This window comes from Erigeron canadensis, chromosome 9 (genome assembly GCF_010389155.1).
Source record: "Erigeron canadensis isolate Cc75 chromosome 9, C_canadensis_v1, whole genome shotgun sequence".
Taxonomy (NCBI): Eukaryota; Viridiplantae; Streptophyta; class Magnoliopsida; order Asterales; family Asteraceae; genus Erigeron; species Erigeron canadensis.
In genome coordinates, this window is record NC_057769.1 from 32,866,886 (window position 1) to 32,937,863 (window position 70,978).

The 70,978-nt window shown below is 33.5% G+C and overlaps 3 protein-coding genes, 1 long non-coding RNA gene and 1 pseudogene across 10 annotated transcripts; 2 read left to right on the forward strand and 3 right to left on the reverse strand.

Annotated features, from left to right (window-relative positions):
• Positions 1-3,946: 3,946 nt before the first annotated feature.
• Positions 3,947-4,715, forward strand: LOC122583609 (annotated as a pseudogene).
• Positions 4,716-8,020: 3,305 nt separating this feature from the next.
• Positions 8,021-13,472, reverse strand: LOC122581648 (soluble inorganic pyrophosphatase 1-like). The gene is made up of 9 exons (XM_043753894.1): positions 13,376-13,472; positions 11,700-11,799; positions 11,541-11,569; positions 10,803-10,868; positions 10,614-10,721; positions 10,076-10,141; positions 9,872-9,992; positions 9,341-9,422; positions 8,021-8,292 (listed from the first exon to the last, which is right to left on the reverse strand). Exons 2-9 carry the CDS (start codon positions 11,788-11,790, stop codon positions 8,250-8,252), a joined length of 606 nt encoding a protein of 201 aa, XP_043609829.1. The 5' UTR covers positions 11,791-11,799; positions 13,376-13,472; the 3' UTR covers positions 8,021-8,249.
• An 11,023-nt stretch (positions 13,473-24,495) lies between these two features.
• On the reverse strand, positions 24,496-31,053 carry LOC122580895. Of its 6 annotated transcripts, none has more exons than XR_006320911.1 (4): positions 30,706-31,053; positions 28,857-29,435; positions 28,645-28,733; positions 24,496-24,846 (listed from the first exon to the last, which is right to left on the reverse strand). XR_006320911.1 is itself a non-coding variant. In XM_043753041.1 (4 exons), exons 1-3 carry the CDS (start codon positions 29,720-29,722, stop codon positions 28,916-28,918), a joined length of 609 nt encoding a protein of 202 aa, XP_043608976.1. In that variant the 5' UTR covers positions 29,723-30,326; the 3' UTR covers positions 28,643-28,733; positions 28,857-28,915. The 6 variants fall into 6 exon arrangements, 1 of the variants encoding a protein (XP_043608976.1); XR_006320914.1 differs by having other exon boundaries at positions 28,857-29,224; positions 30,706-31,044; XR_006320913.1 differs by lacking the exon at positions 30,706-31,053 and having other exon boundaries at positions 28,857-29,227; positions 29,336-30,280.
• Positions 25,108-28,296, forward strand: LOC122580894 (WAT1-related protein At2g37460-like). Its single transcript, XM_043753039.1, has 7 exons — positions 25,108-25,344; positions 25,430-25,492; positions 25,580-25,696; positions 26,244-26,484; positions 26,568-26,729; positions 27,570-27,721; positions 27,803-28,296. The coding sequence occupies exons 1-7, from the start codon at positions 25,133-25,135 to the stop codon at positions 28,026-28,028; spliced, it is 1,173 nt and encodes a 390-aa protein (XP_043608974.1). The 5' UTR covers positions 25,108-25,132; the 3' UTR covers positions 28,029-28,296.
• A 15,044-nt stretch (positions 31,054-46,097) lies between the features above and the next one.
• On the reverse strand, positions 46,098-50,297 carry LOC122580896. 2 transcript variants are annotated; one of them, XR_006320916.1, is made up of 3 exons: positions 50,165-50,297; positions 46,795-47,603; positions 46,098-46,707 (listed from the first exon to the last, which is right to left on the reverse strand). It is a non-coding gene; the product is annotated as an uncharacterized LOC122580896 (long non-coding RNA). The 2 variants fall into 2 exon arrangements; XR_006320915.1 differs by having other exon boundaries at positions 46,098-47,603.
• Between the last annotated feature and the right edge of the window lie 20,681 nt (positions 50,298-70,978).

Sequence of the window (70,978 nt, forward strand, 5' to 3'; positions counted from 1 at the left end):
TAGGAAACTATTAAAAGATAAGTTGGAGGCATTTGATGTTTCTTCGCATACTTTGAAGAGATTGTGCATAGCTTTTCCTACATACTCTTTAAATTGGCGTTATACGTCTGTAGTTGATGCTCCTATTCTGGAATACCTTCACCTGGTGGATTATATATGCACTTTTACGAAGCCTGAGTCTCTTGTTGAAGCTCACATTGACATTTTACAATTCGATGCTCAGTTCTTTACACAGCTCTCATCTTCCAAAATTTTAACATTGACTTATAGAACTATGCTGGTATATATGTTGTTCACACTTATCAACCTAGAAATAAATCCATTCAAGATATTTAGCAGATTGTTCACTAATAAGCCTTTTTTTGTAGGGTTTAGAGGATCTCAACGATTTTCAACTTTTAATTGTGCCCGTATTCCATAACTTGATCAAGCTTGAGGCATGTGTTGGTTCGGATGCGCACTGGAATTTGCTACTGACTCTGTTGAACAACATGCCTAATGTTGAGCATATTACCCTGTGTGTAAGCGTTTCTGCACATTAGACCTTCTTTAATTAGAACTTTAATTGTTAGAGAAAATGAGTGATATGCTGCCTTATATAACATCGATAATTAGCAAACTAAGTTCATTTGCATATCCATTCTAATTCCTTTTTTTATAACTTTGAAACATTTCTACCCCCTTTTTTCAAACAACATGGCATTTTATATATCAATCATAGCAGGATATGCTAGAAAGGAACAAGGTTTACAAAGTACAATATCAACAAGCATAACACGAACGGGGGTATTTCTCCATTCAAATCGACTAATTTACCTTTTTACATCGATTAGAAACCTATTCAAACCAACTAATTCACAATGTTTCTCCACTTTTGTACGGTGTAGTGTCGTTTCTTGTTAATTCTGTGATAAAACTTCTAAACTTTTGGTTATCTCATTAATATAAGATCACTCCAACACACTACTTTACCATACTGTGGTTTGATCATAATAATTTTGTTATTTTTTTACATTTAAGTGTACATATCATATTGTTCTAACTAAAAGAGACATATAACTGCCATCAAATCTGAAGTCAAAAGTTTTGACTTCAGCATCTGGTAGCGGGGATGAGTACGAGTGTCAGTTTCACTTTTCACGGTATCGTTGCTAAATTTTCATATTTTAATTGTTGATCATCAGGGACTTCTGTCTAAAGAAATGATCATACACTGGAAGCCACCAGTGGAGGTACCAGCTTGTCTGAGTTTTAAGATGAAGGAGATCATACTAATTAATGAGAAAGCTATCAGACGTAAAGAGGTCATCTTCATAAGGTTTCTGCTGGAAAATTCGAATAATTTGGAGACATTCAGAGTAAACGCTCATGATATTCGTCCTTGGATGCGTGAGAAGTTGTTGAACATCCATCGTGGCTCCAACTTAACTTTTGTAAGTTTGAATTTGTTTAAAGCCTCTCCAAGATCTTAATGGTGATTGTAATTCTCTTATATTCAAGTACTATCTTAAAACTCCCATAGATAATGTTTCTAAATCTCATATCTGTAAAAGATTGTAGATTGTTTTTTATATCCGTAATGTTTTATATGCAAAGAAAGTAGGGGGTTACTAGTGCATTAAGAACTTATGAGCGCCACAAATAGCCATGTCGTGATATTTTGTTTTTTAAAAGTGTCAGGTACCACGGAAATGATAAACCAGACAACTAATTTTCTATGATGTACAGGGTACATTAACTCAATTATTTTCAAAAAAGCACGAACCTTGTTGTTATTCTAATTTTTTGTTTTTAGAACTTCTCCAAATTCTTGCTCTACATATTGTTCTTCTATAATAGAGTTGTTGTCCTTAGTTATATTATTCTCAATGTTTCATTGCCTCAAACCTCCCCGCCTTCTCTTTTTTTTATATAACTTTGTGCCTGAAGATAAATTACTTTTCCATGTTTGAAGAAAATCAGTACGTTATTTAGTATTTACTTGCGTGATCAATCCCTTAAATATATGATTTTGAGTAGGTGTTTTTAGAAAATCTGCTTTAAGAATGACGTGTATCCAGTGATAAATTCTTGACGATTAAGGTCTTCTCACCATATTTGAAAAGATTAAGTATATCTTTCACTCTTTATACTACATGGATATCACGGGGCAAGTTTATACCTATGTGTCCTCACCCTACTCTTTTACAAGCGCGTTCTCCATTCTTGAAGCTCAGGTAATTTTCATTTGTTTTGTTGCTGAACTCATTACCCGTCTCTCATCTGATAAGATATTCACACTGGCTAATTCAGAAGTATGTTTGCTTGCTCTTAAGTTTAATCCTCATGAGAATTAAACCAAGAAGTTTAATTTTGAATTGCACGTGTTAATTACATTTGATTCTATGTCAATGTAAAACATGTAGCAATCAGATAAAACTATAACGGATAGTCAAGGCTTGAAAAAAAAATATAAAAAGCGGTCTGTATCTGCATCTTAGTTACATTTGATTCTATGTCAATGTAAAACATATGTTTGGATACTCTTTCAAAGCCGTTATCTCTTCATATTTACTGCATCTTAATGTTTGGATATAGAGATTCTGATTATATGATTTATTTACGGTTGTACATAAGGAGTTTTGGATGACTACTTTCATGCTCTATCATTGGTATAATTAATTACTGACCCGTTCTTTAACCGACACTGGAAAGCTATAATTTCTTTCAAGATAAACATTTGAAAACAGAACATTTTATTTGCGTAAAATTCAGATTGTTTAAAGATATATTTTTGGGTAATCAAAATTCTGTATATATCTGAACTACAAAAGATTGCACCCGATGGTGAACAGAAGCCGTTTGGTAACTTTGGTAGGAAAAATCTATCAGATTATATGAGAGTAGAATCTGTAAGGGTGGTGTTCCTTGAACCTCACATTTCGTTGTACTCGGAATCAAGTTAGCTTATATGAGTCTGCACTCCACACCTACAACCCATCTAGAGGTCAAATGGGTCAGGACAACCCATGTAGCCTTACACATTAAAGATTCATTTGTTGACTTTTCCAGGTTTAAAACTAGTGTTGCGGGTCAGTGTTCTATGCATTGAAATTTTCGTTTTTGATGATTTTTAACCCACTTGACATCTATTCGTATTGGCTCCATCCTTTAATGGTACACATTTTCTACAAGTATCTCCAAAACGCATTTACCTAGCTACAAAATCAAGGAAGGCCCAACTGTCCACTTCAGAAATAAATCAAAAAGATTTCTTTATCCTCACCATGTGATAAAATTTCAGCAACAATTATATGTGTGGTCATCAATCGTGTGCTTGTCTTTAAATTGAAAGTTAAATTATCTATCTGTTTTCAATAAAGTGGTAAAAAATTTTTGATGTCAAATGAAAGAGTTACTTTTGAAAATTAAGCCGATTAAGAGTGACTGGTCAGCATAACGTCTTCCGCTAATATGACATTCCATCTAGACGTTTACATCATCGGCATCATCTCAGAAAGGAAACCTTTCTTATCTGGCAATTTACTTAGGAAAAACTCCGGCTACACATCTTATCTCGAGTTGTAAAATATATTTTGATTTAGAAAAAAAAAAAAAATTGTGATTTTCTTGTAGGCAGTTGAGATAGTCCTCATTGGACAGTAATTTGTGACATGATCATTAACAAAACTCACCTATTATAAATGCTGCTTTGCTCAAAAAAGTTAACCTATTGAATTCAATTGCCTTTATGTAACCTTTCCTTATAAGTCAAACCTAGCTCCTCTTACATTTCATATGTGCCTCCATACTTAAGCCTCCAATTCTCAAACCCTAATTATTCGACTCCATTGAAACGATAGCTAGTTCTCGATCAATTCTCTGTATCAAACTATGATGACCCGATCCAAAAAAGCTTTAATAAGAAGCCTCAATTGTTCACCATGCATCTTCAAGCAGAAATGAAATGATTCAAGAAGATATCACAACCAAGTTACCAGATGAAGTCCTTAACAAAATTCTATCCTTGCTTCCTGACGCTGATGCCAATCGTATGCGTCTTTTATCACACACGTGGAACGACAAGGATCTCTGGGCTCTTCTTCCAAATCTGCATTTTGTAATGCCTGTTTGTCAGTCTAAAGAACAAGAAAAGAAGTTTCATGATACAGTTGATCAAACGCTAGCTCATCGACGTCGTGGCAATTTGCCAATTCAAAGGTTCTTTCTTGATTGCTCTAAGAAATGTGATTATGAGCGGGTTTATAATTAGGTCCGTAGTGCTGTTGAGTGTAAAGTTCAAGAACTATATCTTAAGTTTCCTAATGATAGATATAATGTCAGGTTTTGTTGGGATTTGTTTCAAACTTGTACTATGCTGGTTGTGTTAACGTTGAAAGGCGTTTTCACTTTAGATGTGCCAGAAGCTGAGCTGCTTTTTCCTTGTTTGAAAAAGATTAATCTGAAATCTATTGTATATTCGAGTAATCAGTCACGTACTTACAAATTTGATCTCCGGGTGTCCTGCTTTAGAAGAACTTTTTATGGAAAGGAAAGTGATAAATGATAAGTTATTGATATTTAAGATCTCCTCGACGTCTTTGAAGAGGTTACGCATATCTTTTCCTCCATTCGGTTTCTTTTCTCACTGGGATAAGCTGATGACTGTCTTAAATCACATGCCTAATATTGAGACGTTCAGAGAATCAGAGTCAATGTTCGTGATTTTCATCTAGGGTGGCAGAATGAGTTGATGAACATCCATCGTGGCTCCAGCTCGTGTAAGGTTGAATTTGTTTGAAGCTTAGTTTTCTAAGACCTTGATGGCAATTCTCATCATATTCAGGTATTGATTTGAACATTTGCTAGCTACCTAGCACAAGGTTTATCAATTTATTTTAATTTGTTTCTTCCTTCGTATGAACTGGAAATCACCATTATAAATATTGCTTTTATAATTCATATCTGTAAAAGATCATGAGACTGTATGACACTATGATGTTGTCAAAACACCTGGCCAATTTTCATTTTTTGGGATATTATGGGTGCGTTTAGTTCAAGAAAACTCTCTTGTTTTCCATTTTTATTTTCCAAGAAAATATGGAAAACAGGAACACGTTCAAATTAGAAAAGTTTTCCTAGAAAATGAAAATTCATTTTTCCAACTTTTGCACTAAAATTAGAAAACTGTTTTTTTCAGTTTTTGTTTTCACTTTTCTATTTTCTAAACTTTTTATAAACCTAAAATTAGAAAACAAGTGAATTTTAACATGTTTTCTAGTTTTCTAAAATGTAAAAATGAAAACTCCATTTTTTATTTTCAACGCGTTTTCAAAATTTTCAAAGGTTTTTTAGAAATGAAAAACCTTTTCATTTTCTAGAAAACTAGAAATGGAAAGCTTAAAAATATTTTCTCTAACTAAACGCGCCCTAAATGATTGCATGTTTATAGAGTAAATTACATTTTTCGTCCCTGAAGTTGGCACGTTTTTCACTTTTGATCCTTAAACTTTAAAAATTACAATTTGACCCTAAAGTTGGCCAAATTTTTCAATAATCGTCCTTTGGCCTTACGGTGTTAAAAAATGACCGTTAACGTACGCACGTGCTTGACACGTGAGGGCACTAATGTCATTTCATCTAACACCGAGGGACGGAAATTGAAAAAATAGCTACTCGAGGGACGATGTGAAAAAATAGCTACTTGAGGGACGAAAAATGAAAATCATACAAATAAATTTATTCTTCCATTCTTTCTTTTCCGATCATCTTCTCCGATCATTTTTACCGATGAAATTTTCTGACTAGACATTTATTTTCCGATGATACCTAATAAAAACTCGACTTTTAATCCAAATCTAAACCACAAACAAAATCATTTATTCAAATTCATGACATTCAAAACACAATCAATCAAACAAATTATAGTTCAAACATGTCAGTCATCTTTTAATTTTTTTTCTTTTCTAAATTTTGATTTTAATTGAAAAGGGGACGGTGGATGGTGGTGATTCTAGGTGGCGGCGGTTGGTTGGTGGTGAATGTAGACGACGGTGGTTGGAGGTGACTGTAGACGGCGGTGTTTGGTGGTATTTGTAGGCAGCGGTGGCTGGTGGTGATTGTAGGTAGTGGTGGCTGGTGTTGATTGTAGTGGCTGGTGGTAATTATAGGCGGCGGTGGCCGGAGGTGGCGGTGGGTGGCAGTAGCTCGTGGTGGTTATAGACAACGGTGACTGGTGTTGGTTACAGACGACGGTGGCTGGTAGCGGCGACTGTTGTTGGTGGTTATTAGGTGGTGGTGATTGGAGAGGCTTGGGGGTAAAGGGAAAATAAATGTCTAGTCGGAAAATTCCATCAGAAAAGATGATCGGAAAAGAAAGAATGGAAGAATTAGTTTATTTGTATGATTTTCATTTTTCGTCCCTCAAGTAGCTATTTTTTCACTTTACGTCCCTCAAGTAGCTAGTTTTTCACTTTTCGTCCCTTGGTGTTAGGTGAAATGACATTAGTGTTCTCACGTGTCTAGAACGTGCATACGTTAACAGCCATTTTTTAACGCCGTAAGGCCAAAGGACGATTGTTGAAAAAATTGGCCAACTTTAGGGTCAAAATTGTAATTTTTAAAGTTTAGGGATCAAAAGTGAAAAACGTGCCAACTTCAAGGACGAAAAATGTAATTTACTCTTGTTTATATACAGATAAAATAGGCGGATCACTGTATAGAGTACGTGTAAACCACATGTAAGTGTCGTACCCATGTTGAGATTTTATTTTAAGCCGGAAAATACTACAAAAACGATCAAGTATACAAACTTTTGTGAATGAACTTAATCTTGTGTTTGTATCATTACTTTTTTTTTAATAGACAAATAATTTGGATCATCTACTTAATTTAAACATCGGATCTTTTGTCAATAATTCTAGACATGCTATGGCTACTAGGAAGTGCATAAAGTAAGTCAATTGGCTTGTGAGGAAAAGAATTAAGAAAACGTTATTTTTTGCTCAATAATTGTTTTTTTTTTTAAAAAAATAGATTACCCAAGAATTTCTTCCTTCTTTCTTTACTCAAGAATTCCTAATACATAGAATGAAAAACTAATTTATTTGATGCATAAATTTTACACAAATCGTAAACATTCACATCTTTGACAACGACAAGATCTTACAGATCTATTATTTTCGTAAGTGATCTTTTTGTTTGTATATAACTTGTATCAAAAATAAGATCCAAATTCAAGAGGGTTTTTCTATAACATAGAGCTATATCATCTTTGTTTTATATTCCCAATAAGACTTTATATTGGTGGCTCATTTGAACTAGATTTTGATGGTAATTCTCTGTAAAAAATCTGTTGCCTAGATAATCCGATATCATTTGGGCCTTTATGAATCTTAGCAAACTTCTATTCTCAAATATTTTGTAAGTTGTGCAAAGTTGTAATTCTTAAAGATCATATATTGCAAGAAGTTGTCTAAAGAGTGGACTGAATTTTATGTTTTCGAGCATATCTGCATATGTATATCTCTCAAAATCATTTTGATATATTTATTTGTAGTTTGTAATATTTAGTAGGTTGGTAAGTTGGGATGCTTCATTGAACCCTACTAGTAGTTTTTACTTTAAAATGTGTAAAATGGGGTACAAGTGTACGACTGTACGAGCCTCAAGCTGAACCAGCCTAAAATGGAACACAAGTTATGGAACCAAAAAACGAAGACGTCTCAAATCCCTTTCTTTCTGTATCCAACTATCCATGTTCATTTGCATAAAGAATAGTGACTAGGGAAGATAAGACCTAGACACCCAATATTTGTACCCTGTGTCCCTGTGCATAAAAAGGGCACACGGGTGACTTGGGAATATTGTTTGTTGCTGGCTGCCAAAACAATTCTTACCTCAATGTGCATTTTGCACATTCAACATTCAGCTAGAATATTGAGCTGTTTTGAGAACACGCAGATAAAAAACCATTAAAGAAAAAAAATCAAAACAGTCATCAAGACATGTATACGAAATTGTTTCAAGAAAAACCAACAGATTAAAGCTAATAAGCGTGATATATGAGAAAAGTAAATATACGATGATCAAGTACCAAATTCCTTGTTAAACAGGTCTGCCTGTCATGTAATTTGGTATGTCAAAAGACATCATGATTCATGATTAACAGATCGATTTTCTATAAGAGAGTAACACATTTTCCAACAGTTTTCGACATCATCAATGGAATATGAAGTCACGAAATTGATTAATAATTCCCAGTCACGAGTCTATCGCCTCAGTCCCTCCACAATGTAATCCGCATAGAGATCCCTGCAGAAAATAAAAAAGTTAAAAAATATAAAGATATTCAAACTGACGAAGCTAAAGACACTGCTATAAATGAAAAACTGAAAACCCTCCCTTCATAATTGTATATAACTTATGTGAGCCAAAGGGGATGAACATACGGTTAGGCTTTCACATAGTTTATGTGATATCCATTTATCTTTGTAATATATACTGATGGGACATGCATGGTTGTGCAAATATGCTTAAAGGTTGCTATTCGAGCCCATTCCCCTAAAAAGGAGTCGGGTCGGTTAAGTCGTGATCATCTCCAACAGGTAAAGTATTAAATATACCAAGCGAAGAGCTGATTGTAATCATCACCAACAGAAGACAAAGGGTAAAGGTTTTACAGCTTAGCTTGAGAACACATCAAATGAGTCAGATGGGTTGGGGTCACCCGAAGTGCAATAGATGCATAAGACTTGAGATAAAGTGCTTTATTAAATAAAGTATCTGTTAGTATTAACTAAATAGTTTTATAACCTTATTCAACATATTAACCATGTATAAAAATCCAATTACGGAAACACAAATGTGTTGATGGATCAACCCAGTCCGTTGGGCTTTTAGTATAGCAGTACCCAGTTTGACCTAAACCCGGTTTATATGATTACCTAGCCTGCTTGTCCCACCTACCTAGTCACTCACCTCTAGTTGAGCCAATTATGACTTGGATCAAAAAAATGTTATCTTGGATGGTAATTCATGCTATTGGGCTAATGTAGGGGTGTTAGAAATGAGCAGGAACGGTATATAATGTAGTATATGAATATATGATTACTATGTGCGGATGGTGTGCAGGTGTATGTACTTATGAATTGTCACACATGATATGCATATATATGTACCCCATTACTATTGGATGTATCATTCACACAACATTTCATTATTTATAAGACTTAAAATCAGTGTGTCAGATTTGATAAGAGTGGATACATTTGTATCCTCATGCAACAAAACTAAATGCTGATATGGATAACACCAAGTTAAATTTTGATGCCTTCTATAAGCATTTAAGGTTTTTACTTACATGGAATATTTGACCGCCTCAATTGCCTTATCAGCTGGCAAGAAATCATCAACAGCAACCTCTTTATTCTCATTCTTCTTATCTAGGTAGTTGTTAAGAAACAAGATTTGCATCTTTAACAGCACCTTAGTATAACATATCTGGACTGTAAACAAGTAGTTATACTGGAAGAGCCAATCTTGACCCAATTACTTATAAATGGGTCCATTTGGGTTAAGTCTTATACTAACGAGTAAAAGAAACTTTTTGAAGAGAAACAGGTCAAATAAGTAAAGAGTCATGCAAGTTTTTTTTTTTTTTTTTTTTGCATAACCTTCTTCAATCATTTTATTAAAAAAAACGCTGGACTATTATTGAAATAGTTTTGTAATCAAATATGGCACACTAATGTATAGTAAATTAGAAGAAAAAGTGCTAAGCCTCAACCCAACCCGACCTATGTCAACCTGTGCAAAAACTTGCCTATTTGTTTACCCAGCCCTCCTATTTTCATCCCCTACATTTTACTATGATCTAGTTTTGAAAGGATACAGTCCTCAAAGAAGCGGCGAATCTCAGCCAAGCGATGGGGTGGGAGCTCCTTGATGTCAGTGTAGTCCCTATACTCCGGATCATCAGCACAAACTGCAATTATCTTATCATCTTTTTCACCCTGATAGTGCCCATAAGTATTAGTAAATTTGTTTGATGGGCAAAAGAATGAAAGTTATATGTTTTCGCGATAATATAGAATACCTGATCAATCATGGGCATGAGACCTATGGCTTTGGCACGTAAGAAACAACCTGGCAAGATCGGTTCCTGCATATGTGTAAAATACATTGTTAGCACTTACCATTATAGTACATATGATTCCAAAATAAAAGGAAGCAAAAGTGGGTCGGGTAACAGGTTAAATTGGGACAATGGATGACCTTAAATACATGTCAAAGTGAGCTGGGTTGACTCAAAACGACTTTTCTCCAAAAATATTATACTTTTACTATTTAATATCAAACGTGAATATAACATTTACATTATTCCATAATTATCTATTTATAACATGATTTCAGGTTTCTACTATAAAATTACGCTTTTGGCAACTTGACCCCTTTGACAGGTTTCTTTTAAAGTTATTGTGTTACCGTTTGACCCGTATAGATAACCCAAACTGGCGCATTCATTAGTAATGAGTCGAAATAGCCAGCTCTAATTAGACTAACTTAGGAAGCGTTCAAGTGATACTTATTACTCTGAATCATACAAATTGATAAAATTTCAGAGCATTACATACCTGCATTATGACCAAGACATCGATGGGGTCGTTATCCTCGCACAAAGTACGAGGTACAAAACCGTAATTGTGAGGGTACACCACAGATGAATATAGAACACGGTCAACCTGATAAAGCAAATTAGGAACTCGTATGAGCATGAAATCTTCAATCATTATAGTAGATATACACTTATACTTTTCAATTACCTTGATAAGTCCTGTTTTTTTGTCGAGCTCATACTTCACCTTGCTCCCCTTGCTAATTTCAATAACCTACAGAAGGTATGCTTCAGCAACATGGCGTACTGAAATGTACTTTAATTTCTCTACGCCGAAGAACTCAACTAAATTTAGCAGCACAGGGTACTTCTATTGAAAAAAAAACATACACACACACACACACACACCCTAAATTGAAAAGACACCCAACAAATAATGGAACAGTGGTTTCAGTAACGCAGATGACGTTTGATGTGCGTTTTCGAAAACCGATGATGTGATATCTAATGATCAGATAAACAAACTGTGAAGAGTGGTGTTTCATGTACTTCTGCTATTTGAATTTGTTAGTCAGATAAGCAGATATTTGAGTGTTTAACAGATTTAATTATTTAGGAACTAGAAGGTAAAATAAAAAGAACAAAATATATATTTTACAAAAAAAAAAAAGCATTTAGTGAAATGAGAGTAAAAGTCCCAGATTATATTAAGGACAGAGATAACTAGATAATTCTGGTTTACCCTTAGATAATCAATCTGTTGCAACATGTATGAACCGATTATCTAAAACTAATAAATCGATATAGAAGTTGTGGATCAAAACAATACAAAATTGATTTTTGGGACTTAACATCGGCAAATCGCAATGATAAGATAGTTCCACAAAGCAAAAGTGCAAATCAATACACATCTTAGACTTTAATCTATATCGCATCTTATCCTTACACAGTTAAAGATCGTTGGTGCGCCTGGTCCTGCATTGGATCATAAATGAAGTCAGTTTCTTGAGCATCAATACATCATTACACATGGAGAGGACACTTGTTCAAAGAAATTAAGAACTAATGGATAAAACCAAGTACAAAGCAGTGAAGAACAAAGCACCTATCTCAAGATCATGCCAAGGATGTGCAGCAACAGATCTTTTGTTCATGGATGAAAGTATTCTTTCATTAAGAGGAGGACGTGAAGTCATACTTGCAAGCTGCATGTGTAGTCATACAAGCAATGAGGTTGTTGTGCAAAAAAACTAGAAAACACAAAACATAAAGGTTGGAAAACAAGGGCAAAAGGTCAACAATGAAGTTATCTGAAACAAATTTCTATGTCAGATTAGTGGGGCTTAACAAAAATGAAAATAAAGGTTGTTAAAGACAATCAATATCAATTCAAAAACTGAATAATCTAGTCCTTGTCCCTTAATAGGATGTGATGTCAGATATAAGACCAACACATTGAATTAGAATAGTATAGCAAGATGGGTTGACCAATACGATTTCCAAGAATCATTTGTGTGTTAAGTATATTTTGAGCAGCAACCCAAAACTAAGAGCTCAATAATAAACTAAGGTGAACAACCTACAAGCATACATTTCATAAACTAGTCACTAGAATAGCTATTTCCACTCTGGAAGAGATTGACTTTATTCCCCGGCACAGGGACACCGTTTAATACCTTATGACCAACAATTGATAATTTACAGTTGTATCTATCAGTAAACTTATGTTTCTACCTTTTTTAGGAATAAATTCTTTCCTTTGATACACCATTTAGTGTAAACCTTACAAGAATAACACAGATTAGAACAACCAGAAAAGAGAAAGAATGGACAGTAGAAAAACGTTATACCGATGAAACACATGGGGAAGCAAGCATTATGAGATGTTATACATATTGGGGAAAAGCAGGGCCATGTTTTCAACTGTCATAACTTCCAAGTTACTACAAAATGTTCACAAGTTTTGTCGTGGAATAGTGGAAGTGCAGCATATAACATGTAGCCATTTCAAGAGATTTAACACTATCCAATCACAAAAAAAGTCACTCAGAAGCGAGGGTTTTTTTTCAAATCATTTTGTACGTGCTTTAAACTCATTAAATCACTTTCTGGGATTCGAAGAAACATAATAGACAAATACGAAAAGAACACATTTCCTTTTGAACTTCCAATGTAGTGAATCAAATACAAACGTGTGTCTGTGTTCATGCGTAAAAAACTATTCCAAAACTACGATAACAAACACTCGTAACCAAAGAAAGAAATAATGTCGGCTAATGACAAACTAATACGGCGATCAACGTCCAAAAGACTCCGACAAAAATCAATATTTACATTCCCAAATGCAACCACTAAATACTAACTTCAATTCATAAAAAAAAAATAAAAAAATAGAGACTATTACAAGCACCATTCCACATCAACAGTGATCAAATTGATGTTACAATCTATGTGTATTGAATCACATACTGCATTATATTCATTTCTGCATATATATATATATATAAGCAATCTCTCTCACTTTCTCTCATACTTTCTGGAAATATTAAAATCCCCAAAATCATCAAAAAAAACTTCAAGTAAATCAGTACCAAACAACATAAAACCTAAAAAACTAATCCTTTATATATACATATAGATCAATCAAACGATTTTTCCCATATATTTCATGAAAATCAAGAGTACTATTTACTTATTTAGTGTGATTATATAATTATATAATATATATATGTGTGTGTGTCTGTGTGTGTATGTCAATGATGAATGGAGTAAAGAAGAAACCTGATTGAGTGTGTGTGGAGTGGAGAAGAGAAAAATGAGGAGCAGATCTTGATGAATAAAGTGTGACTAGTAAATTAAGGCAAAAAGCAAAAATATAGATACAGTTGTTTTGTATGTATAGGTCCAGGGGAGGTCGTCCGTTACTACAGGACAAGTCAAGTTTCTTTCATTCAGTATTATATTTTTTATATTTATTTATTATATTTGCAGCGGAAAAATGAAATTCTGTCGACGTGGATTTTGTAATAACAACCCTTCACTTTTATTTAAATCAAGTATCAACCATCTTACGATTTTTATTTTTTTATTTTTTTTATTTTTTGAAAAAATGAGTGTTACCATAATTGTTCATTTATAATCATTATCTTATGAAGTATAAAGAGAAAATCAATCTCACTTAGGTGGGTTGGTCAAGGTCTCAGGGGTCTCTTTTAAATCCACTAGATGGTCATATGGGTCCCAGAAGTGAGTTTTTTTCCAAAGTTTCGGGTTTGAGTTTTGGATTTCTCATTTCAAGGTATTTTTCATGAGAAGAAGGTTGGGGTCCAACAAATCACTGGTTAAAATTGTCTCCAACACATCTGAATCGAAACTAATTTTTTTATAAAAAAATTCAAGAGAAACAAAAGATAGAAATAATGTTTAATTAATGTAATAAATTTCGCAATTCACTAGCCTTTTGTTGGTAAATTCAAAAAGTAGATAGTCACAACTTTTAGTTTTAATATAATAATTTTGAATATATTTCTATCTGTACTACATTATAAAGCATTTGTTCCTTTCAAATTTTTTCAACTTTTCAACCACTCATTTTCCCTTCTCTCCTCAAATGTCGACCACTCATTTTTTTCTCTCTCCTCCATAAATCATTTTAATTCTCTAATTCATTCAAAATCTTTTATCGCGAAAACCGTACATCAAAAAATTATAAAAATTATATGGTTGTTCTTAAAATTTCATGCTCTTTCATTAAAGAGGTCATTCGATATACTTTCAATAAATTTTTAAATCCGAATAAGGAGCCCGTACGGCTAAGGCATTTGATGTAGATATTTTTTCATCGCTGCAACGCACAGATACTTTCTCTCATGATATTATAAGTAGGATGTTGATGTAGATAATGCTTAGGTGAGGACTAAGGAGAGAAGGAATGCTCCATTCATTTTTTTTTTTATCTTTCATGATTTCCCTCTTTTAACATTTTTAGTTTTTATCCACTTTTCACGAATTTCATTTTATTTTTCTTTTTTGTTAACTTAAATAACGGTTAACAGTTTTGCATTTATTTTTTAGTAACATGTACAAATATACGATACAAATTCAAATGGTCTGACATTTTAAAAAGTTAACTGGACTATTGTAGCAACAATAAGCCCATATACAGATGCCCATAAACAAACCTCAACCCCTTGTATGTTTATGTATTAACATAATGGAGATAAGCTCATGTACAAGTTTTTGGTACGTGAGTACGTCCCCTCCCGAGAACTACCTTAAATTTCCATTTATTCAATAGTCATTATACGATTTTTTCCTAAAAACCGCCTAAGATATATGTTGGCATAGTTGTCAAACTCGTACGAGTCATGAGTCGACTTGTATGAGTGTACGAGTCGAGTCAAAACAAAGTGAAAACAAGACCACTCGGTGGATGACTCGAATTGGCTCCAGACTCGTCCGAGTCGATGCGATTCACGTTTGAGTCGGTGTAAGTCACCCTACGAGTCACGAGTAAAAAATAATAATTTCTTTCATTTGCACTTGATCACCTCTCTTTTATTATTATTGGTGTAATTGACATTTCTTTCACTCATAACATTAGCCAGTTTAATAATTAGAAAAGCTATAAAGGAAACACAAAAGATGGTCAATGAGGAGAAACTACTTAATCGCAACTTGTGACATGGGAGTGAAGATATAAAGTATATAATCAATAATGTTGGTTTGCATCTATCTACCGCATTATAGAAAACAAAATGGCTATTTTGACGCATGCCCACAAAACATATATTTAGATGCATTTAGTAAAGTATTTCTTAAAGTATGAAAAGTTTAATCATAAAATGTTAAGTTTTTTATTTCATTAACGACTATTAAAAATATTTTTCTTTATTTATAGAAAATTTTGGTTTATTTAATACTTTTAAACATATATCTTATGAGTACATATTAGAAAACCCTTAAATAATTGCATTATTCTTTTAACATCAACTAGATAATCAGCTTGGGTTTAACCCGGGCACCTTAATTAAAATTTTAAAACAAAATATTAATAAAAAAAAGATATAATGTTTGTTATCGACACGATAACATAATAATTTATAAATAAGATTGACTATTGCATTATAAAAAAAATAATCTTATTCATTTAATAAATGATTAAGACTTTAATTAAGCATTTAAGAGGTTTATTACTATAAAAAAAAATAGAAATCAAGACATCATAATTAAAATAAAAGTATTTTAAGAAAAAATATGGACTTGCCATATCATAGATTTTTCAAAAATACTTGTAAAAAGCAATCCGTCTTTATTTATTATAGAGATATAAATTACTTTTGCATTGATAATCACACTGCTACCGTCACTCATCGTCACCTTTTTCACCGTCTACACTGATGCATCATGTGGGTATATGAATAGTAATATACGGGTAATACAAAGTATATATAGACGGTGTTTGGGATTGCGTTATAAAGTGATTATCTGATTATTACGTTTGTAAAACGCAAATAATCTAAAAAAGTGTATGTATGAAAAAGTGATTATTGGCTATGAAAACGCAATTTTGGAGAAACATGTAACTACAGGCTTTTTCAAAACGTGGTTTTAAAAATGCATAATCTATTTTGGAAACGTAGATTTTGTTTAAGAATCGCAATACAAAACATCCCAATAATATTATAATTGAAAGTATAAAGCGATGAAAGGGAAGTCCTTTTTGTTTAATGCATCGTGACTCCCTAATTGGATATGAGGCACCATTCTTCGTTGTTGTATCTATGTAATAACCAATCACATTACATATCCAATAATACAACTATTGATATCAATTGGTACATCCTTATCATTCACCAATTAAAATTAATAATTATACGATATTTTTATAGGTTTTGCTAAACAAAGTCCTAAGAGCTTTCGTTAAGGTGCATTAAATAGTTGTACACTTACCATTAAAATCAGGGGTAGGTTTTTAATATGAAAACGTACAACTTTTTTATGCATGTTAAGTAAAGCCCTAATGGCTTTGTTTAGCATTAGTCTGTTTTTATTCATGGCCTTTTTAACTTTTGAGCTATTATTATAAGACATTGAAAGTCCTAGCTAGGGTTTAGATTAGTGGTAACTTTATCCAAATTATATATTTATATGATGTCTCATGGAGCAGAAGCATATAAGGTTTGAGATTTGATTCTCATTAGGTGGTATCGACTTCTTTACTGTTAGTTTGACAAAAACATGTCACATTAATTATCATGTCAAGCATAAAACGAAAGTTACTTATCCTATAAATAGTTTTGCAAGTGCTATGTCTAGCATTCAAATGCATTTTAATAATCGTGAGTTGAAGTGGGTTTCTACCTTTTAATTCCTTTTATATAATAATGAAAAGTATATAATGTTACAACAAAATCAATAAAAGGCTCAATAATACTCGTAGCTAATAGGTGATATCAGTTTTAAGCGACATGATTTTTGGAAAAGTGAATATAAAGTTATCCGGCATTTAAGTTTAGGTGTGGAACTCCTCACATACAATTTTTTTTTAATATTTCTTGAATAATGAATAAATGCTTAGACCCCATGAATTTTATGGATTAAAAAAAACAATATGTGAGTGTTCCACACCTAAGCTTAGGTACCTAACAGCCTTATATTCTCATCCCCTTTTTTCTATATCTATCTATAGTATAACTAAAAGATGTGGTTTGGGGTACACTTGACACTCTTAATCTCTCTCCTTTAGTCTAATCATCCATCCTTATTAATTGTCTAATTTTTTAATATTAATCTAAATTAATTACACTTTTTGGTTTTCATCACGATTTATACTTTAACCCAATCTAAAACAATTAATTTACACTTTTTGGTTTCCCATCACCAATTTATACTTTTTAACCCAATTTAAAAATAATTAACTTACACTTTTTAATTTTTCATTACCAATTTACACTTTAACCCAATTAAAAAATAATTAATTATACTTTTTGGTTTTCCATCACCAATTTACACTTAAAAATACTTAATTTACACTTTTTGGTTTTCCATCACCAATTTACAATTTCACCAAATTTAAAAATAATTTTCGGTTTTATTGGTAATCTATAATATAACTCACGTCCGAAAAAAAAAAGAAGTTACGATTAACTACAAAAGGAATTTTCTTTTCATATACTTTGCACATATCATTATTATTATTTTTTTAACATTGAATTCTTATGTTATTATTATTATTATTTCTTTTAATTTAGTTTGTTGTTCATTATAGGTTCGTTATGGTTTTTTCTTCAACAACAAAAAATATGACCACATTAGTTTATCTTGAAGATCTTAAGCCAACACATGTTAACCATCATTTACGACTTTGTGTTATGCATGTATGGACTGTTTCGAAGTGGAACAACCCGAAGAAAATCAAAACGTTCGAGATGGTCTTTGTTATTGAATTGGTATGTATTTTTCAAATTATATACTTTACACTTTTAGAATATGAGAAACTGTAAATTTTTTATTTAACTAAAGTTGGAAAAAAAAAGGTAAACTGAAATCAATATTTATATGGAGTAAATTTTCGTACATTTCTTCTTTAGCTTTCGTATTAATTGAGGTGTGATATATGACTTAACTAATCTAAATATTATATATTAAATTTTGTATTTGTAACCTATATTAACTCTTAAGATTTACGATTATATCTTTCTATAACCTTTTAGATATAAAGTCTAAATTTCCTATGAGTAGGGTTCTGATTACTTTAATATATTGACTTTGATTATTTTGATATCGTTTTGAAAGTAGCTCATTAATGGTGTATAGTGTACACTTAAGGTATACGATTATATCTTTCTATACGCTTTTAGATAAAAAGTCGAATTTTGCTATGAGTAAGATTATGATTACTTTAATATATCGACTATGATTATTTTGAATCTATTTTGAAACTAGCTCATTAACGGTGTAATTTTTTAAGTCGTCGTTATTCTATAAGGGGAAATGCTACATATTGAGATAATGTTGAATGTTTTAGTATGATTATTTAGCATGGTGAAACAATTCATCATTTTAGTTTATGTATGACAGATATACTTCAGATCTTATGAAAAACATGATATCAATTTTAAATAATACGAGTACCTTTAGATAAAACCCTTTGAACCACGTTATGTTTAAGATTTAACACAACAGGAGATGACTTTGCAAGGTTTTTGACTCGACTCATTTTTTTTATCAACAATTTGTTTCCGCATCTTTCTTGTATTAGCCGATGAAATCATTTGATCCACGTTTGGAATGTCCTTGGTTGTTTTTCTTTTTATCCTGAATAATTTTCCTAGATCTTTATGGATAGATGTTTATTCAATTCTTATGGTTAATTTGTTTGGGGTTTATTTTTTAAAATTGGATTAAATACATAGAAGCACACTAAGAAAACTTACCAGATTTTCCCTTTTTTTTTTTTGCTATTTGCATGACACTATCATACATGGATCGGTCAATGGTGAATGGGCAAAAAATTTTAGGAGTATTTTGACCGATGGAGTGGCTATTCAGCTAGCAAATTTCCAAGTTGATTTCGGTATATCTATTTAATATATTTGAATTCCAATTTTTTTCACTTTGATTAATATATTTTGAGACTACCCGTCCATTGGACGGGATTGAATGCTAGTACTATATTATAAAGCAAATTCCTCGGTCTAAATTGTAAGTTTCAACAATTACTTTCCTAAAATGCCCTCTATCTATTCTATATTTACCTAAAATAACTATAATACTCTTTTTCTCTCATTAAATCCCAACCAATCATTTTTTTCTCTCTTCTCCATAAATCATTTATTCCTCCAATTCATTCAAAATCTTAAATCTCAAAAACCGTACATCGATAACTTATAAAAATTATATGGGTGTTCTTAAAATTCCATGCTCTTTCATTAGAGATGTCATTCGATATACTTACGACGAATTTTTAAATCCGAGAGCAGAACCCATACGGCTAAGGCATTTGGCTATCACACTCTATGACTTATCACACTTTATCACCTATCACCACCACCATGGGCATGCCCAAAGGGGGGCTAATGCCCCCTTTAAAATTTAAATTTTGTTATGTATTTTTAAATTTTTCATGGATTTCAAAAAATTCTTTATAGGTTTTTAACATTTTGCCCCCTTTAAAATTTATATTTCATTAATTTTTTAATTTTGCTCTCTCCGAGTTTTTTTCTGGTACCGCCTCTAACCACCACCATCTCAACGCTGCAACGCGCGGATACCTACTCTCGTAATACAAAGAACATACACGGACTGTATCAAAATTTAATAAGAATTTTAGTTTTTAATCCATGATATAACTTGAAAATCCAAAAATACCGCTCTGGAAAGTGGAAACAAGTGAGGGATATATCAGTTATAAAGTTGAAGAATTTTATTTTCGTTCAAGTCCATCCACGCATGTAACGTTTTGGATATGCTTCCAAAGAGTGTCAATAACGGTTGGGTCACACTTTTTGGGTGACTCTAAGGTACATGAACCAAAAATTAGTCTTCCGACATTTTGTTACTGTATAATCGAACAATATTATTGTTACTTTGTTAGGGTATTGTTACTTTGTTAGAGTGGTATTGTTAGAGCGATATCAACTGCTTCATTTTTTATCGATAGATATTTTAATAAGGAAAATGATTAATGAACCTGACTCATATGTATAAAAATTAACTTAAAACCTTATGAATTTGACATGTGGATTCCACTAATTCTCTTTTCTAATCTTGCCCCATGATTTTTTCATATGTCATCATCTTATAATTAAGTTCATTATTAGGCATACAAATTAGGTTGATTTATCATTATCTTAATAATAACCCCATAATAAAATTTTGATAATTAGCCCCCAAAATTGGATTTTTTTAAGCATATGATGATGATAACACTCACAAATCACAATTACACTTTTTGAAAATTTAAGTTTATTTTCCTCTTGATCGATCACTCGCCTTCAATTCCTTTAGTTAAATGGAAAAGCTAGCTAGTAGAGCACGAGGAACAAAAATTTTGTCTATAATGAAGTGGTACGTAGACTTGATTACTTTGTGAACGAAAAGATACTTAATAAAAGGTATCGATATTAAAATTAACTAGAGTGGTGCCTGCGCGTTGCAGCGGCGACGGTCTATAACGCTTTAGATACCGTAACGGTTTATAGCGTTCAGTTTACTTTCATGAGATGCGTCAATGCAGGATCTAATCATATATATCATTCTAAAAATAAGTCGCGTATTAGGTGCAAAAATAATGAAGTGCAAACACTAACCATGAAAAATAACCACTTACAATTGTAGGGAGGAGGCCAAGACAATTAAAAAAATAAATAGTCAAATATTAAAATTTAATACGAATATACAAAGGACATAATTGGTTCGTAATTTCGTGAGTTATAAAAAGGTAATTATTGTTTAAACATTTTGTAATATAATTTATGACAATTAAGATGTTTTTTCTTATTCGTAACAATACCTTCAGCAATAATTTTAGAGTTAATAGGGATTTTATAACAATAGGGGTTTTTGGTAATTGTGGGGTTTTTTATTAAGGGTAATTTTGGAATTTCAAGGATAAGGTGTGTGGAAGTAGTTTAAATGTAGAGGGTATATTAGGTAATTCAAAGGTAGAGAGTTAAATGAGAGAGGGGGTAATTTATTTATATAGGTAGTATAGATAAGAGAAAAGACCGGCCATGTCGATCCATTAGTTCCATCGCAACATCAAATCGGCATCATTGAGATGGACTCCACGAAACGAATTACTCTCATACATCAAATATTCGTTGATAAATCATGAATCTATATATTTCATATATATATATGGGGTTTGCTAAATACAGCCCTTAGGACTGTGTTTAAGGTGCATAAATTATTTGTACATTTACCATGAAAATCAGAGGGTGAGCTTTTAACATGAAAGATACAAGTTGTTTTATGCACGGAGAGGAGGAAGGGCGAAGCAGGGCTCGAAGAACGAGCCGAGCCGTGCAACCTTAGAGTTGTATTTAGCATTTCCCTATATATATTTATTTATTGGTAAATGGATAACAAATTTATGTATCTACTGTTTTAATGTAAGTGGCCAAATCTTTAAAGGTCATTGTCGAGAGGAATCTTGGATATTTAATTTTGTTTGGTGGAATCCCTCTCAGTGATTCCGATTTGAGGTGGTGTGATTGAACAAGCTGCTAATGGCCTTTAGATTTGGTATCAATACTACCTCTAGTACATTAGAGTAAGTTTTAAGTACTTGAATCAGCTTATAAACTTATACGTGTATATATACATAAAAAAACGATATTCATCATGTTTATATACACATATGTGAAGTATTAAACCAATATAAATATTCATAATAATATTAAGTTTTAATGATTTTATAATTTTTAAACTGATGATAAATGTATTACTTTTTTTATTTCATTCATGATATTTTTTGTAATCCGGATATATTAAAGAAAAAGTTATATACTAAGTATTAGAGAAGAAAAAAACAATGATATCACTCAACTTAACTCAGTCATCATATTTTACATATTAACAAGGTTCGGTTCCAATTCACCTCCAAACAAAGACTATTTTATGTGGTTTCTCTCCATACCAACTTCATGTTGAACGTGACATGAATTATTTCTATTCTAACAGTTGTCGTTACATAAAAATAAAATAAAAAAAATTAATTGTTAAATAGAAAACTAATTTTCAAGAATATTATACGAAGCATTATTAATAAAAAAAAAAAGAAAGAAAGTATTGATGTTCTCAATAATAATTGGATATTGAAATACTAATCGACTCAACTTTTTAATAAATTGTCAGCAACAAAACATTTATGCTTCAAATATTTTTCTTTCACTTGCGTGTACTCTTCATGACTTTCTATTTTAGTAAAGGAAAAACGTTAAAAAGCACTTTAGTAGTTTTATTTTTAGGTGAATCGCTCGTGAATATTGAAAAGTTTAGTATATGTTATTTTAACCAGGTTTGTGTTAAAGAACCCCTCACGAGTAAATCCTCAATTTAAACCTTTCGATGAGAAATTATTGTCTCCCAAAAATTTGAAGAGGAAAACTCGCCCAGACTCATTTTAGATAGTTATATTCGTTGGTTCATAAGTATGGGTTGATCAACTGGACTCAAATATATCGGTCAATTTATATTTATATTACAGTGGCGGCTTAAGGTTTTTGGAGGCCTTAAACTAAGTCGGTTTTAGGGGCCTAGTTCATAAGCATATAAATTAAAGTAAACAAAACAAGTTAGCTCGACTTATGTTATGGAACTACTATTAATGAAAAGATGCAGATGTATATTCAAAAATCAACAAAAGTGTTAATTACTGCAATGCAAATTATATAAAGGTACTTCGTCAAAATTCAAACATTAAGTCTATTATACAAAATATTTAGGCCTTACATTTTTGGGAGCCTAAAACGATCGCTTAATCTCATAGTACTGAGCCACCTATGTTTATAATCTCCGTATTAAATTCACTTCTCTCTTATCTATCTTTATCGATTGGATGAAATGGATAAATAAATGTTGCTATAAATCAATTGATTTTAGATAACAAGCTAGGTTTGGATCAATCAGTTAACAATCTTACATCTAGAGCCTAGAGGTTGAGCTCGATTATTACGCCTTGTAAGGTAATACATGTACCTCTATTATACAATTTCGAATAAAATATTAAGAACTCATAACCCGTGAATGAATACACATTTGTTACAATACAATAAACACTAAACAATATAGCCAAACATTTCGATCAACCATATGTAGATATAATAGTATGACGTTTATTACAGTAAAAGAAATTTTGGTCCGGATGAACTCGGTATTATTCCACTCTTTCATTTTATCATTTCAACTCACAATGTAATTATGCATTTTGACATCTCATCATTATTACTTAAAAGTTAAAACCCTTTTATGTAATGTGTATATAGATATATGTATGATGCACGCTTTTACTTCTTGATATTTCGTGGTATAATCTGTATTAGCATTAAAACATCCTGCATTAGACTTGCTAAACGGTCCTACCGATTCCATTTTTAGACATATCAATTGTAAAATGTCATTCGCTACTAGCCATACTCATCCTGAAATCTATGTTTGGTGATGTGTGTTTACGCCATGCCGCCATATAATACAACTACTGTGATAACATCACGGCTTATTAAATTTTAACAAATTTTTGACACGTATATTACCCAAATTGTTCATTTTCCCACCTAGTTACGTTTGGTGCAAGACGAATAAGTGTACAACATAAAACACATGTACCGCGCGCAGATTTTTCATGCTCATAATAAACACAGTGGAACGCCACCCATTGAAACGGACACTGGCAACATACGATAAAGTTTATAGATTTTGAAGCGCAGGTCTCCAAACAAGGTAAGGCGCGCAATAATCTACAACATTATTTACCATACAAAAAGGAAAGTGGAGTAGTAAGTAACGTGGAGAACATTAAAAATACCCCATTGGGTACCATTGCCATACGTACACCATCATTAATTAACCTTTTAAAAGAAAGGGCTTTTGAGTAGAAACAGAAATTAGTGCTTTCATACGCAACTTATCACTTTGCATTATTGTCTAATGCCCATCAACATTATTCACACCGTATATGAGTATGACACAACAAAAGCATGAATCCCGATAACCATGACAATGCAACGCTAAAAGTATAACGGTATTAAGCTTTTTGAAGTAACGGACTAACAAAGAGCGAAAAATCCTATAATGAGGTCATAAAGGCGTAAAGACTGCGCATTTAGAGCCCGTTCTCATCCACTTGATCTTTTGGTATATATGAACTGAAGAAAGAAAACGAAACCCAAAAACAATACTCACATCATATACTGTTTTTACTAGTGAATGATCTATGATACAAATACACCAGCCAAAATAAAAGTGGATTCTCAATTCAAGTTAAAGCTTTTAATGGTGCATTGCTTATGAGGAAAGCATAAATGGCAATTGCTTACTATAGATTATACTTCCTCAATATGCTTTCGAGTGCCTACAGTATATAATAAGGCCAAGCTAGGTTTCGATTTAAATCACATCTTAATTACCTAAAATAATTTATAGTGTATAACAAAAAAGAAACTTGCCATCAGTCATATTGCAAAACCTTGACCTGTGTACAATGTTTAAAGTAGGCCAAGTCGCTAATTCTTCTTGTTATTTTTCACCTGCAAAACAGCCAAAACTAGGGTCAATATAAAAAAGTTGGCGAAGCTGTAATAAATATTCGATATAAAACATATAAAGAAAGCAAAATAAAGTAGCAAAATTATAGTCTTTTTTCTTTTCTTAATGTTGTTTTCAGGGTAAAAGTGGGGGTTGGTAATCATGCCAAGTAATTGAAAGCTTATTCTCACTTCTATTTAGAAATCTTATATATAGACACATAAGAGGCTAGCTGTATGCACACAATTTTTATACAAGTCTTTTTAAGCTAGCCACAAATATAGGGAAATGTATAAGCATGTATCAAGTGGGAAAATGAGCACATTTTTTAGCAAGGGAAAGCCCTTTTTTGCTGTGATTTTCTTACAGTTTGGGCTTGCAGGAATGGATGTCATTTCTAAAGTGGCTCTGAATGAAGGAATGAGCAATTATGTGTTTGTTGTTTATCGTCAGGCCGTTGCATTTATTGTTATGGCCCCTTTCGCCATCGTTCTAGACAAGTATCTCTCTCACATACACGTTATTTTTCTCAAAGTATAAATGTATTCCTGTCTTGATTTCCACTAATTATTACTTTTGTAACAGGAAAGTAAGGCCAAAGATGACACTCTCGATTTTCGTCAAGCTTTTGCTGCTTGCACTATTGGAGTAAGTTTAACTTTTATATCATAGCTAGAAACTATGTTACTTATCTAATTTGATATCAAATAACGATCTTACGTCTCCTGTTGACAGGCCAGTTATCGACCAGAATTTCTACTTTCTAGGGATGAAAGCCACAACAGCAACATTTGCAGTTTCAATGTGCAATGTTCTTCCTGCTATAACTTTTGTCATGGCCTGCTTGCTAAGGTAAAGATTTTTTTTTTTAAAATGAACCGTTTAACATGAATAAGAACCCATGCATAAACACGTGTCTGACATTTGTCACCATATATGTATGTTCCAACGTCCAAAAAAAACCCATTCATGCACAATTGCACATAATGAGGGACCGACAGTTCAATTCACCATTCATCAATAAAAGTGGCCCTTCCAAACCGAACCAGGTTTGGTTTGACTCAAAAGTCAAACCGGGTTGAAAGTCGCCCAAAGTCTACTTTTAGTGCATACAACCTCATAAAAGGCTTTATTTGAAAGACTTAGAATATTATCGTAAAGATATAGTTTGTGTTATCATAAAACTAAATGGGCAAAAATGTATGTCGGTCAACCATACAACCCACCACCACCCAGCCCGTTCAAACAAAGGCCTTTACAGTGTTAGCCAACCCACTTGGCCCATCCATCTTGCTACATCTACTCATCTAACACCTAGCTCGGACAATCAAAAAGCATAATTAGAATCTAGTAGGAGAATTGGAATTCATATTGATTATTTGGTGCTTTTTTGACTCAGGCTTGAGGTGATCAACCTAAAGAGCATCCGCAGTCAAGCCAAAATAATAGGGACAATTACAACAGTCGCAGGAGCGATGCTTATGACACTAGTTAAAGGGCCACTTCTAGAGCTATTTTGGACAAAAGGAAGAACTAACAGTAATGTCAAAAATAATAGGGTAGATCTTCATCATTCAATTGAGGGAGCTTTTATGATCACACTCGCAATGTTCAGTTGGTCTTGCTTCATGGTTTTGCAAGTAAATATCCATATATTTGAAGATAATTAAGTATAATTAACATCTTCTATTGTGAACGTTCTTTAAGATATTCTAATCTATAGGCAATTACACTGAAGTCTTATCCTGCTGAGCTATCTTTAACCGCTTGGATATGCCTGTTGGGGACAGCTGAGGGAGCAATAGTGGCACTGGTGATGGAGAGAGGGAAACCAGCAGTTTGGGCTATAAAGTGGGACACCACACTTATAGCGACACTTTACAGTGTAAGGAACTCTAGTTTCATTTCACTGAATTCTTCTTCTTGTAAGTACATCAATCACGCGTACTCACACACTCATCGAACCACAATTCTGACTCGTCTACTTAATATGTTAGATTCAGGTTATGTTTTAAACAGGTCAAACAGGTAAATGTATAAATATAAGTTAAAAATCAAAGAAGAAACAAAAAGAATAACTTAAAAGGAAACTGATCCAAAGGAATAAAAGTTACCAAAAATATACTTTTAATGATAAAAAACCTCCTAAATCATTTTATATTCAAAACTATATTTTTGATGAGAAACTATATCATACACACTATAGCTTACATATATTTCACAAGAAGTAGTTTAGGTCAATTGAACCTTTTTCACCCGTATTATAGAGCTACTATTTAGACTTTTGACCTGTTACCCAACCTGACAAGAACTGCCTATATTGCCACATCTATTGATAAGTGGTAACTATGGAATAACCAGCTATCTGTCCACAAGGTACTTATTCAACCCTTCCAAATTTCTTCATGTCTGTGCAGGGTGTAGTATGTTCGGGTCTAGCTTACTACATCCAAGGAATAATAATGAAAGAGAGGGGTCCTGTTTTGATGAGAAAGTATATCATACACACTATACTTACTTATATTTCACAAGAAGTAGTTTAGGTCAATCAAACCTGTTCAGCCCATATTAAAGAACTACTATTTAGACTTTTGACCTGTTACCCAAACCCTACAAGAACTGACTACATTGCCACCTCTACTGATAAGTGATAAATATGGAATAACCAGCTATCTATCCACAAGGTACTTATTCAACCCTTCCAAATTTCTTCATGTTTGTGCAGGGTGTAGTATGTTCGGGTCTAGCTTACTACATCCAAGGAATAATAATGAAAGAGAGGGGTCCTGTTTTCGTGACTGCATTCAGTCCACTAAGCATGATAATTGTCGCTATCATGGGATCCATTATTCTAGCTGAGCAAACATACCTAGGAAGGTAAACACAATTACCAGTTCTCGCTCATTTACCTAAAATATGAACAACAAAATTATTGACCACTAATTCATATTCTCACAGGGTTCTTGGAGCTGTTGTCATAGTTGTAGGGCTTTATCTTGTTGTGTGGGGTAAAAGCAAAGATCACAAAGTTTTATCCCTTCCTATTGGTGAGCAAATAGCACCAGAAAAACAAATAAAGGGTAAAGAATGTGAAGGAAATTGTTGTGACGAGGTCATCATCATAAAAGCATCAGATGAAGCATGCGATACAAAAAATCAGACGGCCGATGTATGTAAGCACTAAATGTTAAGCTCCAAACACTCCAGCCAAATATTAATCCAAATTAACCAGAAATCCTGATATGAGAATCTCCCCCATCTCTTGTGGATGGGGCAATAACAAGTATGGAACAAGAAGTTCGTAAAGACAGGGACATGTCTCTCTTGGTTAGGGGTAGGAACGGATGTACCAGCTAGGAGGTAGTTAACAGATCGAGACATTAACCTTAATGTACGAGACAATTGGCTTTTCTTACAAATGGTATCTTTTTGAACCACTAGATTTTAGTGTACAAGTATACACGGATATTACAGTCCATAACTACAATTGTTAATTTTAGCAGTCTCGATTTCAACCCATTTACATATGAATGGGTTAATTTGGGTAATGATTAACCTTAAAGTCAAACAGGTTGGAAGTTGCCTAAAGTGTATTTAAATGTTACAGGCTCCCATATGGCTCCATTCTAAACATAAGATTGCTACTGAAATGAGAGTTTTTACAATCATATGTAACACATTAACTATTAAATATGAAAAAATGTAGGACGTGGATCAAGGATGGTGGGCATGACCTGGACACAACGAAATACTGTTCCTTTAAAATAATGCACAGATTCTTGCAAACTATAATATGGTACCTTGATAAAGCCAACTATTTATGACATAATTTTTCCTTCTTCCCTCCCATATATCCACTGAAGCTCGCGAGTAGCAGCAAGGAATGAATCTGCAGAAAGCGGAAAGTGATATGATCATGATATGAATCAATTCTTATTGCCATGAGAACTAAGAACTTAAGATATAGGATTTCTGAAACATATTACAAGGAAAATTATTAAAAGGATAGCACCTTTCCAAAGCTGAAAAGATCTGTGGTTGATTGGTGATCCAGTTATCGTCTGAATAACTTCAAACAACACATTCTAAGCAGTGTTTCTCAGCTCTTGCACAACACCATAAATTGTCTTGCCAATTTACCATTGTTGAAGTAAATATGATTATTTGGGTGCTTTGTTTTGCCGAATTGCAGCCAGCATGGCGCTCAAACTCATAAGCATTAATTGCCTTAAATTGTCAAGTAACCAATTATTAGGTGGGCAAATGGTTTCAAAATGCCTTCCATTAGTAAAAGACCTTATGCAACGAGCCCACCTTTGAAAAGGTACATGATCGACAGCAACAGAGGTAGGAAGCACCCTTAATGACATCGCAAAGCTCCTACTACCAGGCATATGAATATTACACATGAGCATATACATATTTTTAGCATCTACCTCTCGTGACCATGCAACATACTTCATAGTAAGTAAGGAACATCATTAAGCATACCAGTTGATAGCAAACTACTAACAATTGCAGGAAAATTGTTTGGAGGAACCTTTTTAGCCAATTTTTGTTCCTTTCTCTATGAAGTAGCATCACTGGGAATCTGGGACCAGGAGTAATTACTTTTACACCACTAAATAATAGATTGCTGGTAGATGCACATAGACCATTTTTTTCTAATCTTTGAAATGAAAGCTGTCTCATCAAAAAGTCATAATTGCATACAAGCCTTCCCGAGGAATTAATGTTTAAACAATCATCAAATCCACCAACAGACATGATATTGTTTTCACCCTTCCCCAATGTATGTCTTATGGACAAATCATTGTTATTAGCTTTTTTCATCAACATTCTAACATCATCTGCATCCTTGCTGAAAACATGATCCATAGATACAGCCTCGCATGCACGACTAGTGATTTAAAAGGAAAGCTCTATAATATTACAAGGTGAAACCATGAAATTTTGAGCAATAGTTTTCCATTTATGTAGAGATATAGTTATTTTAGTTCTTATGGCAACCGACATATTTTTTTTTAGAACACATTCTAATCTACTCCTACTCCTAAATTACACGCATGCTTAGGATGAAACCCAGGACTCTCGAAAAATCTCTATTAATACCTTCATAAATGTGAGAAGTGTGGCTCGAACCCAGGTGGATCCCCCTAGGTCAAAGATCTTACCAATAGGCCACCAACCCCATTGGCAACCGACATATTGATCAACAAATGGAAAAATCATAGGATGTAAGCTACACTATTATAGATAAACATGCACATATATACAAAACAGGAACTTCCTCTATCTCTCAATAGTTGTGTTTTACGGATGCAATATAAGTCTATAAAGAACATTTGGCCAATACCCAAAATCACATGTTATCATTAATTCATCATGCTTGAATTTGTCAAAAATGCTAGTACATTTTGATAGTATTTGTATGTTCTGATTTAATCATAATCAACTTGTTTCTAAGAACAAAAATGACCACAAATTTTTTTCAATGGCATCATGTCAAGTCTTGCGGGAAGGACCAAATTGGCTATATGCATCAAAATATATAACACAATATACATTTCACTACTTATAAAATACAAAAATAAATCAAAAGATGATTGATAAATCAAGAAGTCAGCAAATGTCAGCTTTTATATCACAGCATTTTCCTTATTTATTACTATACTTAAACAAAACACAAAAATAATGTAAGAAAAAAAAAAAATATATATATATATAGGAGAAATAACTAAAGTCAACAACAGTCAAACCACTGGGGAAATCAATTGACTATAACTAATGTAGAAATCACATTACAAAAGGTGACTCGATAGATATGAAAATATAATAATGTATATATAAATGGAGTATACCGGTAGATGAAGATTTTTCCGGCGAGAGAGAGGGATCACGGTGACAGATACAGCGAGTGACTGATTGGACGGTATATGGAAAGGTTTGGCACAGTCAGGGCCTTTCTTACTGTGTGCGCAGATGTGAACCCAAAATTAAAAAGATTGCTTCCAGGTCTACAAAAACGAAATTTTGCAAGTAGGGATCGACGTCATCATAAGTGATTTACAATTGGTTATTCACAAGTAACGGGTCACAGATCCAACATATAAGTCGTATTTTCAGTATGACTATATTGGTTATTAGTATAGAATAAAGAAACATGGGGATTAAATGAAGTTGAAGAAATCTTGCACTTGACCGAGCAGATAGAGAAATGTTCGGTAACAAAGTCATTTAATACATAAAGAGGGCCAAGACTCATTTCAACCTTACCAATTTTATTACTATTTATATGCATAAGTTAATAAAACTTTGATCAATAATGTATTTGGCTCTATCAAAGTTAAAATTCTATTTTTTTTCCACTTTAGTTTTAAAATAGATTTGTACGATTTAATAATAAAAATCATCATCTTTTGTTACTTATTAATATTTGATAGAATCATAAAATACTATGGTCCAACCTAAAATAAAATCACGACCAGGGGAGGTGGCGCCTCCACCTCCTCGCTAAAAGTGTCGCGCACATCGTCATACGCCTCGTCCGGTTGTGCTTGGAAATCATCATCGTCTTCAAGAAAAGTGATCGTGGGTTGAGTGAGTTGGGAAGGAAGTTCAAAGCGGCACATGGACTTGCCACGGGGAAGCCATTGCTTAACAATTGAGAGAAGTCGTGGTCGAGGTTTTGGGTTTCGTTTTGATATTCGTTAAAAGAACTGCCGCAATCGTTGTTTTGATTTGAAGAACTGCCGAAATCTAATGGTTGTTCGACGGGCCGAGGAAGTTGAAATGGGAGTTGATTTCTTGGTAAAAATCAAAGCTTTAGATTACTTGGCAAAGATTTGAGCCTTTTTTTTTCTTTGTAGATTATTTTGTTAACAATCTAGTCTTAATTAGATTATTTGGGTAAAAACAATTGTCTTTTCAATTAGTTAGGTAAAAATTGGTTGTAATGGCATAATAATAACGTTTAATCACTTATTTACAAAATACTAGTAGGAGTGGAAAGTGGAATGTTAAAGGTATTTTACATCTTCTTAAAAATAGATCGAAGGATAAACAATTTATAAAGGGTTATAGATAACATAAAACTTTCAAATTTTAAAATGATTTATATGTATTATTATATATAAATTTCTGGCCGGTATAAGCCTGTTTTAAAAAATATTGGACCCGGATCCAATCAAAAAGTTTCGTGTTATATCCGGACCCGACGAGTCCCTCTTTATTTACCAACTGTTAAGTAATGGATTTATGAGGATGTAAATGTTTGATATATTCTCAATATAGTAAGAAGTTTCGCCTAAAGCTCACAGCCTAATGGATTAGACATTTAGACCCAACAACACAATAAAGGCCCAAAATATGCATCACCATGTTTTGAATATTGAACAAGTCTTCTGCCTCTCTACCTTTGGTAGGGATAAGGCTGTCTACATCTCAACCTCTCCCATACACCGTCTAAGATGGTATTGGACCCAAAACCCGTGAAAGACGGCATTGGGAGTTAATTACTTTTTTTTTCTTCTACTCACTTTTATTTACTTGTAGTTAGGATAGTTTCATTCCCATGTTCACTTTTATTATTTGCCTGTATTTAGGTCTCATGTTTCCCGTGTTTATTGAATTGTAACCCTTAAAAAAAACTATACTACTCTTCTTTATATCAATGACTGTTACATTAATAATTACACTGTTACCGTTACCGTCACAACTGCCGTCACTGCCACCACTGCCGGTGTCACCAACTGTCACGGTTACCGCCGCTGCGTAGCACGTGTGCTACTCTAGTTTTATGAAAGCTCGTCCGAACACATAATTTTTTAGTCGTATATCGCTAATATATTTTATAGTATTATAAAATGTATTATTTAAAATAGGTTTTGTGGTAAACTATTAAAAATATGATACATATGGATCACTTTTTTTATTCGAATCGTGATAGGGTGGAGTTTTCTTTATAGAGATTTAAATAAAGATCTACTCGTCAAAAAGCCTTGTAATGCTAACATGGTTAAGACAATAAACATGAAGCCTTCTAATTTTACGAAAATTCACACCTTTCGAAAAAATTAACCGAATGCAATATCATTTGTTAATTAAACAGCATGTGTTTAAATCTGACACACTACCACACATTCAATGTTGTATCAATAAACTTTAACATAACATTACAGCTTAGGTGGTGAAATAGTTTAACGAAGTATACAATTTAAACGCCATAGCAAACTTTTCACTTGTGTATTTACACTTTAAGTGACTTAACTCCATAGTTAAATAACGGTACATTCACCTTTTAAATCAACTACCAAATAATTGCAACTTGAAGTTCCATTTGTACTTGTTAAATATGTACCATTGTACTGTAATGGTTTGGAATAGATCAACTCATGATCTTTCCTTAAACCCAATAACTTTTTCAATATTCCATCTTCCATCGTTTTCCTTAAACCAAATAACTTCAAATGTCGTCTTTTATGGATTTTGGGTCTCAACACTTCGACGGTATATGGTGGAGGTTAAGATGAAGACAACTTTACCTCTACCATGACGGTACATGTAAAGAAAAATGCTTCTATGTTTATTTATGATAGAAAAGAATCTTCGGCATTGCAAGGCATGAGATCGAATAAAACCCTTGACCTCTGTTTTCAGAAACAATTGTGTTGATCACTTATCCAACAACCATGTTGGTTTTATTTGATGAGAACCAAGGGACAAAATGTAAATGAGTTCATGTACATTAAAGAGCAACGTACTTATAAAAACAAATGCAATCGAGTTCCTGTTAACAAATAGCGAAGCAATTTTTTGGAAATGGTTGGCTCAATCTTTTTTTACCGATACATGAACAATCACTGGCAATATATCAAGACATGGACCAATGATTTAAAATACTACTCCATTTTTCTTTATTCATTTATTTTTGAGAAAGAAACACACTAGCTAATAATGTCTCCTCTTTCTTTTTCCATTCTCCTCCTTTTCATCTTCTATTTTTATTAAAGAGAATACAAAACGTGCAATGAAAAAACAAATTTTACCAAACACCCCTCCAAAATCTTTATTAGAATAAAACCAAACACCCCTAAAATATTTTGGCTAAAATCGAATCGAAGCTTTAGTTTATTTGGCCAAAATTTGATCCTTTTTTATTTTGATAACAGCCTAGTCTTAATTAGATTATTTGGGTAAAGGACAATTGTTTAGTTGGGTAAAATTTGGTTGTTTAAATTGCACTAATGCTGTAAATTATCTTTTATGGAAAGGGTTATTACATTGAAAACAGAAAGTCAATAACTTTATGCAGCGCTTTCTAGTTGTCCATCGTTAATTTTGACATGTGTTAGCGCTGACTTCATAACTTACCGTGTTAGTTTTGTGTATCGTTTCACTTATCATTAATTATTTGACTTTCAAGCCATAGTTATAACAAGATGTTGGGGATGATAATGACCGAGCCGCAACAAAAGCACGGTTCAATCTGTTGTGATCAATGGAATGGTGAAGACGACTTTGGTGACCAGATTTTCTATAACCTTCACTACCCATTGTCTCAATACCGCAATCAAATCCCCGAGCTGGCTGGGAGTCGTACCCGAGGGTGATCCTCTCCACCAATAATATGTGGTCGCTTTGGAACCCATCCACTACTAGGCTCATACGCCTACCTCCTCTGCATATATTGAAGGATGGAGATTCTTACAATAATATCATCAGACAATGTTGTTTGACATCCTCTCCCGATGACCGATGTTCAGTTCTTCTCTTGACAAGAACCGACAAATCTACATTTGTTTTTTGTCGGCTAGACCGCAAAAGAAAGAGGTTAAGATGGACCCAAATGTCATATGCCAAACAACTCAAGAGAATAAAAGGTGATGGTCGTTTATTGCATAGCCTAGCTTGTTGCAATGGCAAAGTTTATGCCTTAAATACCGATGGTGATTTGTTTGAAGCTGTCATTATCATTGACATTGTGGTTAAGGATAAAGAAGTTGTGATACAACTGTTGTCATTTGGGTCAACTCCTAGTAAATACGTGGATTACCATTGCGAGGGAACAAGTGAGAAATTTTTCCTCAAAGGATCATCTACGATGCTATTCTGCGTTGTCGTAGGTTTTGTTGAGTACGCAGAGAAAACAATAAGTGAGGTAACTGTGTATGAAGTGAACACCGCTGCTATAGAGTGGGCGGAGATACATAGCCTTAGTAATAAAGAGTGGGACATGACTAATGTGTCCGAATTGGACGAAGCTCAAGCGAATAAATTGACGTTAATTAGTGATATGTGGGAGGAAATTTCAGATCTCAATGACGCTATCTTCTTTCTGGATCTTGCTCGTGATCAGTCGGTATTTTACATCCCTGAAATTGCTTCACAGTCGGGGGGTTACATACATATTCGTGGTAAAACGGGCACGATTATATACTCATACCACATGAAAGATAAAACACTCACCCGATCTATATGCCTTCTCCACTGCTCTCATTGTGGGAAGAAAAAGGGTATGAAGTTACTTTTAATAGATTTGTGTTTATTTATCATTTGAAAAATGTTTTCTTCTAATATCATATTTCGTATAGGCTGAAAGGTGATTGTGCTGATTATAAACAAGAAGAAAAAGACAAAGACGACGAAATCATGATAAGATCAGTTACAGATGATGAGGTTGAATCTAATGAATCACACTTGCTCAACATTCCGTTTCATTTGTTGGGGATGGTTATGCAGCATTGCGTTGGAGTGGAATACTTGAGGTTCCGTGCTACATGCAAACTATGTCATTCAGCAGCACCTTTGACACGTGGGAGGGAGAAATCTGGATTAGCGAGATTGCAGAATTATTCATTAGTTTCACCATGGTTAATGGCGTTAGACAAAGAAGAGGCAATGTTCATTTTTACAGATCCATTGCTGGGTGACAAGTACTTAATTACAGGTGCTGCTGAACTTATATTCCAAAAGAAGATATATTGTTCCAGGTTTGGTTGGTTGTTGTTTCAATTTGATTCATCCGATCATACGCTGGTGTTATTTAATCCTTTCACAAATGATATCCGCAAGCTTCCACCTATTTCCCCTGATTGCTCTCTTGTTGACAGCTTCTCCTTGTCTGCACCACCTACCTCCCCCGATTGTATGGTGGTTGGTTTTTTAAAAGAGTTTCATGATTGGAGGGTACACATTCATTTTGTTTCTGGGGAGTATTCGTGGCATAGGCTTAACCTGAGCCTCGGTGATCATACCATACATTGCTTCCGTTTTCCAACATTTATTGGCAGAGATCTTTATGCCTTACTCGAGGATAAGCTTCATATTTTCAAAGATTTGGGCATAGACAGTTACTCTTGGGAGCAAGATGTAGCCAAAGCCCCAACAAGAAGTTCCACATCCTGGACCAAACATTTCCTTACAAGACATGATGAACATCTTTTACTAGTTATGGTGTCTGAAGAATCCGTTGAGGTGTTCAAGCTCGATGGAAGTACTAAAACGTGGGGGAAGGTAGATGGTTTAGGGCGGCTCATGATTTATATTTGTGACGACACATGCCTGTGTACCAAAGCCAAAACACCAGAAATGGGAAACAAGGTCTACTTTCCAGAACTACATTCCAAGAATGGGAGGATAGTGTTTTATTCACTCGAAACATGCACGTATGGCACCTTTAATCACAAAACTGTCGAAGAAACTCGCACAATAGTATGTTACCTCGACAGTGCTCATACTTGGATTGAACCAAGTTGGTCCTAACGGACCTTATTAGTCAGATTAATTGTCATTGTGTTTGAATCTTTACGATTTTGCATCATTTATGTCTCTGTAACAAATACCTGAACTTATATTTTACAGCCATGTTTATGTGGTGTATTTTATGTCTCTCTCTCTCTCTCTCTCTCTCTCTATATATATATATATATATATATATATATATATTTCGTTCTTGGAGTGTCACCTATTCTACGGGTTACTATCATCATCCTCTAGAGTCAAGAAGTGCTGCAAGTCAGGCACCTCTAAACAAGGGCATTTTTATGTGGTTTCTCTCTATACCAACTTCATGTTGAACGTGACATGAATTATTTCTATTCTAACTGTAACACCCCAACAAGACAGAATCATGGGGTATCACAAGAAAAGCACAGCACGACATGGAAATTATGTAGAGTAAAACTAAATGCATAAAAAGATCAAGTAAATCCATACGAACCATTCAATAGTGCAAGTAACCGGATCACATCTAAGCATAAACCCTAATCAGGAAATGAATCATGGATCCAAGAAGTCCAAGTCCATGTCTAGCATGATCAAGCAATCAACCATCCAATACGTCTATGAGCTAACTTGTTCACCTGAAAAGTGTACTAACACGCGTCAACATAAAGTTGGTGCCTTCGTAGGGACAAGTAACAGGAAATAAGTGTGTCGGGATAACAACCGTTAACGATATACGAGGATTAGAGTACTTAATGACGTTCCAAGGAAACCCTAACGGTTTCACGTTATCACAAATCAATACAAGTCAACGTTTACGTTCAATTATAGTGGCACGACTTACATAATAAATAATGCGCAATAAACCGGCACGACTTACATGATAAACAATACGTATAATACGTTTCAGGCACGATTTAAATATATTTCAAATGCGTAAACTACGTTCCAGGCACGACTTACATATATTTCAAATGCGTAAAATACGTTCCAGGCACGACTTTCATATATTTCAAATGCGTAATATCACGACACGACTTACATATATTTCAAATGCGTAATATCAACGTTACGTTACAACTAAGCATTCATATTCAATATACATGTTAAACAATATCGTTAACAAAGTTATACCACAAATCGTGGGCTTATCGTTATGCCATCAACATGGACTTAATCGTTATCACCATCACAAATCTATAATACGTTAAGGGGGAAAATGTTATCATGCGAGATCCTATGTACATACAGGGTCACCCGCAGCCTTCCCACCACATCTCCTATTCATTGAAAGTATAACCGTCTTCCATGTATGTACAACTACCCAAACCACAACAAGTATTCATAAATGGAAGCATAATTAACCGAGCAACAAGTCAATACGTTAATCAAACAATCAATCAATCGATTAAACAACAATAACAAACATGTACACTTTTCAGCCCGAATCTCTATTGAGTAGGGAGGGTTTACAAAACTCACCTTTGTCGACAAAAACAAGTTAAGAATGATCACAAGCGCACAATATTCGTCACACGATCCCAACCTATAGTTATACATATATGCATATCAATACACGTTCATAATTTCATTATTCGGGACTCGTTCGATCATAAGAATCAAAACGATGTTTGTTGGATTGATACGAGGTTAAAAGGATGTTAATAATCGACTTGACTAGGATTAAACGAGTTAAAGACATAAAGGAAGAAAGCAAGCAACAACATGGGTAAGAATGGTTTGACTAAAAAGTCAAAACTGACCAAGAACATCCAAACCCTAATTCGACACTTAAATTCTGATTTTTATGAGGTTCAAGACTCAATTTGACATATAATCAACATGATTGAATCATAACAAACATAACCCCTTTCATAATTTCATTCCATAACATCACTTTAACTCAATATTCGATCTTGACCTCACAAAACCCTAATTCGACCTAGACCTCGATTTGAAGAATGTCAAGACATGTTTTGAGCATAATTTGACATAAGTAATGTGTATGAGACTAATCCATACTTTAAAAGTCATTCCATAACTTCAATTAAGCCTCAAATCCGATTTTGACCTAAATTATCCAAGTTGCCAACCCTAAAATTGACCCATTAAGCTTTTGAACCAAAAATTGACTAAGGGTTGTTTAGGTTAGACTTGAAACATGATTATAAACATAAAATGGTGGATTTGAGATGAGTTTTACTTACCAAAATGACCTTCAAAGAGTGAAACCGAATTTGAGCAAGATGGAAGGATTTCTTGCACTTTGACTTTCAAAATTTTGATATGATACAGTATGATGATAATGATGTTGATTCTTTCACTAATCTAGCTTCAATAACATTAAGTGATGATGATTTTCTAGAGAGAGAGAGGGATATGCAAGAGTGTGTGTTCTTGCATAAAGTAGAGAGAGAAAGAAAGATAAGAAAATGGATGGGTGGGAGGAGGTTAAGTCTAAGATAATGGTGGTGTGGGTGCCAGTTTTTAATTTCAGCACCTTTAGACTAATACTCTGAGAATTAGTCTATTTTTTTCGGATTCCAGCACCTTTAGACTATTACTCTGGGAATTAGTCTATTTTCTGATTCCAGCACCTTTAGACTATTACTCTGGGAATTAGTCTATTTTCTGATTTCGCCACATTTAGTCTACTAGAAACACGAGTTATATACATGAAGGATAAATCCGAAAAGAAAAAGGTAAATGTTACCTGCATAATTAACGAAAGTCAACGGGTCCATCACCACGAGTGTTGCAATTAATCACATTGTCAAATAGGTCAAAATTCATGAATGTTACACTAACAGTTGTCGTTACATAAAAATAAAATTAAAAAAATTAATTGTTAAATAGAAAACTAATTTTCAAGAATATTATACGAAGCATTATTAATAATAAAAAAAAGAAAGTATTGATGTTCTCAATAATAATTGGATATTGAAATACTAATCGACTCAACTTTTTAATAAATTGTCAGCAACAAAACATTTATGCTTCAAATATTTTTCTTTCACTTGCGTGTACTCTTCATGACTTTCTATTTTAGTAAAGGAAAAACGTTAAAAAGCACTTTAGTAGCTTTATTTTTAGGTGAATCGCTCGTGAATATTGAAAAGTTTAGCATGTGTTATTTTAATCAAGTTTGTGCTAAAGAACCTCTCACGAGTAAATCCTCAATTTAAACCTCTCGATGAAAAATCATTGTCTCCCAAAAATTTAAAGAGGAAAACTCGTCCAGACTCATTTTAGATAGTTATATTCGTTGGTTCATAAGTGTGGGTTGATCAATTGGACTCAAATATATCGCTCAATTTATATTTATATTACAGTAGTGGCTTAAGGTTTTTGAAGGTCTTAAACTAAGTCGGTTTTAAGGGCCTAGTTCATAAGCATATAAATTAAAGTAAACAAAACAAGTTAGCTCGACTTATGTTATGGAACTACTATTAATGAAAAGATGCAGATGTATATTCAAAAATCAGTAAAAGTGTTAATTGCTGCAATGCAAATTATATAATGGTACTTCGTCAAAATTCAAACATTAAATCTATTATACAAAGTATTTAGGTTTTACATTTTTGGGAGCCTAAAGTGATCGCCTAGTCTCACAGTACTGAGCCACCTATGTTTATAATCTCCATATTAAATTCACTTCTCTCTTATTTATCTTTATCGATTGGATGAAATGGATAAATAAATATTGCTATAAATCAATTGATTTTAGATAACAAGCTAGGTTTGGATCAATCAGTTAACAATCTTACATCTAGAGCCTAGAGGTTGAGTTCGATTATTACGCCTTGTAAGGTAATACATGTACCTCTATTATACAATTTCGAATAAAATATTAAGAACTCATAACCCGTGAATGAATACACATTTGTTACAATACAATAAACCCTAAACAATATAACCAAGCATTTCGATCAACCATATGTAGATATAATAGTATGACGTTTATTACAGTACTATCATGAAAAGAAATTTTGGTCTGGATGAACTCGGTATTATTCCACTCTTTCATTTTATCATTTCAACTCACAATGTAATTATGCATTTTGACATCTCATCATTATTACTTAAAAGTTTGGGATAATGGCACGTGAGTGTGACCAACTATGACCAAAAGGTTATGTAATGTAATCAACTACTCGACTAGCTATGTAGTGTAACGAGCTTTATTTTTGGGTTATGCAATATAAGTAATCGGATACAAAACAAGTTGTCGGTTACCACTTTTATTTTTATGGGATAATGACACCGGAATGAAGAGTAATGATTTCAGCAAGATTATGTAATGTAACCAACTACTCAACTAGCTATGTAGTGTAACCACCTTTGTTGGGTTATGTAATGTAAGCAACCGAATGGGAAACAAGTTGTCGGTTACCACTTTCATTTTTATTCTATTTTTAATTAAAAAAGGGGTCACGTGTCACATATATTAAGAATATATATTTGCTAATTATTTATATATAAACAATTATATATATATATATATACACCTCTTTTCTCTATAAAATACACCACATTGATCATGGTGGCGACGGTTTTGATTTTGAAGATTCCGGCAATAAGCGACCTCTTTTTATACAAATCGGCGTGGTGAAACCATTTGTCTACGACGGCGAAGGAGAAATTTATATAGATATAGATATATAGTGATAGATAGGAGAAGATATATTGATTGATGATGAAATGATAAATCGGGTGGGTTAATATATTTGGGCTTAGATTCTCATTGGGTTGTGTTCCATAGTCCGTGTGATGAAATAAAGAAAATAAATGAAGCAAAAGAAATGAATAATTCTATAACTTTATTTTTGTTAATGGAATTACAAAGTTGGTTACACTATATAGTTAGTCGGGTAGTTGGTTACATTACATAACCTTTTGGTCATAGTTGGTTACACTACATAACCTTTTAGTCATAGTTGGGTACAATCCGGTGCCATTATCCCTAAGTTTATTTTTGGCTTAACCGAATGGAAACTTGAAGTAGCCGGTAGCTTACATCACATAACCCAAAAAACAAAGGTAGTTACACTACATAGCTTGTCGAGTAGTTGGTTACATTACATAACCTTTTGGTCATAGTTGGTTACACTCCGGTGCCATTATCCCTATAAGTTAAAACCCTTTTATGTAATGTGTATATAGATATATGTATGATGCACGCTTTTACTCCTTGATATTTCGTGGTATAATCTGTATTAGCATTAAAACTTCCTGTGCATTAGACTTGCTAAACGGTCCTACCGATTCCATTTTTAGACATATCAATTGTAAAATGTCATTCGCTACTAGCCATACTCGTCCTGAAATCTATGTTTGGTGATGTGTGTTTACGCCATGTCGCCATATAATACAACTACTGTGATAACATCACGGCTTATTAAATTTTAACAAATTTTCGACAAGTATATCACCCAAATTGTTCATTTTCCCACCTAGTTACGTTTGGTGCAAGACGAATAAGTGTACAACATAAAACACATGTACCGCGCGCAGATTTTTCATGCTCATAATAAACGCAGTGGAACGCCACCCATTGAAACGGACACCGGAAACATACGATAAAGTTTATAGATTTTGAAGCGCAGGTCTAATCCAAACACGGCAAGGCAATAATCTACAACATTATTTACCATACAAAAAAGGAAAGTAGTAAGTAACGTGGAGAACATTGAAAATACCCCATTGGGTACCATTGCCATACACCATCATTAACCTTTTAAAAGAAAGGGCTTTTGAGTAGAAACAGAAATTAGTGCTTTCATACGCAACTTATCAATTTGCATTATTGTCTAATGCCCATCAACATTATTCACACCGTATGAGTATGACACAACAAAAGCATGAATCCCGATAACCATGACAATGCAACGCTAAAAGTATAACGGTATTAAGCTTTTTGAAGTAACGGACTCTAACAAATTAAGAGCGAAATATCCTATAATGAGGTCATAAAGGCGTAAAGACTGCGCATTTAGAGCCCGTTCTCATCCACTTAATTGATCTTTTGGTATATATGAACTGAAGAAAGAAAACGAAACCCAAAAACAATACTCACATCATATACTGTTTTTACTAGTGAATCTATGATACAAATATACCAGCCATTATAAAAGTGGATTCTCAATTCAAGTTAAGGGTTTAATGGTGCATTGCTTATGAGGAAAGCATAAATGGCAATTGCTTACTAAAGATTATACTTCCTCAATATGCTTTCGAGTGCCTACTGTATATAATAAGGCCTAGCTAGGTTTCGATTTAAAGGACATTGCAGAAAATGTTCCAATGCTAATACAGTATAGATTCTTAGAAAGGGAAGAAACCTTTTATCCCTATTCAGTTTGAAACCATTTTTACTACCATCGAAAATCACATCGTAACTACCTAAACAATTTACAGTATATAACAAAAAAGAAACTTGTCATCAGTCATATTGCAAGACCTTGACCTGTGTTCAATGTTTAAAGTAGCTCAAGTCGCTAATTTTACTTGTTATTTTTCACCTGCAAAACAGCCAAAACTAGGGTCAATAGAAAAAAGTTGGCGAAGCTGTAATAAATATTCGATATAAAACATATAACGAAAGCAAAATAAAGTAGCAAAATTATAGTCTTTTTTCTTTTCTTAATGTTGTTTTCAGGATAAAGTGGGGGTTGGTAATCATGCCAAGTATTTGAAAGCTTATTCTCACTTCTATTTACTTGTTGTTTACCGTCAGGCCGTTGCATTTAATGTTATGGCCCCTTTCGCCATCATTCTAGACAAGTATCTCTCACATACACGTTATTTTTCTGGAAGTATAAATGTATTGCTGTCTTGATTTTCACTAATTATTACGTTTGTAACAGGAAAGTAAGGCCAAAGATGACACTCTCGATTTTCGTCAAGCTTTTGCTGCTTGCACTATTGGAGTAAGTTTAACTTTTATCATAGCTAGAAACTATGTTACTTATCTAATGTGATATCAAATAACGATCTTCTACGTTTCCTGTTGACAGGCCAGTTATTGACCAGAATTTCTACTTTCTGGGGATAAAAGCCACAACAGCAACATTTGCAGTTTCAATGTGCAATGTTCTTCCTGCTATAACTTTTGTCATGGCCTGGTTGTTAAGGTAAAGATTTTTTTTTTTTAAAATGAGCCGTTTAACATGCATAAGTACCCATGCATAAACATGTGTCTGGCATTTGTCACCATATATGTATGTTCCAACGTCCAAAAAAAACCCATTCATGCACAATTGCACATAATGAGAGACCGGCAGTTCAATTCACCATTCATTAATAAAAGTGGCCCTTCCGAACCGAACTGGGTTTGGTTTGACTCAAAAGTCAAACCGGGTTGAAAGTCACCCAAAGTTTACTTTTAGTGCATACAACCTCATAAAAGACTTTAATTTAAAAGACTTAGAATATTATTGTAAAGATATAGTTTGTGTGATCATAAAACTAAATGGGTAAAAATGTAGGTCGGTCAACCATACAACCCACCACCACCAGCCCGTTCAAACAAAGGCCTTTACAGTGTTACCCAACCCACTTGGCCCATCCATCTTGCTACCTCCACTCATCGAACACCTAGCTCGGACAATCAGAAAGCATGAAATATAAAATCTAGTGGGAGAATTGGAATTCATATTGATTATTTGGTGCTTTTTTGAATCAGGCTTGAGGTGATCAACCTAAAGAGCATCCGCAGTCAAGCCAAAATAATAAGAACAATTACAACAGTTGCAGGAGCGATGCTTATGACACTGGTTAAAGGGCCACTTCTAGAGCTATATTGGACAAAAGGAAGAACTAACAGTAATGTAAAAAATAACAGGGTAGATCTTCATCATTCCATTGAGGGAGCTTTTATGATCACACTTGCAATGTTCAGTTGGTCTTGCTTCATGGTTTTACAAGTATCCATATGTTTGATGATAATATTTAAGTATAATTAACGTCTCTTATTCTCAACGTTCTTTAAAATTCTCTAATCTATAGGCAATTACACTAAAGTCTTATCCCGCTGAGCTCTCTTTAACTGCTTGGATATCTCTATTGGGGACAGCTGAGGGAGCAGTAGTGGCACTGGTGATGGAGAGAGGGAAACCAGCAGTTTGGGCTATAAAGTGGGATACCACGCTTATAGCGACACTTTACAGTGTAAGGAACTCTAGTTTCATTTCATTGAATTCTTGTTCTCATAGGTCATCAATCGTGCCTACTCACACTCATCAAACACAATTCTGACTCATCTACTTGATATGTTTAGATTCAGGTTATGTTTAAAACAGGTCAAACAGGTAAATGCATATAATAAAAATTAAAAGAAGAAACTAAATGAATAACAACTTAAAAGGAAACTGGTCCAAAGAGTAAAAAGTTACCAAAAATGTACTTTTGATGTATAAAAACCTCCTAAACCATTTTATATACAAAACTATATTCTTGATGAGAAAATATATCCATAACTGACACACTATAGCTTAAATAAATTTCACAAGTATTTTAGGTCAATTGAACCTGTTTCAACCCGTACTATAGAACTATTTAAACTTTTGATCTGTTACCCGACCCTCCAAGAACTACCAATATTGCCACCTCTACTGATAAGTGATAACTATCTGTCCACAAGGTACTTATTCATTACTTCCAAATTTCTTCATGTTTGTGCAGGGTATGTTCAGGTCTAGCTTACTACATCCAAGGAATAATAATGAAAGAGAGGGGTCCTGTTTTCGTGACTGCATTCAGTCCACTAAGCATGATAATTGTCGCTATCATGGGATCCATTATTCTAGCTGAGCAAACATACCTAGGAAGGTAAACACAATTACCAGTTCTCGATCATTTACCTAAAACATGAACAAAATTATTGACCACTATTCATATTCTCACAGGGTTCTTGGAGCTGTTGTCATAGTTGTAGGGCTTTATCTTGTTGTGTGGGGTAAAAGCAAAGATCACAAAGTTTTATCCCTTCCTATTGGCGAGCAAATAGCACCAGAAAAGCAAATAAAGGGTAAAAAATGTGAAGGAAATTGTTGTGACGAGTTCATCATCATAAAAGCATCAGATGAAGCATGCAATACAAAAAATCAGGCGGCCGATGTATGTAAGCACTAAATGTTAAGCTCCAAACATTCCAGCCAAATATTAATCCAAATTAACCAGAAATCCTGATATGAGAATCTCCCCCATCTCTTGTGGATGGGGTAATAACAAGTATGGAACAAGAAGTTCGTAAAGACAGGGACATGTCTCTCTTGGTTAGGGGTAGTAACGGATGTACCAGCTAGGAGGCAGTAGAAGGTAGTTAACAGATCGAGACATTAACCTTAATGTACGAGACAATTGGCTTTTCTTAGAAATGGTATATTTTTGAACCACTAGATTTTATTGTACAAGTATACACAGATATTAAGGTCCATAACTACAATTAATTTTAGCAGTGACGATTTCAACCCATTTACTTATAATTGGGTTAATTTGGGTAATGATTAACCTTAAAGGGGCAAACAGATTGGAAGTTGCGGAAAGTGTATTTAAATGTTACAGGCTCCCATATGGCTCCATTTTATACATAAGATTGCAACTGAAATGAGAATTTTTACAATCATATGTAACACATTAACTATTAAAATTATAAAAATGTAGGATGTGGATCAAGGATGGTGGCGTTGACCTCGACACAACGAAATACTGTTCCTTTAATATAATGCACAGATTCTTGCAAATTATAATATGGTACCTTGATAAAGCCAGCTCTTTATGACACAATCTTCCGTCCCATATATCCATTGAAGCTCGCGAGCAGCAGCAAGGAATGAATCTGCAGAAAGCAGAAAGTGATATGATCATAAAATTGAATCAATTCTAATTGCCATGAGAACTAACAACTTAAGAAATAAGAGCTCTGAAACATATTGGAAAATTATTAAAAGGATGGCACATTTCCAAAGCTGAAAAGATCTGTGGTTGATTAGTGATCCAGTTATCGTCTGAATAACTTCAAACAACACATTCTGAGGAGTGTTTCTCAGCTCTTCACAACACCATCAATTGTCTTGCCATTGTCGAAGTAAATAAGAATTGCAGCCAGCATGGCGCTCAAACTCATAAGCATTAATTGCCTTAAATTGTCAAGTAACCAATTATTTGGTGGGCAAATGGATTCAACATGCCTTCCATTAGTAAAAGATCTTATGCAATAAGCGAACCTTTGAAAAGGTACATGATTGACAGCCACGGAGGTAGGACCGTAGGAAGCACCCTTAATGACACTGCGAAGCTCCTACCAGGCATAAGAATATTACACATGAGCATATACATATGAACACCATCATGCATACCAGTTGATAGCAAACTCCTGACGATTGAAGGGATTTTTGTTCCTTTCTCTTTGAAATAGCATCACCGGGAGTAGTTACTTTTACACCACTAAATATTACGTTGCTGGTAGATGCACATAGACCACTTTTCTAATCTTTGAAATGAAGGCTATCCCATTAAAAAGTCATAATTGCATACAAGTATCTGATATCAAGCCAGCATTCACTCTATCAAAAGAATCTCCATTGTCACCGACTCATAAGGCCTTGCTATAAGCATCTCCAGTAAAATAGGCACGTCCCAAAGAAACCGAGAAAATATCATCAGCATCTTTGACTTGGTAGACTACTTTACTTCCCAAAATCGTACTACCTATGGCAATTGATGACAAGTACCAATCCTCAAAGTTGGAGCTTCTCATTATTCCATTTTTCAAAGAGCCATTCTGTGATTTTGGCTTGCTACAGAAGAAAAACTGGAAGGACTTCCCCAATATTATATTTGAGTTTAGAAGTGCAGTAAATGAATTGGGATGTTGAAATTCAGCAGCCAGCCTCTTGTTGGTCAGCAATTGTGCTTCCTCACCATCCATGAAGCACTGATGAGAATGCTTGGGTTCAATTCTAGAGAATCATTGGAAGCCATTTCACGTTCATCCCACATTTCCTGGAGGTTTTGACATCCAGAAGTCCCAATACTGTAAAAAGAGACAAAAAAAAAAAAAATTACTATAAGCAATTAAGAATGATAACGTTCAAAGTTTCCTAAGAAGAGAAAAACCATCAGTTCGCATATATAGTCAATGAACTTGGTATAAGTCACTAATTAAAAATTATTTGTATAACATAAATAGCATATGCCCAGTTCATGAATACCTAGTGATTCAAAATTTAAAAGGAAAACTCTAAAATATTACATGGTAAAAGTGTAAAACCATGAAATTTTTAAGCAATAATTTCCATTAATTTAGACATTTAGTTACTTTAGTTCTTATGCCAACAGACATATTTACCAGCAAACAGAATAATCCTGGGATGTAGACTGGCCTTTGAGAAATTCTACAGTTTAAGTATTGGGGATGTCCATGGAATTTATAGAGTAAGCAAGTAACACCCAATGCCATCTTCCACGGGTTTTGGGTCCAATACAACGACGGTGTATGGGGAAGGTTGAGATGTAGAGAGCCATACCCCTACCTAAGGTAGAGAGATTGCTTCAATGTTCTATCAAAGATCGAAAAGGACCCCAGTTGTTGGTAAGGTTATTAACAACTCTTGACCCTAGTTCTATCCTTGCAAGGCATAAGGATAGAACTCTTGACCTCTGTCTTCGGTGGCAAGGGTATTAACCAATTGATCGAAAAGGACCCCAGTTCTATCCTTGCAAGACATAAGGATAGAACTCTTGACCTCTGTCTTCAGAGGCAGGGGTATTAACCACTTGATCGAAAAGGACCCCGGTTCTATCCTTGCAAGGCATAAGGATATAACTATTGACCTCTGTCTTCAGAGGCAGGGGTATTAACCACTTGATCGAAAAGGACCCCAGTTCTATCCTTGCAAGACGAACTCTTGACCTCTGCCTTCATAGACAATGGTATTAACCACTTGATCAAACCTTGTTGGTATGTCCATGTAATTTATATCATGGAGAATACTAATCAGTAATCAAGCATAGATTATCTAGCACGCAGCTATTTTAGCCGGCATGGATGATTAGGGACGAATGAGACTATAACGGATGTTTGAGATTGACAAATATCATAAATGGATATACGGTAGGAAAGAGTAAATGTAATTGCATAAGCCAATGCACAGACTAGATGCATATACACAGTTTCCAGTGTTCAATGCAAACTGATACATGCACACCTTCCAGATATGCTTTGACATCTTCTCGTTTATCCTAGACAAAGTAATCACTATATACAACTATTTTTACAGTATATTTGTATCCTGTAATATCTATGATTCTATTCTAGCAGAACCTCATGATTCCTTTTTACAATTCCATTTGGCACGGGTATGCTTCTTTTAAAACACGACAGGTATTCAAATCGAATACAAATTTTGGATATCCATGAGGAAAAAAAACATATTTCTTTATTACAAGAAATAAGCAAAGTAACCATAATATCAACATATACTAACTATCTTCATGTTTCAAGTAATATCTAATACTAGTCCAGAAAAGTCAACTTCCGACGATCACTGTCAACATTTTACTTCTTACACGACAAAAAACATAATGCAAGAATATATAAACATAATAAAGTCAACAAAAAAGTCAAAGCCTAGAAAAACTAATCAAACTTACATTTTTCGAGTGGTAATCTGACCTGCTAAAAAAGAGTCAACTATTAATCTATACATCAAAATATAAAGAGCATGTTGATTAATTCTTTTAAAAACACCTAACTAAACCAGAAATAATACTGTTTATAAAATAGATAAATAATAAAAAGTCAAAGCTAGTGAAACTTTAGTCAAATGTACATATTTTCAAGTGCTAATCTGGCCTGGTTAACAAAAGTCAACTACTAATCTACACCAATATACACATAGCATTTTACTTAATATACTTAAAAACACCAAATAGTGCAAAAATATTCAGGAAGAAACTATAGTCAACTATTAATTAATCTATACAGCAAAAATGCAAAATATACACAACATGTTACTTACTAAAAGCTTATGGAAAATATATCAAAATGTACATATTACATGAGCTAATATGAGCTGGTCAACAAAAGTCAACCTCTAACATACACAATAATTTGCTTATTATACCTAAAAAAAATTAGGCAAAAATATTGAAGAAAAAACGAAAGTCAACAAAAGTCAAACCCTGACGGAAATCACTCAATCAGTTAACTTAAATTTTTAACTAATCTAAAGATCACATTACAAAAGATGAATCTATAGTGTATGCATATAAAAATATTGTATCTATGAATCCAAAATCAATTAAGAAAAAAACTGAAGTCAACAATACTCAAACCCTCTTAGAGCACCTCCATTGAAAGCCTTCTTTTAGGGAAAAAAAAAAAAAAGTTCACAAAAACTCGATACCATCGGTAAAAAAATTTTCGTTTAAAAGGTCAGTTTTGAACAAAAGTTTTTTCTCAATGGATACACTAAAAAAACTATTTTATCGGAGTGAATAACCTTAGATAAGTTTTAATTACGAATTAATTGGTTGACAAAAATAAACAGCTAATTAGCTGAATGTACATAATATAAAAATATTGTATTATACCGGTGGATGAAGTTTTTCCGGAGAGAAAAAAGGGGGTTGTACGGAAGGTGTTCACGGTGAGAGATCTAGTCTGTGAGGGTTTTTGTTTTTGTTTTTTAGTTTAAAAAGATCGGGGATAATTGTGTGACTTTACACACACAAACGACGTTGTTAATGAAAAACACGCGCGCTCTCGCTCTCTTTCTTTTTCCACCATCCCATCCCGGCCCGTCGGGTATGGTTCGCTTATGCCAAAACTCAACCCGAACTCCCGGCCAATCCGGAACCCAATAAAAGCAAAGTCAAAGGCTCCCGCAAGACAAAAGGCAAAGCAGTTGAAAAATGGAAAAAACATAACACAAAATGATGGATCGAGTTAGAAAGCTATTGATGTAAAAGAAACTGATAACTTAAAGTGAGAAAACTATTGATTTCTTATTGTATTTTTTTTTTCCAATGAATCAAATTATGTCTTATCTATTAGTGGGGAAAGATATTTATAAGCTAAATGGACAAATGCATGTGTTGTCCTCCATTGTATAATATATATAGATAAATATGATGGGCCAAAAGTTATCCCTTAGGCCATGTTAACATGTATGTCACTACATACGTGATCAATAGTCTTTGCACTTTCCTAAATCGTAGTCAAACTGATTCCGATATAACTCAACCTCTAAGCAAATCATATTATCATGATATTAAAATAATAAATAAACTACGAACAATCACAATTAACCGGTTTTTTTTCCATAAATCAACCATAGTATAAATGTAACTTTAAAAACTAAGGTTTGACGCTGGTTTCTCATCCACCTGTCAAGTGTATTTTAGTTTCAATGTAGTATCACAAATGATTATATTTTTACATATAACGACATGCGCTTTTTTCCATTGAGTTGAAAACTAAAAAGTGTGGCCCAATGTAAGAAAGTAGATAACTACATATAGACGTATAGTCACAACATTATAAGGATCCATGGTATCCACAAAATAATTCACAAGCATGTAATCTCCATAGCGAAGTTATTGGTTTCATAACGCCTCTTTCATCAAAGAGATACTCAAATTGGACAATTTTTGGGTTGTATTATATGTCTGCTTCCAAAGTAAGATGATTTTACCCCGAATGTTCCAAGATTCCTTGAATGCATCGATGTGAGTCACCCTATCAAACATAACTTGATCTGTCATGATATTATATATAGTGAATTGGGAGCAAAAATTTAATCTTTATTTTTCTAATGTGTGATGTACAAAACTCCACTTTTTATATCATGATAATGACTGTATGTCAAAATATAACCGATGATCTCATTCAAATGATTCACATTAAACTATAATAATCACATTTTTCAACCTTGATCGTATATCATCAAGTATATAGTTATACTTTATAACGTAAGGTTAATTTAAACTATAATCCAATACAATATTATTTGTTATTGATTATTTGTAAGAAAATCAATTATGAAAAATAAAATATCATGGAAGATGGTCATAATATTACTTGATACAAATCAAGAAACTCCACACATAATTGCTAATACTTGTTAGAAAATCAAGTATTAAAAACTTAAAGGAAGATATAATTTTTGTAACAATCACTATTTGATAACAAATCAAGAAAATATAAACATTTTTTTTATATAATATTAATCCATACGAAGATTTATAAGAAAATCAAATATGAAATTCAAATAAAATTAAAAAAAAAAATTGATAATACATGTTATATGAGATTGATAGTCAAAAAGGGTAACAAAAAAAATTTGACATATTAATTTTAATATGGTTAGATAAGTAGAATATTAACATAAATTGATATGTATTGTTGGAGCATTTTATATGTAGTTGATAGACTAAAAGAGTATCTGACTGAAAGTTGAGTAAAAAATGATTGTCATCATGTTGATCTAGGGTGGATAAAAAAGGAGGAAATTCAATAAAAGGCCTAGATTACTTCATTTTTGATTTAAAGTTTCTCTTTTAATATTATATATATATATATACACACACACACGAAAGCAAGTACCCGCGCGTTGCGGCGATGAGATGGTGAGGATGATAGGTCATAGAGTATGATAGGTCATAGGAGGTGATATGTCATAGAGAGTCATAGCCAAATGTCTTAGCCGTACGGGTCCACCCTCGGATTTAAAAATTCGTTGAAAGTATATCGAATGACATCTCTAATGAAAGAGCATGGAATTTTAAGAACATCCATATAAATTTTATAATTTATCGATGTACAGTTTTGAGATAAAATATTTTGAAAGAAATTAGAGGAATAAAATGATTTATGGAGGAAAGAGAAAGTTGTAGGCTGTTTGAGCATGAGATATTAAACTCAATCATAAATGAGATTTAACCATGAAAACCTCCTACATAGTAGTGCAGACCTATTAAATTCTTTGCAAATCTAAGGTGAATAATGGTTTTCCCAAAGAGATGTTTCGATCTTTGGAGGATATTAAATATTGAAGATTCTGATGATTTTGATGATGATTGAATGATGAATTTAGAGAGAGAATGTATGTGTGTGTAAATATGATGAGAATGTTGAATGAATATTGAATGTCGTATTGAATTATCTGACATTCAATGATTATATGTATTTATAGACAACCAATTAGGGTTACATCATTGGGCCTATCAGATATGGGCCTTTACCTTTTAAGATGTGACCCAAAAAGAATGTACGAGGAATAGAACCTTCACGAGTCAGTTGTAATATTTTATATATACTTTTTGTGACAAGTATTTTCTTAAGATGGGACATAGCCATCCCCTTTTATTTCACGAACTCTAGTCCTTTCAATAACTTTCGTCATGGAATTATTTTGCGAAATATATAATATAATATATGTGTAATTTACGACACAATAGACATTCTCATCCAAGATGTTCGTTGGTCTGGGTCCTTCCTCGAGTCTCGACCATTTCAGCCAAAGTGGGCTTCTGGCCCATTCCTTCCTGAAGTACTCCTTAAGTTAGGAGGGGGTGCGACATACAAACATGTATATCACTCTCAGTCGTATATACTTTCTCCCCTCCATGTATCTCACTCTCGACTCTCTCTCTTCTCAAGTGAAGCTCCCGGCTGGGTGGGTCCCACTGGTCACTTTCGTTTCTCTCTCCTCCCGAGTGAATTCCTTTCATCCAATAACCCTTTGCTATATGTACACACATATATATAGCTCTCGGTGAGAGCATCTCTCTTGAAGCTAGTTCATAACATCACTCTCGTTTCTCTTTCCTCCTCAAGCTAGTTCGTATATAGCTCTCGTCCCTCTCTCTACCCGAAGTGAGTTCTCAGCCGGGTCGAACTACCTACTACCGGATCTCTTTCTTCCCGGAGTGAGTTCTCTTCCAGCTTTCGACACATACATACATATATATATATATATATATATATATATATATATATGGTTCTCAGCTGTCTTTGGTAATTAACTCTCGATCTGCTCTCATTCTTTTGAGTCGTCGATCCATTCCTATACTAGGGTTTATACCGTACACCTTCATAGGCATTGATGTATGGTACATTATGTATTATCATGTGTACATTGTTGAAATTGAAAGTTGAAACCCTATTTACTTTTTAATATAGTATAGAAGTACAGATATAGATAGGGTAACACTCCGGTGAGAATACTCTTAAAATAAGAACATTGAGAACACTTAAAAACATCATTTTGATGCACTTGAGGTCCATAAAACTAACATAGTGCATAACTAATTGTCAATATTTTAGTGTTTAGCAACACATTGATCCGTCAAAATCGAAAAAAATCACTTTTTTTTTGTTGAATGCATCATTTTGAAGAATATGCATCCAAGATGGATCCACAAAACAAAAAACATGATTTTCTTAATTTTGACAGGTCAATGTGTTGTTAAACACTTAAATAATGATAATTAGTCATGCACTATGTTAGTTTTATGAACTTTTAATGCATCAAAATGTAGTTTATAAGTGTTCTCACCGTGTTCTTAGTTTAAGATTGTTCTTATTTGATTTTCCTATATATATATATATATATATATATATATATATATATATATATATATATATATATATATTATATAGGAGGACAATAAAATAATAACAGTTTTAAAATGAGAACAAATAAAAACACTTAAAAACTACATTTTGATGCACCAAAAGTTCCATAAAACTGACATAGTGCATAACTAATTATCATTATTTAAGTGTTTAACAACACATTGATCCGTTAAAATCGAAAAAAATCATGTTTTTTGTTGGATGCGTCATTTTGATGAATATGCATCCAAGATGAATGCACAAAACCAAAAACGTGATTTTTTCGATTTTGACGGATCAATGCTTTGTTAAACACTTAAACAATGATAATTAGTTAGTTTTATGGACTTTTAATGCATCAAAATGATGTTTTTAAGTGTTATGATCGTTCTTATTTTAAAAGTGTTCTCACCGGAGTGTTACCCTATATTGATGCCTTAAAAGTCCATAAAACTAATATAGTGCTTAACTAATTATCATTACTTAAGTGTTTAACAACACATTGATCCGTCAAAATCGAAAAAATCACGTTTTTTGTTATGTGCATCCATATTGGATGCATATTCATCAAAATGATGCATCCAACAAAAAACGTGATTTTTTCAATTTTGACGGATCAATGTGTTGTTAAACACTTAAATAATGATGATTAGTTATGCACTATGTCAGTTTTATGGACTTTTAATGCATAAAAATGTAGTTTTAAAGTGTTCTTATTTTAATTTGGTTATCATTTGATTGTAACCCTATACTATATATATATATATATATATATAGTGAAGATATTATGAGAACTAAAAAATTGTCGAGAACATTAGATTAAGTAAATCAAAGGTTGATAAGCATCGATGGCAGTTTTGTAAATAAAATCACCAAATTAAACACATGGGATGGTTAAAGGGTAGTAAAGGGATATTTAGAAAAAGAAGTTATACAAAAAAAACCCGTAACCATCAACCATAAATCATGGGCCTATATTGATTTTTATTCCTTTTTTATTTGTTTGCATTCGACTAAATAGTAAAGTAAAGTAACTCCCAATGCCATCTTCTACGGGCTTTGGGTCCCAATACCGTCTTCGACGGTGTATGGGGGAGGTTGATATGTAGACAGCCTTACCCCTACCAAAGTTAGAGAGATTGCTTTCAGGTTCTACCATAAGTAGAAAAGGACCTCCAGCCTTGTTGGGCATGAGGATCGAACCCATGAACTATATTTCCATTCGACTAACTAGTATTATGCCTTATTCATTTTTAATAGAAGTTTTCCATATGATTTTTGTATTGACTACGTAGCTTGCCTATGACAGAGCTTCCAAAATAATATGGGACTATCTATAGACACCCCAAAAATTTGCTTAATACACCCCGGTGTTATTTTTAGCTAATACATGTCATTAATTAGTTAATTATCCCACTAATAATATTATATTTATTCTCTCTATCTTGCTCTTTCTCTCTTCTCTTTCACATTAACAGATAAGCATGTGCCTAACGTAACTCCAAATCCAGCTTTTTTCTAAATATCCACACAAGAAAAAAAGAAAAACGAAAATCTGTACTAAAATGAGAGACAAAAATTGAGTAATTGACCCATGCACCTGTGAGCCACGACCTTTAAAAAAATGATTAGAAAATAAGTCAAAACGGGCATAATGGTATGCAGTAGAAAAAATTAGCCATTGGATTTACATTTGAGAACATTTCAACCAAATCCTTTATTTTTTTATGTACACACTCTTTTTTCTTATGTATTTACGATCATGTTTTTTATCAGTATTTTTCTCAAAGTATTATTTGTTTAGTCAACATCTTTGTTGTTTCTCTCAATAGTAGAGAATTTGGAATTCAGATTTACATAAATGAATAAAAAAGAAAAGTTGAAAAAACTTTTTATATCTAAGAATATATTTCAGATAATTTATTTTTTTAAAGGATAAGAATAAAATATTATTGATTTGATTAGATATTTTTGGTAAGTAGTATTCTTGGAAAAATAAATAAAACTTTTAAAGTTATGAGAAAAAAATATAATTTAGGGGGTGTAACTAGTACCATAGGGTACTTATAGCAGCTCCTAATAATAATTAAAAAGATAATTATTAAAATCATGAAATTAAAAAAGGACATAACTTTCATAACTAAAACTACATTCATGGAGGATAATTAGTTTTAAATGACATTAATTATAATATATTTAGTAATTTACAATACTAACCCTATTAATTTTAATTAAATACTAGTTCTCATAGTTGTCGACAAATTATTGATTCTCATTTTATCTTTTTACTATATATACCTATATTGTTCTATAATAGTATTTGGATAATCACATGGGTTCAAATACTAGATTCCATTATGCAAAACATTTTTCGGTAATTTGAAATTTCAAACTGACTAAAATCAAAAGGAGGATGGGGTTCCTCGCCAACTATAAGAGCATCGCTCACAGAAATTTGTACGTCTCTTTTTAATGCGTTTTTGTTATCGGACATGGGATTTTTTCTGCCACGAGTATTTTTGTCGGATAATTCCAAGTCTTCTATATTCGGGACGGAACATGGGTGGAGGTGTTCTTCGGAATCTAACACCGCAAAAACATTATATCAAATGGCTATACATGACCATGATAAGCATAAATAAGAAAGAAAAAAAAAGAAGTTAGGACGCGTTTGGTTATAGAAAATATCCTTTGTTTTATAAAACAATGTGAAAAACAAAATATGTTTTCTAATACTGTAATAGTTTTGCTAGAAAACATGGAACAATACTGTTCTATAATAGTATTTGGATAATCATATGTGTTTCAAATACTAGATTCTATTATACAAAACATTTTCCGGAGATCTGAAATTTCATATTGACTAAAATCAAAAGGAGGATGGGGTTCCTCACCAATTGAAACAAGACCGCTCGCTAAAATTTGTTTCTTCTTGATGCGTTTATGTTGCTGAACCTGGGATTTTTTCTCCCCACGAGTATTTTTGTTGGATACTTCCAAGTCTTCCACAATCGGAATGGAACATGTGTGGGGGTGTTCTTCGGAATCTAACACCGCAAAAACATTATATCAAATGGCTTTACATGACCATGACTAGGAAAAAGAAAGTAAAAAAAGTTAAGAAAATATTTGGTTGCGGAAAACACCCATTATTTTTAAGGAGACCTGGAAAATAAAATAAACGACTTCTAATAATAGCTTTCCAAAAAGACATAGAAATAAAGTCTTTCACTTTTCAATCGAAAACATATTTCTAGTGTGTTCTATTTTTATTAGCAGCGAGTTAGTTGGCACCCTCTCTCCACACATTTTTAACATGTTTTTTAAAATGAAAAATACGAGTAGCATTTTTAAATTAAAACGTGTTTTCAAATTTTACATTTGCTTTCTATAAACGAAAACCCATTTCATTTGTTTAAAAATTTAGAAATGAAGAACTATAAACGGGCCCTAACTTTTTTGTTTTATAAGGTTATCATTTTCATCTCCCGGGAACAAATCAAATGACAAATTGATTGTGTGCAAATGCATGTCTTATGAATTTTTAGATTTAAGCAAGTGTAAACCTTTGAATATTTGAGTTGGCAAATAACATCATATATGACTTAGGTTGAAACTGATATATATATATATATATATATATATATATATGAGGGAAGGGAATATGTGGTTATCATGTAGTTAAGCTTGGGTATAGAACCTCTCACATGCTATTTTTTTATACCATTAAAATCATGGGGGCTATGTGATTTATTAATTTTATAACAAATATTAAAATATTGATATGTAAGGGGATCTAAACCTAAGCTTGGGTACATGATAGCCATATATTCACTTTTCCATATATATATATATATATATGGCTTGGTTATTTATAGTATAAGTATTTAAAAAAGTACAAAAAGTACATGTGTAAGTTAACTTACACATGCTTGTTCCTTCCATCTCCGACGACCACCACCACCACCACCATGATCATTTCCGACCACCACCATGATCCTCCGGCGACGACGACCATCTCCGGCGAGACTTACACATGTGTAAGTACAACTTACACATGTGTAAGTTAACTTTCCGGCGAGAATCAGGTTCATTTTCGGGTGGATACGGTACGGGCCAGAGACCCTCATCCGTTCTAAGCTAACTGTCAAGGGACGCATATGGGAATCGTATGGATTTGATGGGTGATGATCCAAGAGATGGTGACGGTTTGCTACGGTACGGGCGAAGCCCTTGATGCCGGCGCCAACGCCATGGTTGGGGTGGTCGGAGATGATGGTGGCTGGTGGTGGCTGTCTCGCGAAGGAAAAAACCTAGAAATTTTAAACTCTAAAATGCTAAAAAAGTTGTTACTTACACATGTGTAAATCTCGCCGGAGATGTGTTGCCGGAGGATCATGGTGGTGGTCGGAGATGATCATGGTGGTGGTGGTGGTCGGAGATGGAAGGAAGAAGAGGAGAAAATACTTGTACTTTTTGTGCTTTTTCAAACCCTTGTCCTAAAAATAACTTTCATATATATATATATATATATATATATATATATATATATATATATATATATATATATATATATAGTACTCACAGAGAGCGTGCCCGTCCTTCATTTGAAAGGATTCCGTAGTTGCTACATCCACTACTTTCACTAAAGCAGCATCATCAACAACTCCTACCCCCAGTCTGTACCAGCCTTCCTTGGTGTTTTCTAAACCGCGAGTAAAAGAACAGTTATCGATGAAACAAGTGCCTTGTTTTAGCTGCAAGGAAGTAATTCCTTGGAGGGTACGCTTTCCTTTCTTTTCAATCATAATCTGTTTCTGAAAATCTTCAAATGTCCAGCTATCATCGTTTTTTTCATTATCACCTACGCGAAAACCAACCACTTTGAGTTTCGCCATAGATGCAGGCCCAGTATTCACTATCTGCTCATTGACAGAATTAACCAGATCTATTTGAATGATTGTCCAGTTCTCTCCTAAAAGAGGCTCCCCTGAGAAGACTGGCTGGGAAATCTTGTTTCTGAACTGCAGCCTTAGTTTATTTGGAACCGGAGTAGCACTCCCCCTGTTCGTCAGGTTCCTATTCAATAATATGATGTACGTGAGTGACAGAAATGATAATCATTGACTAGAGCTGCCAACGTATTTGGAAAAGAGCTAGGTTGATAGTTTTGCGTACTGTCTCATGCTAGTCAAAATATCTTGCTTTGCTGATCCAATCTGCTCTGTTACCTGAAGATTATTTATGGACAGTGCGTGAGCGTCAACTATAAATTGGGAGTACATCAATATGTTATTACATACTAAACTTTGTTGAAATGAAAACCAATATTTAAGCACTTAAATTGTACAATTGATCTATTAGAAGCGGCACAATATGGTTATCGTTTAGCCCTAAGACACCTGAAACTAAAATTAAGAAGGTATAATTACCAATTAAATTTACCATTAATCATATATGGAAATACTGCCAAAAAACCTTTATGCAGGACATTGTTTCTTTTATTTAATAAACTTAATAATTAAAAACTTAAATCATTACTTGTATTTAACTTAATAGATACAGATATTGTTTATGCATTCAGCCACGCTTTTATCGATCTAGCTAGTTTTGCAGTTCAAGCTCTATGACTACAGAAAGTATTAAATTTTGACAATCAGTAAAGCTTGAGGTTATATATAAGACCCTGTCTTGCATTCTACAAAATACGTATATAGGCATTAATTACTCATATTATAGACAAATTAGTTTAGCTTTTATCCTAGTTATCCTTGATCGTACGTGACCAAAACTTGCCGAAGCTAGTTAGCAGAACCATATCAAACTCTCAAAATGAGTTCAATCAAGCTTGTTTAAGCGAGCATGGTTACAGGTCTTTAGCCTTGAGGCCAGTATGCAATTTGTATATTAACTTGTCTATCAACCAAGTAGTTAGTACCAACTACAATAAGGGTAGTACGCAAGGTGTATATTCAACTCGGGATTTAATATTGCTGTGCTTGAGTTTGTAAGGACACGGAAATTAGTAGATAAAACTTACAATTCTATGGATCATCGGCTTAAATATTGGTACAATAATAGGTGCCATAAAGCGCTGCAATGTTTGGATTATCATGACCTTTGCTCCCCTACAATATAAATCATATTCAACTGGTTGTAAATCGAAGAAATACAAATAAATTAATACTCCTATGACAATACTTTAAAAAAAAAAAAGGAAAAAAAAACTTGTCTTGCCCCATCCCTCCCATATAAGTGTTTTGTACGCGTTTACCTTATTAAGGCAGAAACTCCTGCACGGGTAGAAGTTATCTTCCGTTCTACAGGTTCACGAATGTCGGTGTTCTCTTCTCCATCAAACGGTCGTCGTTTCAGAGACATTATCACATTCATTGTGACGTGTTTATGAAGTGCAGACATTTTGTGATCAAGAAACGATTGTGCTGAAAGAACACTGTATAAAGTTGAAGTTATTGGCATGGGCGTTTTTACAAATTATAGAGTTAATTACAAAAATTGTCCTTGTGGTTTGTTAAAATTTAGAGGTTTCTTTCATATCTCTCTCATAAGTTGTAGTTTTTCATCCCTCACTTTTGACCAATATGGTCTAATAGTCAACCGTTTTGGTAAAAAACTAACAGCTTTTGATAAAAAAGACTCTTTGGAAAAAATTTGGCATTAAATCAGTTAAAACTTATCTATAACTTATAAAGAAAGATTGGCATTTAATTACTTATAACATATTGATGGGATTATGTTTCGAAACTCTCAATTTTGTATAAACTGGAATTCAAACTTAGGGGTCTAAATTACTACTTATAAGCTATTCGAGCTTGACTCGTCTAAAGCTCAATTGGAGCCTAGTATGAGTCTAACTTCGAGCTCATTAGGCTTTCGATTAGACTTGCAAGCTTTTAAACTGATAAATACATAAGCAAGTATATTTAAATTATATCTGTTACATCCACGGTAAATTTAGTATATATATTTTTTGTTTTAGAGGAAAATACTATATTATATCGATTTCAAATTGGGAATACACGATCTTACATCATAATAGCAGGTAAGCGGGCAACAAGTTGCGCCGTCACCTCTTTCTAAATTACTTTAATGAATGCCTAGTTATAAGAAGTAACTGCTAACAACTTACAACCCTGTGGGGTCTCAGGTTCGAATCCTGTCACATGCAAATGTGGTGAGGGGTCTTAGCAATGATATACTCATCTAACACATGAGGAGCAAACCCTTTAGGACATTGCCAGGAGATGAACCGGCGTAGGCACATCCGCGTGGGGGGTGTTAGCCATTTATCCGTTACTGCCTTTAAAAAAAAAACAACTTACAACCCTAGGGGGTGTTTAGTAGGAGGGAATCATAGAGAATGAAGATGTAATAAAGAATGAAAATAGTAAGAAAGAGAATGAGTATTTGGAAAGAGAATGAATTCCGTTGTTTGGTACCCACAGAAAATGAATATATATAAAAAATAAAATTTTTAATAATACTGTAATACATTTATTACATATAGCATCTTTAAAAAAAATTTTTTTTTTCCATTCTCAACCATTCTCTACAATTTGTAAAGAATGGAGAGAATGTAATTGATTCATCTTTCTCCTTTCTCATTCCATTTCTTCGTCGCAAACAAACAAATGAAGCCTTTCCCATTCCCTTTCTCCCATTTCCATTCCATTATACCAAACACCCGGATTATCGTTGACGTGAATTAAAAAAATTGTATTTAATTATCACCCCTAAACGACAATCCATATGATATTGTCATTAACAAGAACTTTAAAAGAATTAAGTACTAGAGGAAACTGATAGAGTAGGATAAGATCATAAACAACTCTTCATACCAAAACTCGGTTTTAATGAACACATTATCTCAGTTTTAAACCGCCACAGATTAAAAACTAACAATATAAATTTTTTTTAGAAAATATGACTTTTCACCCCGGACGCCCAAAGTAAGTACTCGACTTACACTGACATTTCACACCTGACCTCCAACGTATAGTTTAGTTTCTATATACTTAGAATCCATTTTAGGGTGTATATTGCACATATTTATTATAGAGTTGTATATCATACGGGTATTAGTTCTAGTTTTATATATTAAATTTTTATGTGTGTAATATATTATTGACATTCATTATCGAAATCCCTTTTTTTTCTTTAACAAGAAAAAGAAAAAAAAAAACACACATAATTACAAAGATCGCATCTGACCTTGACTTTCTTCTTTCAAGTACTCTATTCGTGTTTATAGCACCACACTGTCAATTGTATTCTGTTTAGTATAATATAAACCAAACAGTGATGAGTTTTTAGTACTAATTAATAAAGGTAGGAAACTTACTTGTGCCAATGCAATCTCTAGCTTTTTGACAATCTCAATCATTGTTGGACGTTTTTTATGATCTCTATCCAGGCATTGATTTGCGATGGTTGAAAACGTCATCAAGGAATCCTGATTTATTTGGTCTTTCAGATCATGGCAGATTATATCATCCATTCTTTTCTCAGCAAAACACTTTTTCCATGTAGGAACTAAAATACAAACTAACTTATCATTACGATATTCGCAACATAATTTCCCGCACAACACTTCAAACAATACCACTCCAAAAGAGTACACGTCAGACTCTTTCGATACCAGACCTGTCTCATAATACAACGGATCACAATACCCAGGAGTACCGACAGCATTTGAAACTTGATATGTCTGTGGTAGATTTGCAAGGCCCATTTTTGATAGACCAAAATCAGAGACTTTAGCATTCCATTTTTCATCAAGAAGAATGTTTGAGCTTTTGATGTCACGATGTAGAACTCTTTGTTGTGTGGCCATGGGGTCATGGAGATACCTCAAAGCATGCGCAACTCCAAGACATATATTGAGACGTTGATTCCAAGTGAGATTAGCATCACTTAGGTAGCGATCAAGACTTCCACGAGATGCATAATCATACACAAGGACTCTTTCATCATCAAAAATACAAAAGTGTATAAGACTTATTAAATTTTCGTGTTTGTATTTAGAAAGCATCATAATCTCTTTCCAAAACTCAGTATTGCCTTGTCCAAGATTACGATCTAATCGCTTAAAAGCCACCACGATTCTCCCTTGAGGTAGAGAGAGTTCTCCTTTATACACCAATCCGAACCCACCACGTCCTATCAGTTTGTTGGAAGCAAAATTATCGGTTGCTGATAGTACATCTTCCATTTTAATTTCCAGGTGTTGAAATTCTTTTATCAAAAACATGTTATTTTTCTGAAAAATATATGATACAATATTACCAAGTACGAGTATCAATTAAAAGTGAATATTCTGTGCTAGAAGTTAACCAGAATAAAACAAAAGGATTCTAAGCGAGAAATTTATCACGAAGATTTTACAAGGTTGAACCAAAGGATTCAAATTCAAAAAGTTTGTATCACGAGAACAACAAAATTTTGAACCATAATATTCGAACTCAAAAATATTACTGTACTATTTTATTTTATTTATACAAAACAAATTACTAGCTAGGCTTTAACATATCCTCACTCTATATATTCACCAATCACCAACCCCAGTTTCAATTATTAAAATGGCATGCACTTTCGTCTTGTTTTCGTCGCGTAATAAATGGATCGTCACTGCCGAAGCTTTTTGTCATCGGATACTACACACACCCAAATAGTCAATATCACACTTATTTTTTATATTTTAATTACTTTATTTATTAATGCCTTTGGATTTGCGTTCTTCAATTGCAAATAATATATATTATTGAGGGTCAATGCAATGTTTGATTTAAAAATTTGAGTTAATTGCAAGATTGGTCCTGTGGTTTATATCTTTTTGCAATAGAGTCTCTTTTTGACTATCGTAACAATGGGGTCCCTATTTTGATTATCTTTTGCAAATTTGGTCCATTTTTAACGGATCCGTCAAGGAGAGTCGTTAACTGTGCACGTGATGGGAACGTGTAAGGACATTTACGTAATACACCACCCCTCCATCCACCACACAGATATTTTCCCCTTTTTATAATTTCTTTTTAACAAAATAACCATCATCATCATCAACATCAATCCATATCATCATCTTTATCAATTGTTAATTTTTTTTCCAGTCACTTCCAAGCTATTGTTTATATATCTAAAACTAAACATTTATATACAGTAAAACCTCTATAAATTAATAATGTCAGGACCGAGGTTTTTATAAATTTATCGAGATATTACTATATCGATAAATTAATAAATTATTAATTTAAAGATGTCCATGTATGACCTTCAAAAATTCTTTTTTTAACTTTCATTTTCAATTTATGTTCACACATTAAATTAAATGAACTTGTCAAATGCATTGTTTTAAGTTAAAGATAAATAGTTCAATGTACATGATTCCAGATTTTTCATTATAATATGCCAAAGGATAAATTTTAAAATCACATAAACTATGACTTATAAACTAAAAGGTGTAAGGAAATCAACCATGACCAATCAACAAAGAAAATTATTATGCAAGTATAAGAAAGATCATCAAGGGTGTACTCAACAAGATTTGGTGTAGTGGGGTGACAAAACTTTCGATCAGAAAGTTAGTCAAACTACAATATCAAAAACTCTAAAGAGATTATCGGCTACAGCACTTCATAACTTTTTGTTACAATACAAGAAGACAATGCCTCAACTCTTAAATGTAATGAGAAAATTTAAAAATGAACTCAATATAGATTCCAAGTTTAAAAAAAAAACCAATCTATAGTTTCATTTTTGCTAGACAATGTTAGAATTTATAAATATTTAAGTAATTATTAATTTATAGTTTTATTGGAACTAATATATTTATATTGGGGGTTTAAAAAAGTATTATCTTATTATTGGAACTAATATATTCAATTGGCGTAAAGAGGCTTACACTCTACCGTATGGGAATCGCCAACGAATAGTCCAAAACCCCTCAAACCCCTTTTTTTAACCCTAGCGCGATTTGATGCACAAACAGCGGCGATGGTTTTGATTTTGAAGATTCCGGCAATAAGCGATCTCTTTTTTATACAAATCGGCGTGGTGAAACCATTTGTCTACGACGGCGAAGGAGAAATTTATATAGATATAGATATATAGTGATAGATAGGAGAAGATATATTGATTGATGATGAAATGATAAATCGGATGAGTTAATATATTTGGGCTTAGATTCTCATTGGGTTGTGTTCCATAGTCCGTGTGATGAAATAAAGAAGATAAACGAAGCAAAAGAAATGAATAATTCTATAACTTTATTTTTGTTAATGGAATTACAAAGTTGGTTACACTATATAGTTAGTCGGGTAGTTGGTTACATTACATAACCTTTTGGTCATAGTTGGTTACACTACATAACCTTTTAGTCATAGTTGGGTACAATCCGGTGCCATTATCCCTAAGTTTATTTTTGGTTTAACCGAATGGAAACTTGAAGTAGCCGGTAGCTCACATCACATAACCCAAAAAACAAAGGTAGTTACACTACATAGCTTGTCTTGTATTTGGTTACATTACTCATAACCCGTGAATGAATACACATTTGTTACAATACAATAAACACTAAACAATATAACCAAACATTTCGATCAACCATATGTAGATATAATAGTATGACGTTTATTACAGTACTATCATGAAAAGTAATTTTGGTCTGGATGAACTCGATATTATTCCACTCTTTCATTTTATCATTTCAACTCACAATGTAATTATGCATTTTGACATCTCATCATTATTACTTAAAAGTTAGGGATAATGGCACGTGAGTGTGACCAACTATGATCAAAAGATTATGTAATGTAATCAACTACTCGACTAGCTATGTAGTGTAACCAGCTTTATTTTTGGGTTATGCAATGTAAGCAATCGGATACAAAACAAGTTGCCGGTTACCACTTTTATTTTTATGAGATAATGACACCGGAATGAAGAGTAATGATTTCAGCAAGATTATATAATGTAACCAACTACTCAACTAGCTATGTAGTGTAATCACCTTTATTGGGTTATGTAATGTAAGCAACCGAATGGGAAACAAGTTGTCGGTTACCACTTTCATTTTTATTCTATTTTTAATTAAAAAAAGGGGTCACGTGTCACATATATTAAGAATATATATTTGCTAGTTATTTATATATAAACAATTATATATATATATACACACACCTCTTTTCTCTATAAAATACACCACATTGATCATGGTGGCGACGGTTTTGATTTTGAAGATTCCGGCAATAAGCGACCTCTTTTTTATACAAATCGGCGTGGTGAAACCATTTGTCTACGACGGCGAAGGAGAAATTTATATAGATATAGATATATAGTGATAGATAGGAGAAGATATATTGATTGATGATGAAATGATAAATCGGGTGGGTTAATATATTTGGGCTTAGATTCTCATTGGGTTGTGTTCCATAGTCCGTGTGATGAAATAAAGAAAATAAATGAAGCAAAAGAAATGAATAATTCTATAACTTTATTTTTGTTAATGGAATTACAAAGTTGGTTACACTATATAGTTAGTCGGGTAGTTGGTTACATTACATAACCTTTTGGTCATAGTTGGTTACACTACATAACCTTTTAGTCATAGTTGGGTACAATCCGGTGCCATTATCCCTAAGTTTATTTTTGGCTTAACCGAATGGAAACTTGAAGTAGCCGGTAGCTCACATCACATAACCCAAAAAACAAAGGTAGTTACACTACATAGCTTGTCTTGTATTTGGTTACATTACATAATCTTTTGGTCATAGTTGGTTACACTTCGGTGCCATTATCCCTATAAGTTAAAACCCTTTTATGTAATGTGTATATAGATATATGTATGATGCACGCTTTTACTCCTTGATATTTCGTGGTATAATCTGTATTAGCATTAAAACTTCCTGTGCATTAGACTTGCTAAACGGTCCTACCGATTCCATTTTTAGACATATCAATTGTAAAATGTCATTCGCTACTAGCCATACTCGTCCTGAAATCTATGTTTGGTGATGTGTGTTTACGCCATGTCGCCATATAATACAACTACTGTGATAACATCACGGCTTATTAAATTTTAACAAATTTTCGACAAGTATATCACCCAAATTGTTCATTTTCCCACCTAGTTACGTTTGGTGCAAGACGAATAAGTGTACAACATAAAACACATGTACCGCGCGCAGATTTTTCATGCTCATAAACGCAGTAGAACGCCACCCGTTGAAACGGACACTGGAAACATACGATAAAGTTTATAGATTTTGAAGCGCAGGTCTAATCCAAACAAGGTAAGGCAATAATCTACAACATTATTTACCATACAAAAAGGAAAGTAGTAAGTAACGTGGAGAACATTGAAAATACCCCATTGGGTACCATTGCCATACACCATCATTAACCTTTTAAAAGAAAGGGCTTTTGAGTAGAAACAGAAATTAGTGCTTTCATACGCAACTTATCACTTTGCATTATTGTCTAATGCCCATCAACATTATTCACACCGTATATGACACAACAAAAGCATGAATCCCGATAACCATGACAATGCAACGCTAAAAGTATAACGGTATTAAGCTTTTTGAAGTAACGGACTCTAACAAATTAAGAGCGAAATATCCTATAATGAGGTCATAAAGGCGTAAAGACTGCGCATTTAGAGCCCGTTCTCATCCACTTAATTGATCTTTTGGTATATATGAACTGAAGAAAGAAAACGAAACCCAAAAACAATACTCACATCATATACTGTTTTTACTAGTGAATGATCTATGATAGAAATACACCAGCCAAAATAAAAGTGGATTCTCAATTCAAGTTAAAGCTTTTAATGGTGCATTGCTTATGAGGAATGCATAAATAGCAATTGCTTACTATAGATTATACTTCCTCAATATGCTTTCGAGTGCCTACAGTATATAATAAGGCCTAGCTAGGTTTCGATTTAAAGGACATTGCAGAAAATGTTTTAATGCTAATACAGTATAGATTCTTAGAAAGGGAAGAAACCTTTTATCCCTATTCAGTTTGAAACCATTTTTACTACCGTTTAACATGAATAAGAACCCATGCATAAACATGTGTCTGACATTTGTCACCATATATGTATGTTCCAACGTCCAAAAAAAACCCATTCATGCACAATTGCACATAATGAGGGACCGACAGTTCAATTCACCATTCATCAATAAAAGTGGCCCTTCCGAACCGAACCAGGTTTGGTTTGACTCAAAAGTCAAACCGGGTTGAAAGTCGCCCAAACTCTACTTTTAGTGCATACAACCTCTTAAAAGGCTTTATTTGAAAGACTTAGAATATTATCGTAAAGATATAGTTTGTGTTATCATAAAACTAAATGGGCAAAAATGTATGTCGGTCAACCATACAACCCACCACCACCCAGCACGTTCAAACAAAGGCCTTTACAGTGTTAGCCAACCCACTTGGCCCATCCATCTTGCTACATCTACTCATCTAACACCTAGCTCGGACAATCAAAAAGCATAATTAGAATCTATTGGGAGAATTGGAATTCATATTGATTATTTGGTGCTTTTTTGACTCAGGCTTGAGGTGATCAACCTAAAGAGCATCCGCAGTCAAGCCAAAATAATAGGGACAATTACAACAGTCGCAGGAGCGATGCTTATGACACTAGTTAAAGGGCCACTTCTAGAGCTATTTTGGACAAAAGGAAGAACTAACAGTAATGTCAAAAATAATAGGGTAGATCTCCATCATTCAATTGAGGGAGCTTTTATGATCACACTCGCAATGTTCAGTTGGTCTTGCTTCATGGTTTTGCAAGTAAATATCCATATATTTGATAATAATTAAGTATAATTAACATCTTCTATTGTGACAAGTATGGAACAAGAAGTTCGTAAAGACAGGGACATGTCTCTCTTGGTTAAGGGTAGGAACGGATGTACCAGCTAGGAGGCAGTAGGAGGTAGTTAACAGATCGAGACATTAACCTTAATGTACGAGACAATTGGCTTTTCTTACAAATGGTATCTTTTTGAACCACTAGATTTTAGTGTACAAGTATACACGGATATTACAGTCCATAACTACAATTGTTAATTTTAGCAGTATCGATTTCAACCCATTTACATATGAATGGGTTAATTTGGGTAATGATTAACCCTAAAAGTCAAACAGGTTGGAAGTTGCCTAAAGTGTATTTAAATGTTATAGGCTCCCATATGGCTCCATTCTAAACATAAGATTGCTACTGAAATGAGAGTTTTTACTATCATATGTAACACATTAACTATTAAATATGAAAAAATGTAGGACGTGGATCAAGGATGGTGGGCATGACCTGGACACAACGAAATACTGTTCCTTTAAAATAATGCACAGATTCTTGCAAACTATAATATGGTATCTTGATAAAGCCAGCTTTTTATGACATAATTTTTCCTTCTTCCCTCCCATATATCAACTAAAGCTCGCGAGTAGCAGCAAGGAATGAATCTGCAGAAAGCGGAAAGTGATATGATCATAATATGAATCAATTCTTATTGCCATGAGAACTAAGAACTTAAGATATAGGATTTCTGAAACATATTACAAAGAAAATTATTAAAAGGATAGCACCTTTCCAAAGCTGAAAAGATCTGTGGTTGATTGGTGATCCAGTTATCGTCTGAATAACTTCAAACAACACATTCTAAGCAGTGTTTCTCAGCTCTTGCACAACACCATAAATTGTCTTGCCAATTTACCATTGTTGAAGTAAATATGATTATTTGGGTGCTTTGTTTTGCCGAATTGCAGCCAGCATGGCGCTCAAACTCATAAGCATTAATTGCCTTAAATTGTCAAGTAACCAATTATTAGGTGGGCAAATGGTTTCAAAATGCCTTCCATTAGTAAAAGACCTTATGCAACGAGCCCACCTTTGAAAAGGTACATGATCGACAGCCACAGAGGTAGGAAGCACCCTTAATGACATCGCGAAGCTCCTACTACCAGGCATATGAATATTACACATGAGCATATACATATTTTTAGCATCTACCTCTTGTGACCATGCAACACACTTCATAGTAAGTAAGGAACACCATTAAGCATGCATACCAGTTGATAGCAAACTACTGACAATTGCAGGAAAATTGTTTGGAGGAACCTTTTTAGCCAATTTTTGTTCCTTTCTCTATGAAGTAGCATCACTGGGAATCTGGGACCAGGAGTAATTACTTTTACACCACTAAATAATAGATTGCTGGTAGATGCACATAGACCAATTTTTTCTAATCTTTGAAATGATAGCTGTCTCATCAAAAAGTCATAATTGCATACAAGCCTTCCCGAGGAATTAATGTTTAAACAATCATCAAATCCACCAACAGATATGATATTGTTTTCACCCTTGCCCAATGTATGTCTTATGGACAAATCATTGTTATCAGCTTTTTTCATCAACATTCTAACATCGTCTGCATCCTTGCTGAAAACATGATCCACAGATATAGCGTTATAGTTATCCACTCTGTTGAAAGTGTCGGTCATTGATATCAAGCCATCAGTCGCTCTACCAAAAGAATCGCCGTTGTCACTGACTCATCATCAGCCTTGCTATAAGCATCTCCAGTGAAATAGGTATGTCCCAAAGAAACAGAGATAAAATCCAAATGTGGAATTATCCCAAATTGGGTCATCCGCAACAACTTTACTTCCCAAAATCTTACTACCTATGGCAATCGACGACAGGTTCCGATGATCCTCAAATTAGTTGGAGCTTCTTATTGTTCCGTTTTCAA

Excerpts from the sequence above, each read along its gene's own strand:
- LOC122581648 (XM_043753894.1), bottom strand. The coding sequence starts at position 11,790 with ATGACTTCACGTCCTCCTCTTAATGAAAGAATACTTTCATCCATGAAC. Across the intron at positions 9,993-10,075 it reads TCATGCCCATGATTGATCAG|GGTGAAAAAGATGATAAGAT; the intron begins GTATTCTATATT and ends GGGCACTATCAG. Across the intron at positions 8,293-9,340 it reads GAGGCGGTCAAATATTCCAT|GGATCTCTATGCGGATTACA; the intron begins GTAAGTAAAAAC and ends TATTTTCTGCAG.
- LOC122580894 (XM_043753039.1), top strand. The coding sequence starts at position 25,133 with ATGTATAAGCATGTATCAAGTGGGAAAATGAGCACATTTTTTAGCAAG. Across the intron at positions 26,730-27,569 it reads TTATAGCGACACTTTACAGT|GGTGTAGTATGTTCGGGTCT; the intron begins GTAAGGAACTCT and ends ATGTTTGTGCAG. Across the intron at positions 27,722-27,802 it reads GAGCAAACATACCTAGGAAG|GGTTCTTGGAGCTGTTGTCA; the intron begins GTAAACACAATT and ends ATATTCTCACAG.
- LOC122580895 (XM_043753041.1), bottom strand. The coding sequence starts at position 29,722 with ATGGATCATGTTTTCAGCAAGGATGCAGATGATGTTAGAATGTTGATG. Across the intron at positions 29,225-29,335 it reads TAGTAGTTTGCTATCAACTG|GAGCTTTGCGATGTCATTAA; the intron begins GTATGCTTAATG and ends GCCTGGTAGTAG. Across the intron at positions 29,072-29,158 it reads GATCATGTACCTTTTCAAAG|GCAATTAATGCTTATGAGTT; the intron begins GTGGGCTCGTTG and ends TGACAATTTAAG.